The following is a 72,089-nucleotide window of genomic DNA, read 5'->3' as shown; positions in this document are numbered from 1 at the left end:
GAGGTCTGGAAGCGGGATTGTGGCTTGGTAAGTATGTTGTGTTTTTTCTTCCTCAGTGCAGTGGGGGCATCTAATGGGGGCAAACTATGGGGGGGCATTACTACTGGGGGCATCAACAAGGGGCATTACTACTGGGGGGGGGCATTACTACTGGGGGTATTATTACTGGGGGAGCATCTACTGGGGGCATTACTACTGGGGGGCATCAACAAGGGACATTACTACTGGGTGGGGGGGCATTACTACTGGGGGAGCATCTACTGGGGGCATTACTACTGGGGGGCATCAACAAGGGGCATTACTACTGGGGGCATCAAAAAGTGACATTACTACTGGGTGGGGGGGCATTACTACTGGGGCATTATTACTGGGGGAGCATCTACTGGGGGAATTACTACTGGGGGGCATCAACAAGGGGCATTACTACTGGGGGGGCATTACTACTGGGGGCAAACTACTGGGGGCATTATTACTGGGGGGCATCTACTGGGGGCATTACTATTGGGGGGTCATCTATTGGGGGCATTACTACTGGGGGCAGCTACTGGGGGACATTTTTACTGGGGGCCATCTACTGGGGGCATTATTACTGGGGGGCATTACTACTGGGGGGTCATCTATTGGGGCAACCTCCTAGGGGGCATTACTACTGGGGGAAAACTACTGGAGGACATTATTACTGGGGGGCATCTACTGGGGGCAAACTACTGGGGGACATTATTACTGGGGGGCATCTACTGGGGGCAAACTACTGCGGGACATTATTACTGGGGGCCAACTACAAAGGGGCTAACTACTGGGGGCATACTACAGGAGGGCATTACTACTGGCGGCGTAACTACAGGGGCATTACTACTGGCGGCTTAACTACAGGGGCATTACTACTTGGGGGCTAAACTACAGGGGGGCATAACTACAGGGGCCAAACTACTGGGGGATAACTACAGGGGCCAAACTACTGGGGGCATTACTACTGGGGGCTAAACTACAAGGGGGACATAACTACAGGGGCTAAACTACAATGGGGCAAACTACAGGGGGGCATTACTACTGGTGGCTAAACTACAAGCAGGCAAACTACCGGGGGCATTTCCACTGGGAGGCTAAACTAAAGGGGGGGGGGGGGGGTATACTACTGGGGTCATAACTGCAGGGGCATTACCACTGGGTGCATAGCTACTAGGGCGCCAAATGACTGGGGGCATTACTACAGGCAACATTACTACTGGGGGCAATACGGGCATTGCATAAGGGGCACCACTACTATGGGGTCTATATAAGGGGCACTACCAGTACAGTGGACATTGCATAATGAGCACTACAACTGTGGGCATTGTATAAGAAGCGCCACCTCACATGCACCGAAGCCGCACGCAAATGTACTTGCCCCATCCATGGTGCCTCCCCTATCATTTTCTTCTGGATCCTCCCCTGACTGAATCTGTATCAGTGGTCCCCAAACTTTTTTGAATCACGGCGCCCTGGAGTATCAGTATTTATTTCACGGCATCCCTAGGCTAAAAGTTTCTTATTGAGAAATTTAGACAAAAATTATTACATTAATTAAATTGTGTAGCTCTAACATCCTAGTGGATACTGGGGATCTGTACTTTAGTACCATGGGGTATAGATTGGGTCCACTGGAGCCTGGCACTTTAAAACCTTTAGTGTGTGTAGGTGTGTGCTGGCTCCTCCCCTCTATGCCCCTCCTACCAGACTCAGTTTAGAAAAATGTGCCCAAGGAGCCGGGTGCATTTCTCTGGAGCTCCAGAGAGTTTCCTTTAATTTTTGTTTTAGTTTATTGTTTTCAGGTAGTCCTGGTTGGCAACCAGTCTACCCGCTTCGTGGGACTTAGAGGGGGGACCGAACCAACCTCCTGAGGGTTAATGGTTTGTAATCCCAGCTGACAGGACACTGAGCTCCTGAGGTGCTGATCACACATCGTTAGTATGTGTGCCCAAGCCAGCAGCTAACCGCCACCCTCTAACAGATGTCGAAGATCATCAGGTGCGGGGAGTGTTACACTGGGGTCCCGGTTAGCGGGTCCCCGGTGCAGTTTGGCGCCAGGTGGCGCATCGGTCACGGGCCACGCGCTGCGGTGCCTGCCGCGGACAAAACTGAGCTCATGCCCAGCAGTGCTCACTGCCCCTGAGGGCTTGTCTGTGCTGATATATGTGTGTATTTTACTCATGGCCAGTATAATATTGTGAGGGGCCGTGCACCGTTGCAAGGGGCGGGGCTTCCCGGAGCAGGATCAGAGGCAGGAAGGCGCCATTTCCTGCTGGTGCGGATCATCAAGGCTGCATGCACGTGGCTCCTCCACGGACCCACGCTGTTACAGACTGTGTACTGGTACCAGGGGGTCACAGCAGGGGCAGGGGAGCACTATAGCGGTAGCGCCGCTGCACGTGTATCAGGCTATACACATTATTTCACACACTGTGTGTCAGGGGCGGCAGCACATTGCTAGGCAGCGGGCCGGCGCGTCACTTCTGCTCCTGGCTCTCCGTCCCCCGGTTGGTTGCTTGGCAACCGGGGACGCCAGGCGGCCGCCCTGCACTGCGATCCCGGCTGTTGCTAAGCAGCCAGGACGCTGCGCACCCAGAGACAGGTGCAATACAATAATCAGGGTTCGGGGGGCAGGTTCTCCTCTCATTGGTCTGCAAGGCCTTTTTATTGAAGCCAGGACAGTGCATCCCTGCCGGTGATAGCTTGCCGTGTGAAGCCTGTTTTCCTGCCTCTGGTGTGTTCCTGCATCCAGCTTGTGTACTCTAGTGTCCTGTGTCCAGTTTCCTGAATCCTGTCTGAGGGATCGTTTCCTGCTCTCCTCCGTGTTGCCATCCAGTAGAGTGGTCTGGTATCCAAAGCCTCTGGGTTCCGGTTGTTTCCTGCGCACACCTTTCGTGTTGTCGTGAGTAGCGGCTCTGCCGCACTTTATGGCTGAAGCCGTATTTTCTTTATCTATTTTTGGTTGTCATTTTGCGGAGGTTTCCGCATTGCCGTCCTGAACTTATTACGACAGGTTCGTATTTGGCAGTTAGGCTGCATTAATTGATTTGCTGTTGTTCCAGGCAGCCGCACCGCACATAAACTACTTTGTTATTTTTTGTATCCTTCTCTGTTTTAGTTGTGTCAGTCTTAGTTAGTTTTCCCCTTGTTCTCCTTGGTCTCGGTTAATGCCTTGTCTCCTATTAAGACCGGGGGGACATCTGAGTCTGGGCGGACCTAATTCGCCCATTCAAACGCGGCTGCCGTGGGCACAATAAACCATAGTCTTGCAGGCGTTAATCGACAACTGGGAAGGACAACGGAGTCAGGGATTTTTGTTAGGGGAAGCTGCATATCTCAGTTCTATCACAGCTTCACGTATCTGTACTCGGAACCCTTCTATTGCCACCCAATCTCTTGGGTTCCAAGTACGTTGAACATAACACTGTGCTGCTGTGTTCTGTGTGCTGGTCTCCGCTCCTCAGTGTCACTCCAGGGGCTCTCTAGGGTCTGTGTGGAGGTGTTTTACAGTGAGCTGCGCTATTTTACAGTGTTTAAAGATGTATGTGGACATGGTTATGTGTACTGCTTGTAACTCTACCCCTTCATCAGCAGAGTCTCTCATGTGTGAACAGTGCTCCATGTCTCCTCAGGGACACAGTTCACAGGCACCTGACTGGCTGGATAATGTTAAAAGTATGATTCAGAATGTTAATTCAGAATTAGCTGCAGCAAAAAAGGAGAGACAGGTGTTAAAACAGTCTATTGATTGTATGGCAAAAGCCGCAGATACCAGAAAGGCTTCTCAGCCCCTCTGTTGGTTTCACATAAACGCTCACTGCCACAGGTGCTCCAGTCTGATTCTGATCAGCCTGATGTGGATGATGATATGGATGAGGACAGCTCTCTGTCCACTGGGGTGGAGGCCCTCATTTTTGTGGTAAGAGAGGTTCTTCACATACCGGATCAGGAGTCAGAATCAGATGAGGAGTTGTACTTTAATGTTAGACCAAAGACCTCATCAACTTTTCCTGTCAAGGAAGCTTGGTTAAACCCTGATAAGAAATTTAAAATTCCTCAGAGGTTTTTAGCTACCTTTCCCCTCCCAGCTGACGACAGGAAGGTATGGGAAACCCCCCCGTCAGTAGATATGCCTGTGTCCAGACTGTCTAAGAAGTTGGTACTGCTGATGCCATGGGCTATATCCCTAAAAGAGCCTGCTGACCATAAAATTGATACCACTCTCAAGGCAATTTATATGGCAGCAGGCGTAGCACAGCGCCCCACAATAGTTTGTGGGTGGATTTCCAGGGCAATGGCCAAGTGGTCCAATAATACTCTGTGGTCTTCACCCTCTCACACACAATAAGACTCACCTCTAGTCTCCAAACCTTTAAACGTTCCCTGAAAACTCACCTCTTCAGACAAGCCTATCAAATTTCAGACCCACCCACATAAACTTCAATGCTTCTCTTTCTAATCACATCCTCTCTGTACAGTACACATAACCTCACATTGTCTTCCAACATTGCTGGGTGATCATATCATACAACCCATTAAGAACCTAGCAATCTGGTGGATCATTATGCAATAGGTAGCATCTATCCTTGTATATCAATGCCTATTTCCATATAAATTGTAAGCTTGCGAGCAGGGTCTTCCTATCACTATGTCTGTCTGTCTGTTTTTGCCCAGTTTTGTTCTATTACTGTTGTTCTAATTGTAAAGCGCAACAGAATATGGGGGGTCATTCCGAGTTGTTCGCTCGCAAGCTGCTTTTAGCAGCTTTGCACACGCTAAGCCGCCGCCTACTGGGAGTGAATCTTAGCTTATCAAAATTGCGAACGAAAGATTAGCAAAATTGCGAATAGACACTTCTTAGCAGTTTCTGAGTAGCTCCACACTTACTCGGCATCTGCGATCAGTTCAGTCAGTTTCGTTCCTGGTTTGACGTCACAAACACACCCAGCGTTCGCCCAGACACTCCTCCGTTTCTCCAGCCACTCCCGCGTTTTTCCCAGAAACGGTAGCGTTTTTACGCACACACCCATAAAACAGCCAGTTTCCGCCCAGAAACACCCACTTCCTGTCAATCACATTACGATCACCAGAACGAAGAAAAAACCTCGTAATGCCGTGAGTAAAATACCTAACTGCATAGCAAATTTACTTGGCGCAGTCGCACTGCGGACATTGCGCATGCGCATTAGCGACTAATCGCTCCGATACGACAAAAAAATAACGAACGAACAACTCGGAATGACCCCCATGGGGCCTAATTCTGAGTTGATCGCAGCAGCAAATTTGTTAGCAGTTGGGCAAAACCATGTGCACTGCAGGAGGGCAGATATAACATGTGCAGAGAGAGGGTTAGATTTGGGTGGGGTGTGTTCAAACTGAAATCTAAATTGCAGTGTAAAAATAAAGCAGCCAGTATTTACCCTGCACAGAAACTAAATAACCCACCCAAATCTAGCTCTCTCTGCAAATGTTATATCTGCCTCCCCTGCAGTGCACATGGTTTTGCCCAATTGCTAACAAACTTGCTGCTGCGATCAACTCAGAATTACCCCACTGCTGCGCTATATAAGAAACTGTTAATAAAATAATAAATAAATTAATATTATTAATGGATTAGACAATTTGCCCCAGGATGAGGTCATTACTCTGCTGCAACACATACAGGATGCTGCAAATTTTATGAGCGAGGCTATAAAGGAATTGTGTAAGATAAATGGCCGCACTACTGCTATGGCAGTTTCGACACGCAGAGCTCTGTGGTTGCGTCAATGGTCAGCAGATGCTGATTCCAAAAAGGGTGTAGAAAATCTTCCCTTTACAGGTGATGCCTTGTTTGGGGCCGAACTGAATAAATGGATTTCCCAGGCAACGGCGGGTAAGTATACCTATCTGCCGTTGGCTGCACCACCTGCTAGACATTCTTACACAGGACCCTCCTTGCAGTCCTTTCGTGTGGCAAGGTTCAGAGGCAGGGGCTGGGGAGTCTCCACCACCCCGAGAGGATCGCGTGGTAAGTCCCGTAAACCTGCAACTGCTGCATCCCTGGACCAGACCACTGGATCCCCTGCCGCTAAGCCTTCCACCTGACGGTTGGCCCCAGCAGCAAGGCGACTTTCAGATGGGTGCTCGCCTTCAACACTTCGCCCATGTGTGGGCGGAGTCCTGCCGGGATCCTTGGGTGAGGGATCTCATTTCCCAGCAGGGACGTGCAGTCAGGGGAGGCATTAATTATTAAAATAATACAAAGTAGATACTTATGACACATATTATGTGTCATAAGTATATGCTTTAGCTTTATTTTATTTTAATAATTGTTATGCATAAAAAAAAGTTTACATTTGTGTTTCGGAGGCACCGCTCCAGGTGCCTCCCGATATCAATGAGACCGGGCCGGAAGCGGGGGGCGGGGTCGACCATCGGGCAGTAAAAGCCCATTAAATATAGTAACGCAAGCGGCACTTAAACAAGTGCCTCTGTGACAGGGGCGTTGCTTTCAGCCATGTGAAAGCACGCCCACTGTCACTGAAACAGCTCTTATTGGGCAGTTCTCATCTAGCCGAGCACTGGCTGCGCTCGGCAGTTGCAGGCAGGGGGCGTATCGGCTTGTGACAAAACGCCAGCCTGACAGAAAACGACCCCGCTACCCGGGCCGGCTGCCGCAAGCGTAAGTCACCCACCGCCGCTCAAACTATACAGCAGCGCCAGGGAGAGTACTGATTAAGGCTGCAACGGAGACAGCGGTCAGCACTGGTATAGGGGGTACTATGACCTCCGTTGCAGCCCTACTCTCCCTGAATGGCGGCATTACCCCTTCTATAGGTGCATCATATGCAGGGAGAACTGGGCTGCAACGGAGGTCATGCCCCCATCCCAGTGCCGATCATCTACAGCTGGAGCACAGGTTCGGCGCCACTCCCCCCCAACCCGATTGCAGGCCGCGTCCACCCCCTGGATCACACAGGAAAGAGTCAGGTGTGAGCTACCGGAGAAGAGGGACCCATCACTTCCACTCCGGATGTCCGAGTGTCCGCCGGTCCTGTGTGAGCCTGCTGTCAGTATGGAGGGAGCACCGGTGGCTGGGACCCAGGAGCTAAAGAGGAGGTAAGATCCTTGCTCAGCTTATTCTAAGTTATGCTCGCCGAGTCCCTTCCACTCTCATCCCGCCCACATCTTCCCACCATTACTCCCATCCTGCCCCCTTCTATTACTCCCTGCCTGCCCTCCTACTCTGCACTACTCTTACTCCCATCCTGTCTCCCACTTTCCACTACTACTTCCATCCTGCCCCCTGCTCCCCACCACTGCTCCTCACTACTACTACTACTCTCAGCCTACTCCCTGCTCTTCACCATTACTACTTTCATCCCACCCCCTGCTCTGTACTTCTACTGCTCCCATCCTGCTTCCTACTATTCCTCCCACCCTGCCCCCCAGCAGTGGCGGAGTGTATGGAGCTTGTGCTCCATGTCTCACAGTACAGTACCCACCCAAACTAACACTCCTGCCTCTGGAACATACCCGTAATCCGCCCTCCCCCCCCCCCCATCCTCCCCCCCCCCCAGCCTCTTGAACATACAGTACACCCCCAGGCCAGCGGGTACATACAGTACACTACCCACCCTACCACCTCCTCACCCTGACCCCAGGGACACACATTCCCTACCCTGTCCACTGGTCCCCTAGACACAGTACCCTCCCAAAATGGGGCAGCAGCAGTAGTGGGCATTGGCTCGGCGGCGGTAGGAGTCATCGGCGGGACTCAACATACATTATGGCTGCAGTGCCTCACCAGCCACTAACCTCACCGCACGCCACTGTTTCCCAGGGATACCGGCTGGAATTTTAAACACTTCCTACTCTCAGATTTTTCAAATCGGACTTACCAATTTTGCCCGCTGCAAAAACTACCTTGCAAGAGGCAATTCAAAAACTTTTGTGGACAGGGGTGGTGGTTCCAGTACCTCCTCCTTTACACAAAAGGGGGTTTTACTCTAGTCTTGTCATTCCAAAACCGAACGGTTCGGTGCGACCCATCTTAAACCTGAAGTCTCTAAACCCGTATCTGCGGGTGGTCAAATTCAAGATGGAATCCCTGCGGGCAGTGGTGTCCGGTCTGGAGGAGGGGTAATTCTTGGTATCCCTGGATGTCAAGGATGCTTACCTACACATTCCCATGTGGCCCGATCATCAGGCTTACCTCAGGCTCGCCATCTTGGACGACCACTTCCAGTTTCAGGCCTTGCCCTTTGGCCTGTCCACAGCTCCGAGGGTCTTCACCAAAGTCATGGCGGAGATGATACTGCAACTGCACAGGATGGGAGTCAACATAGTCCCCTACTTGGACAATCTCCTGATAAAGGCTATGTCCAGGGAGCGTCTATTGCACAGCATCAATCTGACGCCTCGCCTGCTTATGGATCAAGGGTGGATTCTAAACTTCCAGAAATCTCACCTGGAACCGACCCAATGTCTCCAATGTCTGGGAATGATACTGGTACAGTGTCTCAAAAGGTATATCTCCCGATGGACAAGGCCTTGGCCATCCAGGCTTTGGTCCACTCTGTCCTCCGTCCTCGCAAGGTGTACATACATCTTTGCATACGTTTTCTGGGCAAGATGGTTGCTGCTTACGCGGCAATCTAAAATGGCAGATTTCATGCTTGGCCTTTTCAGCTGGATCGGCTGGACAAATGATCGGGGTCTCACCTTCACATGCATCAGGAAGTGACCTTATCTCGAAAGCCCGGATTTCTCTATTATGGTGGCTACAAGTTCCTCACCTGGTAGAAGGCAGGAATTTCAATATCCACTCATGGATTCTACTGACAATGGATGCCAGTATCTGGGGTTGGGGGGCTGTGACCCAAGGGGCCCAGTACCAGGGGATATGGTCAATTCAGGATTTTACTCTGCCGATAAACGTCCTGGAACTCAGGGCAATTTACAATGCCCTTCTGCAAGCTTCCCATCTCCTGAGGGATTGGGCGATCCAGGTTCAATTGGACAATGCCACGGTGGTGGCGTACATAAACCAACAAGGGGGAACAAGAAGCAGAGCAGCGATGAGAGAAGTGTCAACAATCCTCCTCTGGGCGGAGGCCAATGCAAGGGCCATCTCAGCCATATTCATTCCAGGAGTGGACAACTGGGAAGCGGACTTCCTCGGCAGACACGACCTCCATCCACGGGAATGGGGCCTACATCACCAGGTGTATCAACAGTTACTTCACCGGTGGGGCTGTCCGCAGAAAGACCTGATGGCTTCTTGTCTCAACAAGAAGCTATGCTGTTAATGTTCCAGAACTGACAATGCCTTGGCCGTACCAGTTTGTGTACCTGTTCCCTCCTCTACTGCTAATCCCAAGGGTTCTAAAAAGACTAAGAAGGGAAAGCGTTCTAGCAATTCTAATTGCCCCGGATTGCCCTCGATGGGCGTGGTACATGGACCTCCTAACCATGGCTCTGAAGGATCCCTGGCCTCTACCACTCCTAAAGGATCTTCTTCAACAAGGTCCATTCATCTATCCAGACTTACAGCGGCTACGTTTGATGGCTTGGAAGTTGAGAGGGAGATTCTAGTAAGGAAAGGTCTTCCCTCCCGGGTTATTTCCACCATGGTTCAAGCCAGGAAGATGGTGATGTCAAAACATTATCATCGTATCTGAAAAAAGCAGGTTTCCTGGTGTGAAAGTAGAAAGGTGTCTCCCGTGGAATTTACAATCGGTCGTTTTCTACTTTTCCTACAAGCGGGAGTGGATATGGACCTACGTTTAGGCTCCATCAAAGTCCAGATTTCGGCGCTCCCTATTTTCTTTCAGAAACAACGTGCCATGGGGGTCATTCCGAGTTGTTCGCTCGCAAGCTGCTTTTAGCAGCTTTGCACACGCTAAGCCGCCGCCTACTGGGAGTGAATCTTAGCTTATCAAAATTGCGAACGAAAGATTAGCAGAATTGCGAATAGACACTTCTTAGCAGTTTCTGAGTAGCTCCAGACTTACTCGGCATCTGCGATCAGTTCAGTCAGTTTCGTTCCTGGTTTGACGTCACAAACACACCCAGCGTTCGCCCAGACACTCCTCCGTTTCTCCAGCCACTCCCGCGTTTTTCCCAGAAACGGTAGCGTTTTTTCGCACACACCCATAAAACGGCCTGTTTCCGCCCAGAAACACCCACTTCCTGTCAATCACATTACGATCACCAGAACGAAGAAAAAACCTCGTAATGCCGTGAGTAAAATACCTAACTGCATAGCAAATTTACTTGGCGCAGTCGCACTGCGGACATTGCGCATGCGCATTAGCGACTAATCGCTCCGTTGCGACAAAAAAATAACGAGCGAACAACTCGGAATGACCCCCCATGTTGCCAAAAGTACAAACTTTCCTAAAAGGAGTGCTTCATATGCAACCGCCCTTCGTGCCTCACACGGCTCCGTGGGATCTCAATGTGGTTCTCTCCTTTCTTCAATCGGACTGGTTTGAACCCTTACATACGGTGGAGTTGAAATTTCTCACCTGGAAAATGGTGATGCTTTCAGCATTGGCGTTTGCAAGACGTGTCTCTGAATTGGGGGCCTTATCCTGTAAGAGCCCTTATTTGATTTTTTATGAAGACAGGGCGGAACTCAGGACCTGTCCTCAGTTTTTGCCAAAAGTGGTTTCAGCTTTTCATGTCAATCAACCCATTGTGGTTTTGGTACTGTCTGATGCTTCCATTGGGCCAGAATCCTTGGATGTAGTTAGGACTGTGACTTGCTGTTTGTCCTTTATGATGCCACCAAGATTGGTCGTCCAGCTTCCAAGCAATCCATTGCTCATTGGCTCAGGTTGACCATTCAACAGGCCTATTCTTCGGTGGCTCTGCCTTTGCTGACGTCTATTCAGGCCCACTTGACAAAGTCTGTGGGCTCTTCCTGGGTGGCTGCCTGGGGTGTCTTGGCCTTACAGTTGTGCCGAGCGGCTACTTGGTCTGGTTCGAACACTTTTGTGAAATTAGGTTGTGAATATAGGTTCAACACCTTGGCCAAGGATGACCTTCAGTTTGGTCAGGTGGTTTTACAGGGGTCTCAGCACTCTCCCACCCGTTTAGTACCATGGGGAAGTCCCAAAGCTCCCAAAGTACAGATCCCCAGTATCCAATAGGACGTTAAAGAAAATAGGAATTTAATACCTACCGGTAATTCCTTTTCTCGTAGTCCGTAGTGGATACTGAGCACCCGCCTCAGTGCTTCGATTACTGCTTACCTGAGTACGTTTTTGGTTGGCCACCGTTGCGGTCCCGTTATGTTGTTGGGATAGCTGTGCTATCCTGGTTGGGTTGGTGTTCTGGTTAGCACCCTCCTTTTGCTTATGGTTGTGTGTTGGCTTGTTGGCTCACTGCTGTTGTATTATTCCTTCTCTCGTGGTATGTTTGTCTCCTCAGGCACAGTTTTCCTAGACTGAGTCTGGTAGGAGGGGCATAGAGGGGAGGAGCCAGCACACACATACACACACTAAAGGTTTTAAAGTGCCAGGCTCCAGTGGACCCGATCTATACCCCATGGTACTAAAGTACAGAACCCCAGTATCCACTACGTACTACGACAAAAGGGAATTACTGGTAGGTTTTATATTCCTATTTTATATGTCATCCTAAGGTTAACTGTGTGGTGAGGGACAGGATTTGCTTCTGTTTGTCCACAAATATTATGATTGGCAGCCACCAGCACTGGTTTTGCCTATTATATTGACCATGAATAATTTGAATTGGTCCTAGACCAGCACCCAAGGCACCCCAGGGTTCCACGGCACACAGTTTGAGAACCACTGATCAGATGGGGACCTAAGCAAGATACCGATTTAGGGACCCCCTCCTTACAACAATCCAAAGCACTATGTTTTAATTCTTGATTATGCCTCTTACAGTATTTGTTGTTTTTCCTCCTTATATTCTATTACATTATATTACTTTCCCCTTTCACTGATTGCACCATGTCCATTCACTGACTGCATTTTATTCAGCCAGCCCAGCGCTCTGACATTTTCGGCGAAGGTTGCGGTCCACCAGAAATGCCCTCCATACAGCCTTATCCATGGGATCCCCTGGGACCCACTGGGCCCTAAGCAGCTGCCTTGGTTGCCTTGTGGTAAATCTTCCTCTGCCACTGATCTATATTGATAAAACAAACAAACAAACAAACACTGATATAAATATAAAGCATTGCAAAGGTTATAAAAGATTGTTGATGTAAATGTAATAAAATTGCCCTGATTATGTAGAGAAACTGTCCGTCTTCCTAAAGAGCTTCCAGTTTAATGGCCTGATTCTGAGTTGCATGCAGCAGCAATGTTGGATGCAGCGGAGAGTTATGTTTTAGGAGCACGGGACTCAGAATGTTTTTAAAATGTATCGGGTGGTGACAGAGTGTTGGCTAAGTGGATGCATGGAGATGGTCAATGGCCCTCATTCCGAGTTGATCGCTTGCTGCCGTTTTTCGCAGCGCAGCGATCAGGTTACTACTGCGCATGCGTATGCACCGCAATGCACACGCGCGTCGTACGGGTACAAACAGCATCGTTACTGTGCAATACTTCTAGCGACTAATCCATTCGCACAATCTATCGCAAGGAGATTGACAGGAAGAGGGCGTTTATGGGTGTCAACTGACCGCTTTCTGGGAGTGGTAGGGAAAATGCAGGCGTGTCCAGGCGTTTGCAGGGCGGGTGTCTGACGTCAATTCCGGGACCGGACAGGCTGAAGTGATCGCAAGGGCTGAGTAAGTTCAGACCTACTCAGAAACTGCAAAAAACGTTTACGTCCCGCTCGGCTGCACAAGCGTTCGCACACTTGCAAAGCGAAAATACACTCCCCTAGAGGCGGCGAATATCTGATCGCTGCACTGCAAAAAATAGCTAGCGAGCGATCAACTCGGAATAAGGGGCAATATTACAGGCGTGTTATAGGAGTGTCACGGGCAGGTCGCCGATAGGAGGCCATATTCATGTGATTAATCTGCACTTGCCATAGGGTTGGCATAAGCTTTGATGGTGCATCTATAGTGGGCGTCTCAGTCCTTGCACATGCAAACGCATGGCTGAATACCAGGGAAGGACTTGTAGCACTATCTGCATAAAGTTGCAGAGGCTATACCGTCGAAAGACGCGCAGACGGACGCTGCAGTATGCATATGTGTGCGTATGTTTATAGTAAGACATACGGAGGAATATAACAGAGTCCAGGAGGCGGAGAAACGCATTTGTATAGGACAGGACGTTATTTCCTATCTGCAGCATTCACCTGCTCGTTTTTTAACGTTGTGGAGCGGCCGGTCCATTGGTTGATGCAGCTACCCCAGTGCTCAGGGGCAAGGAATTGGAAATTTTCCACCAGCGTGATCCCGGAGACAGCTTTAATTTATCTCAGCAACGGGGAGAGGTACTGCTATATGGGTGCAGTGCTGATTGTACCCTAAGTGCTTGCTGGAGTTCGAATTGTGCTGCATTGCATATGTGCATACGAGTGAATGTTTATTGCTTACAAGGCTAACATTTCTTTGGAATGAACTGCATATTAAAGCTAAACACGCTGATTTAATCCATACTAACCCATATTAATGATCCAAGCTTGTGCTGGACTTTTATGCTAATTTGCTTGGCTTGTGCGCTTTTAAACTTATACTTATTGATTATTAAAAGAAAGTGCTTCTAACCAGGAAGGATTTGCATGCTGAACTAACCTGCTTATAGCAAAACAGCATTTGAGGTTATTTCAAGGGACACATCCCACAAGGGATTATGATCGCATATAATCCTCCGATTCTGGAAAGAGATGAGCCCATGTGTGTAGTTTGAGGTGTTAATAGAACATCATAAACACTATAAATATTGTGATTGTAATGTTTTGTTAATGTTGATACTGGCCGGTATCTATTTTATTATTGTATATGTGTATATATTTTTATTTATAAAGATATCAAAGTAAGAAGCGCTGTCTCATTCTTTGTTTAGTTTTGTATTTTGGAGGTATTTGGGATCAAGTCCTCGAGATTGGCTGCTCTTACGTTGATTGGTTACGGCGCCAGGTGTATAATTTAGTAGAGCAGCAGAAATTGGTTATATGCCCAGGAGAGCAGTTACCTGGAAAACGGGAGAAGGTCACATTGTCTTTCCTGCCAGGTGCCCTGGTACAGTATGTGCAGTGGGTCTGGTGAACTCTCTGTAGCCCAGTAATACTTAGGCGGCCGTCGGGGAATAGATAGGCTGAGCTGAGGAAGGAGGAATGGATATGCTGAGCCGTGAGAGGACGAGGGAATAACACTGAGACGGGAGGCTGGAGGAGGGGATAGGCTGAGCTGAGGGAGGACAATCAGGCAACGCTGACATGGGTGGTGGGAGAAGGAGGGGATAGGCCGAGGTACGGCTGATGCAGGAAGTGAGGGAGGAGAGGAGCCGGCGATACAGCTCTGCCGTGCTACAAATGCAAAGCTCCCCTGCGTGGCGCGCCGGCTCATTTACAGGACCTGTACCGCTCCCTCTCCATTGCAGGGGCGCATAGGCGGAATTAGCAGAGGCGGGGGCTCACATCCGGAATATGGCGCCAGCAGTAGTGCTCACACTCCCTCACCATTATGGCGGTGGCTCTCACAGGCAGAATTACACCAAATGCCGCTCCAGCGGAACTGTCACTACAACCTCACACAATATGACTGCCAGACATACACACCTAGTTACGGCCCTGTAAAGGAATCCAATAACTCACTGGTACTGTAGCTGAATCTAAAGGCCACTTGCATTCCACTGGACCTATCCATTGCCATTCTATTTAAAATTAATTCTGTTGGTTTAGACAAGATACAAGGGTTTCCTTTCTGGTAACCGCATGCTAGCCAACCTTTGGGCTACCCCTTCTGGCAGGGGACAACGTGGTCTGCACTACAGGGGGCGTATTGCAGACAAGAGGGTGGCGCAGGGGATCACAAGGTCGCAATCACATCATCGTGGCCCCACCTCCTGCTACACCATGCTGTGATTACCGGCACTATGAAGCAGGGGACCGGGCCACATGCCCATCAGACATCTCACATGCCATCAATCCTCCACACATGTACATCAGACCAACCATATGCCTTCTTACCCAGCCCCCAATAAACTTTACAAATGGGGCTAGTAAGCTTAGCCATTACCTGCATACTGTGATATCTTCCATCATTGGACTGGGTCTTTGGTTATTTCCAATCAGGCTCTAACTCTTTTAGCACTTGCTAAAGCGGTTATGCAGTTATGCCCTCTGTTCTGTATTTAGCAGACAGTGGTAAGCTTAGCTTGCTGCTGTTTGTCACTGTACCACTCATGCTATCTATAGATGGCGTTAGCTGTACCGTGCCCATTGCCAGCAATAGGGGACCCAGCAACAGCCTTTCCCCACAGTTTCCTGTGGGGAAAGGTGCAACTCACATGCGCAAATGGTCGTCGTATATGCACATTAGTTAACAACCTAGCGCTGGGCAGATGACACTGCTGAGGAGGATGCTGCTGGACCTCTCTGCACAGGTAAGTCATGTAAAATACCAGCAGCATGGTCATAAGTATCAATTTAATATGCCGCATGTATTTAGTATCGATGTTAAATGAAGCCCTAACAGAATGAATACCTTATGTTAGGGGGTTGATGGTTAACCACCATTGGCTGTTTTTTTTTTTGCCATTGGTGGCAGAAATCCAATGGTTCTCCGACATCGATGGCAGAGAGCCCTGCAATGTTTTTTTTATCATTCTCCCTGGCGCCAGGACATAAAGTCTAGCTCTGCCCCAAGCATGACACTCAAAGCCCCACCCCCATCTCTGATTGGCCTGTAGAGTAATAGAGCAGGACCAACCGTCACTTGCTGAAACCATCGATGGTTCCCCTACGTTGTGTTTCATACCACAGATGTTTACGACCGATGGTGACCGTCGATGATTATCCCACCGATGGCCATTCCTACCTTATGTCTTAGGAAAGCTCTTTTATAATATTTTAGAATACAGGGTGCTGAATAGCTAATTTTAAACCAAAGCACTAAAACCTTATGACTTTGCTGGTTTAAAGATTGCATTGAAAATTTCACATCTGTTGATGCAAGTATTTAGAAAATCATCAACACCCCTGTATCCTCCCACTGCAAAGGTAGTGGAGAAAAAGAAATAGAAACACCTGGTAAATACAGGAAGCTAAATGTGCTGTGACACATGTCATGGCCTACTCCAGCTCCAAATCAGAACCCAACTGAGCATTTATGGAATATTCTGGAATGAACCTAGAGACAGTATTTGTTTTACAGACATAGGGGGAGATGTACTAAGCCATGGAGAGAGATAAAATGGAGAGAGATAAAGTGCCAGCCAATCAGCTCCTAACTGCCATGTTACAAGCTGTGTTTGAAAAATGACAGGAGCTGATTAGCTGGTAATTTATCTCTCTCCAGGGCTTAGTATATCTGCCCCATAAGAAGAGCTTTAATGAACAAAGGGCCTGATTCAGAGTTGTACGCAAACGCAACGTTTTCACAGTTGAGTGATCACCGTGGTCTGCACACGCGTCTAATTCGCACTGCACATGTGCCATGATGGACTTGCAAGGGTGATTGGCGGTTGCAGAGAGGATTTATTTGCAAATGATTGACAGTCAGGGACCATTTGGGGAAGAGAACGGGGAGTGTCATCAAGAATGCAGTCATGCCACAACCATTTTCAGGGTGTACCTCAGTTTGTGTCTGTGATCCCGTACACCATAACAGTGGCTCTGGCATCTCACTTTCTGTGGCCATGCTGCGTGACCATATGGCTACTCAGAAGCCCAATAATTGACTGATCTGTGAGTCATATTACAAATCAAGGCTGCTGTGGCATTTACATAATGTCGCACAGTCGTTGCGTATACATTGCCAGCTGCAATGGTACATCTCTGAATTCTAGCCCTTAATCCTTCCAGATTTACAGCAACTTGACCAGGGCAGGGACCTGTCCACGCCACTGCAGCCTTGCCTGCTGGTTTTGAATTGCCCTAACATCCTTCCCCGCTTAGCATCCATTAATTGCTGCACCCCCATATCAGGCGTGTGCAGCTCCCATTCACAGCTGTTGGTAACTATCTGGGCCATGAGACAGGGAGACAGAAGCCTGTAAACGCTGGTTTACTTACAGGACTAAAAGCAACACTTTAAAAAGACATTTCATACACTTTAAATGGAGCCGCTGCGGCCGCTATACTTAATCCTCAACCTACGTACTTATTACACCATTAGCGTACAGAGCCCCGTACCGTGTACGCACTTTGCGTACAAATGCTGCGCTGGCTGTACAAAGTACACTCAGTGCGTACACACCCAAAGATACTCCGTGAGCCCTTAGCAGCTACACATGTGATCGTAATACACTTATAACCTTAGAAGGGAAAGGAAAACACGACACCAGTTTGTAGTTAAAATGCCAGGTTCCGACACAACATATTATTACTGAAAGGGGGTTACAATAACAAAGCAATGCAATACAAAAGAATAATGGCTACAGTCAATGGTACATACGTGTTTGGTTTTGTCGCCTGCGCTTCCCAGTCTGGTCCTCAGTCATCTGGGTAGATAACCTTTAGAGTCTGTGTGTGACCAGGCATGCAGCTGGCTCTTTTATACAATCTTCCAAAACTTAACAAAATGGATACTGAAATCTCTTTGTCCATTGGACACAGGGATGGTCATTTACAGTACAGGAGAGGTCATAGGTTGGTTTGAATAGGTGGGCGATGTCTGTTCCAGATGCACTTGTGGGTGGTCTCCTCTGGGATCCCGCCGCATACCAAATGTACAGTAAATACAGTTTATATTTATATTCTGCTCCTGTGCATAACTATTCGCAGGAACGTGCGATCTTCTGCAAACCAACGCCGGAATATTGCCCTTAAAATACCCTACAGCTGGATACCAAACACCACCTTATAACCTTGTTCTGTCTCCTCCTATGCTGTAAAGGTGAATCCATTTGTTCTGATACCATTTAAACTGTTGTAACTTGCTGGTGTGGTGCAGGGAGACTATGTGTACAATGTGCACTATTTGGATTAAATATGTAATGTGTTTTGATGGCTTTTCCATGCGTTCAAAAACTCTACCTTAAATACTCATACCACGCGCTAATGCGCAGGATCACGGGAGCGACCATACACAAATTTCCGAATATGCGCACGCCCGGCAGAACAAGTAAACGCACGGGGGCCATCTGTGTGTAGTTTGTACGTGATGTGTGTACTGCAATATTTTTCGACTTCGACAGTCCACCCTTTGGCAGTCGCCAATAACTGCCACTACCTAATCAATAAACAGGAAAAATATCTATACAGTATCTACAGAAGCTTGGATGGCCGGGGGAGAGTTGTAGGTGGGAAATGTATGACCTAGTGGGATAGTAAAAGCATGTATGTATGAATCCATGTCTGAGGGGCATATATCATCGTGCTGTAGATGTTCTAATTAAGCTTCGAGGTATTGCGAAGTATACATTAAATCCTTCTCATCCCGTATTAAGGGTCTGTAAATGAGCCAACAAACACTACCGAGCTCTTTTCGGCTTCTTGTTCCAACAAATGGGGTGCACATTTAGTCGATGATACATGGAGGGGGAACACATGTGAGTGCTAGTATATGTGGATATCACCTGTCGACTATGTGTGCCATTAACTGGAGGTTGAAGAGATGAAGATAAGACACATATATAAAAATACATTCACATAAACATTTTTTTTTTTTTTTTGGGTAGGGCTGACGTCTTTTCCGGTTGGATGTATCTGGGCAGAGGGGTAGACAAAAGAAAAACGGGTGAAAGAAACAGGCCATGAAATTCATTTGCAATCCTTATTATAACACTGTCTCTGTGGATTGGTCGTAAATTAAATGTGCTGCTATAACAGCACCCTCACTCCTTAGACTCATCAAATTTGTGCCGTGCTTGCGCCGCGTTAGAATTTGAACACACCTAAATATCGAACCAATAATTATGACAACTCCCAGGATACAAAGGAGAAACTTCCCCACACTCATAATGACATTTTGAGCCCACTCTCCTAAACCTGAGAACCATTTGCGTGGGTTCAACCATGAGACCCAGCCTGTCAGTTCATTACTCACAGTCGCTAAGGTAAGGTTGTGCTTCCTCCTGAACTCCCACTTCAACTGCAAGATCTCGTCCATCTTCTGATCGATGATCTCTGTTGGGTCGTCAGTGCTGTTCATAATATATGTACAGCACTTCACACCATATTGAGTTGCCAGAGTAACACAGTACCCACCTGTCACGGCTGTGACATAATTAAGGACCATCCTGTGCTGAATCAGTTCCTTCTTGTAGGCTTGTAACTCCCTTCCTGTGTACCTGAAGGTGTCATCATACATCTCAGTGATATTATCTAACAAGTTCACTAGCGCATGGATATACCTATAATTTATAGTTCCTCTGGCAGTACGGGTAATGTCTAATGCGAGAAGGAACTGAATCCCGGTGGATTCGTGGATCAAATCAGAGGCTGCGTGCTCTGCCCTATCTATGAGGTGTCGCTTGATGATGTGTTCGTAGTGAGTATGAGTATAAGGAGCCTGAGCACTGCGGCGAATGTCTTTCATTTTATCATGGGTTATAGTCATGACCTCCGGTAGTACTCTCCCAATATAACACAATCCCTCTAAGCCACTTGTATGCCTTCCTCCCACATATGAAATAGGCATCATCTGGGAGAACATAGGGGACAAAATATAACATCACCATATTACAAATTTTCCAGTAAAGAATCCAATCCCATCTGCTCAGTACAAGTATCGGGCTGGATGATATGAGCACAATACCCTGACGATACTTTTCCAACCCACATGGTCTTGCTTCCGCGAGTATACTTATACCGAAAATACCTCCCACTGTTGGCTATTTGGCGTACAAGTTCAGAGTCTATGGGTATCCTATCAGCTCTGTGTGAAAAGGTCATTGTCTGGTTATTCCACGTCACTTCCCAATTTCCCGGTTTTCGGTAATTGGAAATATTAAAACACAATAAGGACCTGTTTACGTGATACTGCTGGAGCTTCAAACTAGGGGGCCTAGAGATATTGAATTTCTTGTCCACCGGTCTCCCACCCCACAATTCGAGTACCTCATCTATTGCTAAAAGGTATGGTACTAATCCTGACTTACTCTGACCTTGAGGTACTTTTGAGCACACCCAGCATTCTGTCTGGTTTAAGACCTTACCCACTAGTGAGTGGTAATCACTCAATGGATGGCGGTCCATGTTGATATTAAGGTTGGACTGACATCTCTGGATGCACCCATCCTCGACTATATTCTCACAATTCCTACAAATACAATATTCATCAGACAATAACCCTTCACAGTGCCTCCGAGCTCCCTGACTACCAGAGCGCTTACTGATACCAGCCTTTACTCAAGTGATGTGCTGCTCCTGAGATCCTACAAATTCATACTCGCCATCAAAACCCATTCCAGATCCCTGCTCGACCTCTCTCGGACCCTCACCAAAACAAACTGTCCTGATCAAAAACAGAATTACTAACAGAACCCGAAACGCAGTCTCTTGTGATCGATCCATTTCGTTAGGGGAAAGAAGGAAAATAAGAAGGAGAAAAGAAAGGAAAAATGCAGGGGGAGGTGAAAAAAGAAAATGGTGCGACAACCGTTCTAGATCTTGTTGATCTCTGTGCTCAGATGCCCTTCAACAGTCCTGCCTCTCAACTTTCCCGGAACAAACACTCCAGTGATACGAGATTCACTACACTCTGCTCTTTGTCACGAGTTCTCTCCGGGTCAGCGACCTTCTTGCAGTGGGACGAGTGGACCCAAGTCTCTCTTTCGGCGACCTTCAATGCTGTCGTGCTGGTTAACAAGACTTGATATGGTCCTTCCCACCTGTCTATGAGGCAACCTGAGCGTAAGAAATTTCAATTCATCACATAATCCCCAGGCTCAATGTCATGACAATTACTGTTCGGTAGGTCAGGAATCACCAGCTTTAAATTTCTTTGTTGATTTCTCAGCTGCTGGCTCATCCCAACCAAATATTTCAGTCACTTCATTATTACATTTCAAATCATCCTGGGGGTCTATCATTACAGGAGGTTGTCGACCAAAAAGAATTTCAAAGGGTGATAAGTTAAGTGGAGACCTGGGAGTGGTTCTGATGCTGTACAACACTAGTGGCAAAGCTTCTGGCCACAACAATCCAGTTTCAGCCATTACTCTGCTCAGCTTGTTCCCATCAGTTTGCACATGACCTGAAAGACTTCACCTGTAAAATGGGTACCCCTGTCACTTTCAATCATTCTAGGGATACCATATCTACACACAAATTCCTGCACAATTTTCTTTGCAGTGAACGTAGCAGTATTTGTGGCAGCAGGGAACGCTTCTACCCAGTTGGAAAATACATCAATACAAACTAACACATATTTCAAATTCCAACTGGGTGGTAACTGTATGACATCGATTTGTATTACCTGAAAAGGTCCGTCTGTAGGAGGGATATGGGATGGCTCTGTTGGTATTGTCTTTCCAATATTCTTCCTCAAGCAAGTAAAACATGTCATTGCTCTCTTACCTGCATGAGAAGAGAATCCTGGTGCACACCAGTAGGCTCTCATCAGCCTGCACATACCCTCTTTGCCTAGATGAGTCAGACCATGTGCCACCTCAGCTAGACTTGGAATATATGCTCTGGGGGCTACTGGCTTACCGTGTCCACCTGTCCACAGTCCCGAGGACTCCTGGCCATACCCCTTTGTCCTCCAGACTGCCTCTTCCTTTAGGGAACACAAATTTTGCATTTTAATTTACTATCGTGTGTTATCCGTTGTGTGCAGTAAACCGTCTCTGGATGAGAGGAGAGAGGGGAAAAAAATAGTAAATAAAAAAGAAAATGTCAGGTTTAGCATTCACCAACAGGCTGTCACACCATCATGCATATCGGTGTCTGTGCACAGTCTCCATTCACCAGTATTCTCATTCTCCACCCTTTGTGCATGACCAGGCACACTGCATTAATACTGGTGTCCTTATGTCCTTATGCTGGTGAGATATACTGGATTTGGGCAGAGCTCTGAAGGACCGAGTAGGCATGTGGCGTTTGAACTGTAATCGGGTCCATGTATTGTACCCTCCTGTCGGTGAACGTAAGAGATGAGGAGGAAACTTTGAAGAAAAATCACATAGAGGTTAGTAACAGGTAAGTTTATAGAGGCAAAGAGGATTTTATAAAATTTGACAACTGGATTGGGCACTATGGGGAAGTGATTCTCTACTGTCTATACCCCTAAAAAAAATTCTATGTGTCATATATCTACTGGGACTATCCCAGCCATCAATCCAGTGTCCTGTCCATCCTAAATTCATAGGGAACCCGGTATCTGTGAGATAATGTCCTCTACCTGTGATGGACATGCATCTAGAACAGTGAAATGCAACATTAGTCTACGTGGGTATCCAACATACTTTGTGCTTCCTGGGCGGGAGCACTATATATGTATACCATCTCTAACAAAACTTCTGTTAAGTTAATCAGGGGCCATTTCTGCTAGAGAAAGAAGCAAAAGTTTAGAGGCCTCATCTTAACCCCAGCAAGTTTTGTCAAAAGGGTAAAATTGCATTTATTCCGTTCTTCCCGTTAACCGAATCTGTGTTTTCTATGTGGCTTGTGATTCCTTATTATATGTCCCTTGATCCCGTCTATGTGTTTAATAATGTGGCTTGTTTTCTCTGTCTAGGGGTCTATATTGACTATGTGTTCTACTACTCCTACAGTCTCTGGCAAAATGGCCTTTCTTTTTACCAATGTAACATATTCTCGGTCTTTTCTTACTACCAGGATTTTGGGGTTTAGGCTGATGAGGCTTTGCTGCAAGAGCCTGTGGACTTATTGTCATCAGCTTCTCCTCCTGTTGTTTTCTGCGCCTAGCAATATTCTTATGATGTTCAATTACGCACTCTCTAAGACAAGCTACTGTGGCCCCTCTCCAATTAGGCAAAAATGTTTGTACCCTGTCCCTTACTGCCTTATTGAGTCCGTCCATTAGCATGGAGACAGCCGTCTCCCTGTAATTTGCATCGTTCCCTGTATCTGATATCCCAATGTATCTATCCATTGTTTGCAGGGCCCGATGGAAATATTCAGATGCCATTTCATTTTCTCTCTGTTTTATGGAGAAAATTCTTCTCCACTTAACAGTAATGGGGAAACACAACTCTAGTTGCCTATTAATTTGTTCTATATTCTCCTGATTGTTTCCGTCAGTCATAGGACTATCCGACTCTAATCTACAATCAGTGATACATTTTTGGGTGTCAATATTAGGGGGTAGGCATGCTTTTAAAAGTATCCGCCAATCTTTCTAAGCTGGTTCAAGAGCATTACCCAGATCTCTGATAAACTTTTGACATCTGGCTAAATACTTCCGGGGATCGGGGAATTCTGAAATGATTGACCGCAGCTCAGCTCTGGACCACGGGCAATACATTGCATTATTCCTGGTGAGGATTACTCCCTGACTATCGGTTCCCCCATTAGGAGTTACTATTTCCAAGACAGGATGTAATCCTACCATTCCGTACCTAATCTGTTTGCTGTAAGGTGTTGTTGTCTCTGTGCAATGACCCGTCTCACACTTACCGGTAGCTGTGACCTCGCCAGTTCTTTCAGTGGGGAATACTGTGACTGCTCTAACTGGATGGGCAGACCCCACCTGAGTTTCCTGCAAGGCGACTGCCTGAATAAGAGCTGCGATTTGGCTGGGTTCTTCATCTTCCTGTGACCTATAACCTTGAAAAGACTTCAAAACAGAATACATCTTGCAAAAATGAGGGTTAATACATTTCTCTTGCATTATACTATCATTCATAGATATACCAATGACTGTAGCCATCTTTTCCCTCTCGACCTGTGTCGATAATGGTGTGTTTGTGTCCTTATTCCTGCTAGGTTTGGAACCTGCTTTGCGAGTTTGTTCCCTTTGCATTTCCCCCTCTTGTTGCCATACATTGAAACAATCGTTATGTCTAATCCTTTGTTTTCTGGATTTAAGAAGACATATTTTACTGCTTACATTCTGCAGTACCTCTGGTTCAAAGCTGCCCACCTTAGGGAATGGTACCCTATCTTTGTCAGTCATACGTAACCATTCATTGCAAAAAGCCTCCGTGTGTGAACCATATTTTTCACACATAATAAACCTTGCTGACCCTCTCGGCCGCAATTTTGACCTTCTCGGTCCCACTTCTTCAGCCTGAACCCTAGCTACCAAACGCACACTGCTTGTGCAGGATCCCATCACGGACTTTTTGCCAATAAATGCAATCCCCAATGCACACCGCAATTAGACGGTGAAAGACACCTAGCGCTTTCACTCGCTCCTTCTCCGCTGAGTACCACGACTCACTCCAATAGTGAACACCGCGTACCCAGTGAGGCCCTATTGGTTTCTATTTACTGGAAGTGTTAGGAGTGACTTACCTTTTCCAGCAAATATCCACCACTGGAGATTTTCCTGAGAGAGACCAGCGAAAATAAGATTTTACTTACCGATAAATCTATTTCTCGTAGTCCGTAGTGGATGCTGGGGACTCCGTCAGGACCATGGGGATTAGCGGCTCCGCAGGAGACAGGGCACAAAAATAAAGCTTTAGGATCAGGTGGTGTGCACTGGCTCCTCCCCCTATGACCCTCCTCCAAGCCTCAGTTAGGATACTGTGCCCGGACGAGCGTACACAATAAGGAAGGATATTGAATCCCGGGTAAGACTCATACCAGCCACACCAATCACACCGTACAACTTGTGATCTGAACCCAGTTAACAGTATGACAAACGTAGGAGCCTCTGAACAGACGGCTCACAACAAATAACAACCCGATTTTTTTGTAACAATAACTATGTACAAGTATTGCAGACAATCCGCACTTGGGATGGGCGCCCAGCATCCACTACGGACTACGAGAAATAGATTTATCGGTAAGTAAAATCTTATTTTCTCTGACGTCCTAAGTGGATGCTGGGGACTCCGTCAGGACCATGGGGATTATACCAAAGCTCCCAAACGGGCGGGAGAGTGCGGATGACTCTGCAGCACCGAATGAGAGAACTCCAGGTCCTCTTTAGCCAGGGTATCAAATTTGTAGAATTTTACAAACGTGTTCTCCCCCGACCACGTAGCTGCTCGGCAGAGTTGTAATGCCGAGACCCCCCGGGCAGCCGCCCAGGATGAGCCCACTTTCCTTGTGGAATGGGCCTTGACAGATTTTGGTTGTGGCAAGCCTGCCACAGAATGTGCAAGTTGAATTGTGCTACAAATCCAACGAGCAATCGTCTGCTTAGAAGCAGGAGCACCCAGCTTGTTGGGTGCATACAATATAAACAGCGAGTCAGACTTTCTGACTCCAGCCGTTCTTGAAATATATATTTTCAATGCCCGGACCACGTCCAACAACTTGGAATCCTCCAAATCGTTAGTAGCCGCAGGCACCACAATAGGCTGGTTCAGGTGAAACGCTGACACCACCTTAGGCAGAAAATGAGGACGCGTCCGCAGTTCTGCCCTGTCCGAATGGAAAATCAGATATGGGCTCTTATATGATAAAGCCGCTAATTCTGATACTCTCCTGGCTGAAGCCAGGGCCAGTAGCATGGTTACTTTCCATGTAAGATATTTCAACTCCACCGATTTGAGTGGTTCAAACCAATGGGATTTGAGAAAATCCAAAACTACATTAAGATCCCACGGTGCCACTGGGGGCACAACCGGGGGCTGTATATGTAGTACTCCTTTTACAAAAGTCTGGACTTCAGGAACTGAAGCCAATTCTTTCTGGAAGAAAATCGACAGGGCCGAAATTTGAACCTTAATGGACCCCAATTTGAGGCCCATAGACAATCCTGTTTGCAGGAAATGTAGGAATCGACCCAGTTGAAATTCCTCCGTGGGGGCCTTCCTGGCCTCACACCACGCAACATATTTTCTCCAAATGCGGTGATAATGTTGTGCAGTCACCTCCTTCCTGGCTTTTACCAGTGTAGGAATGACCTCTTCCGGAATGCCTTTTTCCCTTAGAATTCGGCGTTCAACCGCCATGCCGTCAAACGCAGCCGCGGTAAGTCTTGGAATAGACACGGTCCCTGCTGAAGCAGGTCCCGTCTTAGAGGTAGAGGCCACGGATCCTCCGTGAGCATCTCTTGAAGTTCCGGGTACCAAGTTCTTCTTGGCCAATCCGGAGCCACGAGTATCGTTCTTACTCCCCTTTGCCGTATAATTCTCAGTACTTTTGGTATGAGAGGCAGAGGAGGGAACACATACACTGACTGGAACACCCACGGTGTTACCAGAGCGTCCACAGCTATTGCCTGAGGGTCTCTTGACCTGGCGCAATACCTGTCCAGTTTTTTGTTGAGGCGGGACGCCATCATATCCACCTTTGGTTTTTCCCAACGGTTCACAATCATGTGGAAGACTTCTGGATGAAGTCCCCACTCTCCCGGGTGTAGATCGTGTCTGCTGAGGAAGTCTGCTTCCCAGTTGTCCACTCCCGGAATGAACACTGCTGACAGTGCTATCACATGATCTTCCGCCCAGCGAAGAATCCTTGCAGCTTCTGCCATTGCTGTCCTGCTTCTTGTGCCGCCCTGTCTGTTTACGTGGGCGACTGCCGTGATGTTGTCCGACTGGATCAACACCGGCTGACCCTGAAGCAGGGGTTTTGCCAGACTTAGAGCATTGTAAATCGCTCTTAGCTCCAGTATATTTATGTGAAAAGACATCTCCAGGCTTGACCATACTCCCTGGAAGTTTCTTCCCTGTGTGACCGCTCCCCAGCCTCTCAGACTGGCATCCGTGGTCACCAGGACCCAGTCCTGTATGCCGAATCTGCGGCCCTCTAACAGATGAGCACTCTGCAACCACCACAGAAGAGACACCCTTGTCCGTGGTGATAAGGTTATCCGCTGGTGCATCTGCAGATGCGATCCGGACCATTTGTCCAACAGATCCCACTGAAAAGTTCGTGCGTGGAATCTGCCGAATGGAATCGCTTCGTAAGAAGCCACCATCTTTCCAGGACTCTTGTGCATTGATGCACAGACACTTTTCCTGGTTTTAGGAGGTTCCTGACAAGTTTGGATAACTCCTTGGCTTTCTCCTCCGGAAGAAACACCTTTTTCTGAACCGTGTCCAGAATCATTCCCAGGAACAGCAGACGTGTTGTCGGTGTCAACTGAGATTTTGGAAAATTCAGAATCCACCCGTGTTGTTGCAGCACTAATTGGGTTAGTGCTACTCCGTCCTCCAGCTGTTCTCTGGACCTTGCCCTTATCAGGAGATCGTCCAAGTAAGGGATAATTAATACGCCTCTTCTTCGAAGAAGAATCATCATTTCGGCCATTACCTTGGTAAAGACCCGAGGTGCCGTGGACAATCCAAACGGCAGCGTCTGAAACTGATAATGACAGTTTTGCACCACGAACCTGAGGTACCCTTGATGTGAAGGGCAAATTGGGACATGCAGGTAAGCATCCTTTATGTCCAGGGACACCATAAAGTCCCCTTCTTCCAGATTCGCTATCACTGCTCTGAGTGACTCCATCTTGAATTTGAATTTCTGTATGTACAGGTTCAAAGATTTCAGATTTAGAATAGGTCTTACCGAGCCGTCCGGCTTCGGTACCACAAATAGCGTGGAGTAATACCCTTTTCCTTGTTGTAGGAGGGGTACCTTGACTATCACCTGCTGAGAAAACAGCTTGTGAATGGCTTCCAATACCGTCGCCCTGTCTGAGGGAGACGTTGGCAAAGCAGACTTTAGGAACCGGCGAGGGGGAGACTTCTCGAATTCCAACCTGTAACCCTGAGATACTACCTGCAGGATCCAGGGGTCCACCTGTGAGCAAGCCCACTGTGCGCTGAAATTCTTGAGTCGACCCCCCACCGCTCCTGAGTCCGCTTGTAAAGCCCCAGCGTCATGCTGAGGGCTTTGCAGAACCCTGGGAGGGCTTCTGTTCCTGGGCAGGGGCTGCTTGCTGTCCTCTCTTACCCCTTCCTCTGCCCCGGGGCAGATATGACTGTCCTTTTGCCCGCTTGTTCTTATAGGACCGAAAGGACTGCGGCTGAAAAGACGGTGTCTTTTTCTGTTGGGAGGGGGTCTGAGGTAAAAAGGTGGATTTTCCGGCAGTTGCCGTGGCCACCAGATCCGATAGACCGACGCCAAATAATTCCTCCCCTTTATACGGCAATACTTCCATATGTCGTTTAGAATCCGCATCACCTGACCACTGTCGCGTCCATAAACTTCTTCTGGCAGATATGGACATCGCATTTACTCTCGATGCCAGAGTGCAAATATCCCTCTGAGCATCTCGCATATAAAGAAAAGCATCCTTTAATTGCTCTATAGTCAATAAAATACTGTCCCTATCCAGGGTATCAATATTTTCAGTCAGGGAATCCGACCAGACCACCCCAGCACTGCACATCCAGGCTGAGGCGATGGCTGGTCGCAGTATAACACCAGTATGTGTGTATATACTTTTTAGGGTAGTTTCCAGCCTCCTATCAGCTGGATCCTTGAGGGCGGCCGTATCAGGAGACGGTAACGCCACTTGTTTTGATAAGCGTGTGAGCGCCTTATCCACCCTAGGGGGTGTTTCCCAGCGCGCCCTAACCTCTGGCGGGAAAGGGTATAATGCCAATAACTTTTTTGAAATTAGCACTTTTCTATCTGGGTTAACCCACGCTTCATCACATACATCATTCAATTCCTCTGATTCAGGAAAAACTACAGGTAGTTTTTTCACCCCCCACATAATACCCCTTTTTGTGGTACTTGCAGTATCAGAGATATGCAAAGCCTCCTTCATTGCCGTGATCATATAACGTGTGGCCCTACTTGAAAATACGTTTGTTTCTTCACCGTCGACACTAGATTCAGTGTCCGTGTCTGGGTCTGTGTCGACCGACTGAGGTAAAGGGCATTTTACAGCCCCTGACGGTGTCTGAGACGTCTGGGCAGGTACCAACTGGTTTTCCGGCCGTCTCATGTCGTCAACTGATTTTTGTAATGTGCTGACATTATCACGTAATTCCATAAACAAAGCCATCCATTCCGGTGTCGACTCCCTGGGGGGTGACATCACCATTATCGGCAATTGCTCTGCCTCCACACCAACATCGTCCTCATACATGTCGACACACACGTACCGACACACAGCAGACACACAGGGAATGCTCTTATCGAAGACAGGACCCCACTAGCCCTTTGGGGAGACAGAGGGAGAGTTTGCCAGCACACACCCAAGCGCTATAATATATATGGGAACAACCTTATATAAGTGTTGTATCCTTATAGCAGATTAAATATATAAAATATCGCCAAAAAAAGTGCCCCCCCTCTCTGTTTTACCCTGTTTCTGTAGTGCAGTGCAGGGGAGAGTCCTGGGAGCCTTCCTCACAGCGGAGCTGAGCAGGAAAATGGCGCTGTGTGCTGAGGAGAATAAGCCCCGCCCCCTATTCCGGCGGGCTTTTCTCCCGGAGTTTGAGATATCTGGCAGGGGTTAAATACATCCATATAGCCTCAAGGGCTATATGTGATGTATTTTTTAGCCATAAAAGGTATTATACATTGCTGCCCAGGGCGCCCCCAGCAGCGCCCTGCACCCTCCGTGACCTATGGTGTGAAGTGTGTGACAACAATGGCGCACAGCTGCAGTGCTGTGCGCTACCTTCATGAAGACTGAAAAGCCTTCTGCCGCCGATTTCTGGACCTTCAATCTTCAGCATCTGCAAGGGGGGTCGGCGGCGCGGCTCCGGGACGAACCCCAGGGTGAGACCTGTGTTCCGACTCCCTCTGGAGCTAATGGTGTCCAGTAGCCTAAGAAGCCAATCCATCCTGCACGCAGGTGAGTTGAACTTCTCTCCCCTAAGTCCCTCGATGCAGTGAGCCTGTTGCCAGCAGGACTCACTGAAAATAAAAAACCTAAAAACTTTTTCTAAGCAGCTCCTTAAGAGAGCCACCTAGATTGCACCCTGCTCGGACGGGCACAAAAACCTAACTGAGGCTTGGAGGAGGGTCATAGGGGGAGGAGCCAGTGCACACCACCTGATCCTAAAGCTTTATTTTTGTGCCCTGTCTCCTGCGGAGCCGCTAATCCCCATGGTCCTGACGGAGTCCCCAGCATCCACTTAGGACGTCAGAGAAAACTCCCTATACACTTTTTATACACAAACCACGCTTGCGTATGCTCTACACAGCGCTAATGATACCGTGATTTTACGCAAAAGCTCGTAAAGGGGTATCAAGTTGCGCTATATATTGCACCCACAAACACGCGGTCCAATCGCACAGCGTATAGGTACTTGTTACCTATCTGCCGTACAACCACGGGTCGATGTACAAGCTGCGACCCTCAGCCAGGGCGTAACAAAAAACCTTTTTACTTCAATACTACACAATGCACAATTCCCTATTACGCTCCTCTGCAAATGTCACGATTTGCGTATTTCAATCTATATTAACGTGAGTCAGCCGCCTCACGCCACCAAGCCTCCACTTACTTAGTGTACCACAGGACCCGATTTCCGGGGTTCAAATCCACTCACTCCTACGTTCGCTCACTCAAATACACTTTGTTTTTCTGTACAGAAAATTTTAACTCGTTCTGATTGGCGGCTTTACCCCCAGAGGCAATACAGTTTAAACAAAAGTTTTATACTAATCTGCTTTAGAAACTGGGTAGTTTTGTGCTATTGTAGCATGGCTACTGTCCCACCTTTTAACTAAACGACACTATTGTGTAATTTGTACTTAGCGCCTGCACTCCTACGCACTTTGCGTAAACACGCGACCGTGCGTGTCTTTTACACTGCGTGCGCAGTCCTGTACTTTGTCCGAGACACGTGTACAAAACCGTGCGTCCGCAATAAAACAAATCCCACAACCTCTATAAATGTGAACAATGCTAACTATAATCGCTCACAAGCACAACCCACGCTTGTTCTGTGTAACCTTTAACGACTGGGCCAGACTTGCGTGTTATGCTTTATATTTACTTCCTTAAACACTGTTATTTCAGTTTTAACTATATAGCAACAAATGTATCCGATTTCACACAGATCTAAATGAATCTAGCAATCTGAGTCTTGTGGCAACAATGTGAGAGGGTATGCAAAGTATCGGTGCCCTTTGTGTACGCTTTTTGGCGCCCAAAAAATTCACAGATTTTTAAATAGCTTTTTTCCTGTGTTTTACGGGTTCTACCAGCACCTCTGCAGACCAGACAGAGCAGACGCCATCTAATCAGCACACAAGTAGGGTTTTCAGCGTATCCATTGACCAAGAAAAGGTTACGTAGGATAACTTTCCGCCCTTTGCTGATAGATTAAGTCTGCTATGACCTGTTAGGCTGTGAGCATGTGGAAACCGGACGATGCCCCCAATTGTAAACGCTGGTTTACTTACAGGACTAAAAGCAACACTTTAAAAAGACATTTCATACACTTTAAATGGAGCCGCTGCGGCCGCTATACTTAATCCTCAACCTACGTACTTATTACACCATTAGCGTACAGAGCCCCGTACCGTGTACGTACTTTGCGTACAAACGCAGCACTGGCTGTACAAAGTACACTCAGTGCGTACACACCCAAAGATACTCCGTGAACCCTTAGCAGCTACACATGTGATCGTAATACACTTATAACCTTAGCAGGGAAAGGAAAACACGACACCAGTTTGTAGTTAAAATGCCGGGTTCCGACACCACAACATATTATTACTGAAAGGGGGTTACAATAACAAAGCAATACAAAAGAATAATGGCTACAGTCAATGGTACATACGTGTTTGGTTTTGTTGCCTGCGCTTCCCAGTCTGGTCCTCAGTCACCTGGGTAGATAACCTTTAGAGTCTGTGTGTGACCAGGCATGCAGCTGGCTCTTTTATACAATCTTCCAAAACTTAACACAATGGATACTGAAATCTCTTTGTCCATTGGACACAGGGATGGTCATTTACAGTACAGGAGAGGTCATAGGTTGGTTTGAATAGGTGGGCGATGTCTGTTCCAGATGCACTTGTGAGTGGTCTCTGCTGGGTTCCCGCCGCATACCAAATGTACAGTAAATACAGTTTAGATTTATATTCTACTCCTGTGCATAACTATTCGCAGGAACGTGCGATCTTCTGCAAACCAACACCGGAATATTGCCCTTAAAATACCCTACAGCTGGATACCAAACACTACCTTATAACCTTGTTCTGTCCCCTCCTATCCTGTAAAGGTGAATCCCTTTGTTCTGATACCATTTAAACTGTTGTAACTTACTGGTGTGGTGCAGGGAGACTATGTGTACAATGTGCACTATTTGGATTAAATATGTAATGTGTTTTGATGGCTTTTCCATGCGTTCACAAACTCTACCGTAAATACTCATACCACGCGCTAATGCGCAGGACCACGGGAGTGACCATACGCAAATTACGAATATGCGCACGCACGGCAGAACAAGTACACGCACGGAGGCCATCTGTGTGTAGTTTGTACGTGATGTGTGTACTGCAATATTTTTCGACTTCGACAAGCCTCATACTGTATGCACTATACAGAGACGTTTCTAGAGAGGAGGGGACCCGTGTACAGTCTCTGTGTGTGGGCCCCCTCCTCTCCCATAGCCGGCACTGTCGCTGTTAGCGCTCTCAGCACTGAGACTCTGGCACAGTGCCAGAGTCTACAGCGCATGTGCAGGACTCCGAAAAAAAATGTCCGACGCGTCATTTTTTCGGAGTCCTGCGCATGCGCTGTAGACTCTGTGCCAGAGTCTCTAGCGCTCAGTGAGCTAGCAGCGGCTGTGACGGCTACGGGAGAGGAGGGGGCCCACACACAGTCACCGATGGATGCCGGAAAGGTAAGTATAGAAGAAATGGGTGCACTATGTGCGGTGTGGGCCCCCCCTGGACCCAGGGGCTCGTGTGCACCGCGCACACTGCACCCATTATAGATACGCCAGTGGCACTATACCTCAAAATACACACAAAAAAATGATGTATATTTCCTAGACCTCTTCCTAATGAATAAATGAATAAATCAAGAAAACTCACACGTAAAAAGAAAGTTTTGTACAAAAATGAAAACAAGGAATCTGACACTCTCTGTCGTGATTTTACCATCTTGGATGCTGTTTGCTTCAATACAGTAATTTACTAACAAAGGGTCTTATTCAGGTCCCGACGCTGTTGTGGCAAAAATCAAAGTACCGATGTTTTGTCGGACGTAAAATGGCTGCAGACATCAGTTGATTGATAATTAAGGACAAAAGGATCAGCTGCGCAATATATCAGGGAAAAGGACAATAAGAAATATGAGAGCCGATGTATGTACTAAAAATTTATTAACCATAAATATAGGGTAATTGATTAATAATCAAAATGCAACATTAAAATAATATAAAAAAGCACACCTCAAATAAAGGTATCCATTAAAAAGGAGTAGTAGTTATAATGGTTCTCTAAATAAAAGTCCACACATAGCATGAAATTCAGCTGATATTCAGAGTAATGAGTGACAAATATACTCAGGAAGATGACCGTAGGCAGAGTATTGGGGATGCAATGAATAGTCAGTTGGATGTATGTCCCATAGCATCAAGAGACGAATTAACCCAATATTCAATACAGCGTTGATACCTCTCCTTGTGTGGGCTGGTCCAGAGCCGAGCGTCCTCGGCGGTGTATCCTGCAGTGCCCACTGGTGCGAATGCCGCTGATGAGAGGGAGCCGCCAATTCACTGTGTGGAGCCGTTAATTGGTATAGACGGCTAGCGGGGAATACCCACCCGCGGCTGCTCTTACGGCCTCTATAGATGGTGTGGACGGCTTGCGGGGAGAACAAACCCGTGGTAGTTTGTAGAGCTGCTTGCAGAGCCGGATAACCTTAGCAAGGTGTGCTGAAGAAGGCGTGGCCTAACGCGTTTCGTCACGTGACCCGTGACTTTATCAAAGGAGTATACCAGCCTTAGTCCGGATCAGTATTTAAAGCAAAAATAATTAATTATACAAAGGTGTGAACACTGATTGAATCACTCTAATTAAGTACATCGGCTCTCATAAAATAACAACAGATACAAGTGTCCAGCAAGGACTAAAAGTATATTTGCAGTATATTTAGAATTACTAGCAAATAGCTACATTAGTATATTCAGTACAATAAAGCTGCTCATAAAATAATAATACTAATAATAATTAATAAAATAATGAAACAATAAAAGCATAAAAAAGGAATGTAACCAAAGATACTCCGAATAGACATAATATATGACCAAAACGTATATCAATATGGCTATCATATAATCATACAGATACAGAGTTACATAAACAAATATAATACTAAATAAATTAAATACATTAAAATGAAAGGAACACTACTGATCACCCAAAAATGCAAATTAAATACCAAGTAAAAAATATAATATTGGTATAATTTACAGTTTAGACCCAGGATCGAACTTGGGTCACCTAAGTTCTCAACGTCAGTGAGCTATCCCAATACACCACTGAGGCATAGGCAAAGAGCTATACCTAGTAAGAGAGTCATATGATGACATATTCATATTAAGAGGATATTAACCAAGGATTATGTATCAGGGAAAGCACAAATTGAATAGATTGAATATAGGTTGGTGTTGATATATGAGAAAATAATACAAAAAAGATAAACAAGGAATAAATAAAAAATAATTTATAATGATACTAAGAAGAGATTAATAAAAGATTAAAATTAAAAAATAAATGGGTAAATAAATTGACAGTTTGCAGTCATTTGGGTACAGGAAGGGGGCAGCGATGCCGTTTCCCGAAACGGAGGCATATCTCCCCCCGTTTTGTGGGATTGCCGAGGCCAGGGTCTCAGCCTTCTGACGGAGATTTCCTGGTCTCAGCGTCAGAGCTGCGGCAGGTGGTCTGCGTAACGGTGACACAAGTGATCCGATGCTGCACTGGATCACACATGCATGCAGGAGGCGGCTACGTATACCAGATGCCTCCCCGCTTCCAAGGACACAGCAGCCATGCTAAATCCAACTACACCTGAATCATTCTAAGATACCATGCAGTAATGCATCCAACCAATTTGACAATCTTATCTATTTTTAGTTAAGGTGGCGTCACAGGAACACTTTAGACAGCTGTGTGTGGCCAGCCAAACAGTATTCGGTCTTTAGGTCGACAACACTTAGGTCAACACTCATTAGGACAACCAATTGGTTGACATGTATTAGGTCAACATGGTCATTAGGTCGACACATAAAAAGATCAACATGAGGTTTGTTTTTTTAAAATGTTTCAACTTTTTCATACTTTATAATTCACGTGGACTACGATTGGGATTGTAATCTGTGCCGAGCGCAGTGGTAGCGGAGAAAGGCACCTTGCCCAAGCGAGCCATTCGAGGGGACACGGTGTACTAATTGGGGTTACCGGTCACTTTACGAAGAAAACGCCACCAAAACAAATAAGATTTTAAACCTACCAGTAAATCTTTTTCTCGTAGTCCGTAGAGGATGCTGGGGACTCCGTAAGGACCATGGGGAATAGACGGGCTCCACAGGAGACATGGGCACTAAAAAGAACTTTAGGTATGGGTGTGCACTGGCTCCTCCCTCTATGCCCCTCCTCCAGACCTCAATTAGAGAAACTGTGCCCAGAGGAGACGGACAGTACGAGGAAAGGATTTTGTAAATCCAAGGGCAAGATTCATACCAGCCACACCAATCACACCGTATAACATGGGATATACGAACCAGTCAACAGTATGAAACAAACCCAGTATCAGTCCAAAACTGATCCAACTGAAACATAACCCTTATGTAAGCAACAACCATATACAAGTCCTGCAGGATGCTGTCCGCACAGTATCCGGACTCCAGGTCGACAACAAAAAGGTCGACACACCTTAGGTCGACACCAGATGGTCGACACACCTTAGGTCGACATGGACAAAAGGTCGACAGGAACAAGGTCGACATTGAAAAAGGTCGACATGAGTTTTTCACAATTTTTTTCTTTTTTGGAACTTTTTCATACTTAACGATCCATGCGGACTACGATTGGAACGGTAATCTGTGCCGAGCGAAGCGGAGCGAAAGCACCATGCGTGGGGACGCGGTGCACTAATTGGGGTTCCCGGTCACTCTACAAAGAAAAAGACACAAAAAAACCCATAAAAAACTCACGTCGACCTTGTTCCTGTCGACCCTTTGTCCATGTCGACCTTTTGTCCATGTCGACATAAGGTGTGTCGACCAATTGGCGTCGACCTTTTTGTTGTCGACCTGGAGTCCCAGACCCGTCCGCACAGGGACGGGCGACCAGCATCCTCTACGGCAGGCATTCCCAACCACGGTCCTCAAGGCACACCAACAGTGCAGGTTTTAGTGATATCCAGGCTTCAGCACAAGTGACTTAATTAGTAGCTCAGTTATTTTGATTTAACCATCTGTTCTGCAGCCTGGATATCACTAAAACCTGCACTGTTGGTGTGCCTTGGGGACCGTGGTTGGGAATGCCTGCTCTACGGACTACGAGAAAAAGATTTACCGGTAGGCTTAAAATCTTATTTTCTCTTACGTCCTAGAGCACAGGTTCTCAAACACGGTCCTCAGGACCCCACACAGTGCATGTTTTGCAGGTCACCTCGCAGAATCACAAGTTAAATAATTAGCTCCACATGTGGACCTTTTAAAATGTGTCAGTGAGTAATTAATACACCTGTGCACCTGCTGGGTTACCTGCAAAACATGCACCGTGTGGGGTCCTGAGGACCGAGTTTGAGAACCTATGTCCTAGAGGATGCTGGGGACTCCGTAAGGACCATGGGGATTATACCAAAGCTCCAAAACGGGCGGGAGAGTGCGGACGACTCTGCAGCACCGAATGAGCAAACATTAGGTCCCCATCGGCCAGGGTATCAAACTTGTAGAATTTTGCAAAAGTGTTTGAACCCGACCAAGTCGCGGCTCGGCAAAGTTGTAATGCCGAGACACCCCGGGCAGCCGCCCAAGAATAGCCCACCTTCCTAGTGGAATGGGCCTTAACCGAATTCGGTAATGGCAATCCAGCCGCAGAATGAGCCTGCTGAATCGTGTTACAGATCCAGCGAGCAATAGTCTGTTTAGACGCAGGAGCACCAACCTTGTTGGCTGCATATAGGATAAACAGAGCCTCTGTTTTCCTAACCCGAGCCGTTCTGGCCACATAAATTTTCAATGCCCTGACCACATCTAGGGACTCGGAATCCTCCACGTCCCTTGTAGCCACGGGCACAACAATAGGTTGGTTCATATGAAAAGAAGAAACCACCTTAGGCAAAAATTGGGGACGAGTCCGCAACTCAGCTCTATCCACATGGAAAATCAGATAATAAGATTTTACTTACCGATAAATCTATTTCTCGGAGTCCGTAGTGGATGCTGGGGTTCCTGAAAGGACCATGGGGAATAGCGGCTCCGCAGGAGACAGGGCACAAAAAGTAAAGCTTTTTCCGATCAGGTGGTGTGCACTGGCTCCTCCCCCTATGACCCTCCTCCAGACTCCAGTTAGGTACTGTGCCCGGACGAGCGTACACAATAAGGGAGGATTTTGAATCCCGGGTAAGACTCATACCAGCCACACCAATCACACCGTACAACTTGTGATCTAAACCCAGTTAACAGTATGATAACAGCGGAGCCTCTGAAAGATGGCTTCCTTCAACAATAACCCGAATTAGTTAACAATAACTATGTACAATTTATGCAGATAATCCGCACTTGGGATGGGCGCCCAGCATCCACTACGGACTCCGAGAAATAGATTTATCGGTAAGTAAAATCTTATTTTCTCTATCGTCCTAGTGGATGCTGGGGTTCCTGAAAGGACCATGGGGATTATACCAAAGCTCCCAAACGGGCGGGAGAGTGCGGATGACTCTGCAGCACCGAATGAGAGAACTCCAGGTCCTCCTTAGCCAGAGTATCAAATTTGTAAAATTTTACAAACGCGTTCTCCCCTGACCACGTAGCTGCTCGGCAAAGTTGTAATGCCGAGACCCCTCGGGCAGCCGCCCAAGATGAGCCCACCTTCCTTGTGGAGTGGGCCTTTACAGATTTAGGCTGTGGCAGGCCTGCCACAGAATGTGCAAGTTGGATTGTGCTACAGATCCAACGAGCAATCGTCTGCTTAGACGCAGGAGCACCCATCTTGTTGGGTGCATACAATATAAACAACGAGTCAGATTTTCTGACTCCAGCTGTCCTTGCAATATATATTTTTAATGCTCTGACAACGTCCAGTAACTTGGAGTCCTCCAAGTCACTTGTAGCCGCAGGCACTACAATAGGCTGGTTCAGATGAAATGCTGACACCACCTTAGGGAGAAAATGCGGACGAGTCCGCAGTTCTGCCCTGTCCGAATGGAAAATCAGATATGGGCTTTTGTAAGATAAAGCTGCCAATTCTGACACTCTCCTGGCAGAAGCCAGGGCTAGAAGCATGGTCACTTTCCATGTGAGATATTTCAAATCCACCTTTTTTAGTGGTTCAAACCAATGAGATTTTAGGAAGTCCAAAACCACATTGAGATCCCACGGTGCCACTGGAGGCACCACAGGAGGCTGTATATGCAGCACTCCCTTAACAAAAGTCTGGACTTCAGGGACTGAAGCCAATTCTTTTTGAAAGAAAATCGACAGGGCCGAAATTTGAACCTTAATAGATCCCAATTTGAGACCCATAGACAATCCTGATTGCAGGAAATGTAGGAATCGACCCAGTTGAAATTCCTCCGTCGGAGCACTCCGATCTTCGCACCACGCAACATATTTTCGCCAAATTCGGTGATAATGTTGCACGGTTACTTCCTTCCTTGCTTTAATCAAAGTAGGAATGACTTCTTCCGGCATGCCTTTTTCCTTTAGGATCCGGCGTTCAACCGCCATGCCGTCAAACGCAGCCGCGGTAAGTCTTGAAACAGACAGGGACCCTGCTGAAGCAAGTCCCTCCTTAGAGGTAGAGGCCACGGATCTTCCGTGATCATCTCTTGAAGTTCCGGGTACCAAGTCCTTCTTGGCCAATCCGGAACCACTAGTATCGTTCTTACGCCTCTTTGCCGTATAATTCTCAATACTTTTGGTATGAGAGGCAGAGGAGGAAACACATACACCGACTGGTACACCCAAGGCGTTACCAGCGCGTCCACAGCTATTGCCTGCGGATCTCTTGACCTGGCGCAATACCTGTCCAGTTTTTTGTTGAGGCGAGACGCCATCATGTCCACCATTGGTCTTTCCCAACGGGTTACCAGCATGTGGAAGACTTCTGGATGAAGTCCCCACTCTCCCGGGTGAAGATCGTGTCTGCTGAGGAAGTCTGCTTCCCAGTTGTCCACTCCCGGGATGAACACTGCTGACAGTGCTATCACATGATTCTCTGCCCAGCGAAGAATCCTTGCAGCTTCTGCCATTGCACTCCTGCTTCTTGTGCCGCCCTGTCTGTTCACATGGGCGACTGCCGTGATGTTGTCCGACTGGATCAACACCGGTTTTCCCTGAAGCAGAGGTTCTGCCTGGCTTAGAGCATTGTATATTGCTCTTAGTTCCAGAATGTTTATGTGAAGAGACGTTTCCAGGCTCGTCCATACTCCCTGGAAGTTTCTTCCTTGTGTGACTGCTCCCCAGCCTCTCAGGCTGGCGTCCGTGGTCACCAGGATCCAATCCTGTATGCCGAATCTGCGGCCCTCCAATAGATGAGCACTCTGCAACCACCACAGAAGAGACACCCTTGTCCTTGGAGACAGGGTTATCCGCAGGTGCATCTGAAGATGCGACCCTGACCATTTGTCCAACAGATCCCTTTGGAAAATTCTTGCGTGGAATCTGCCGAATGGAATTGCTTCGTAAGAAGCCACCATTTTTCCCAGGACTCTTGTGCATTGATGTACAGACACCTTTCCTGGTTTTAGGAGGTTCCTGACAAGCTCGGATAACTCCTTGGCTTTTTCCTCCGGGAGAAAAACCTTTTTCTGAACCGTGTCCAGAATCATCCCTAAGAACAGCAGACGAGTTGTCGGCATTAACTGGGATTTTGGAATATTCAGAATCCACCCGTGCTGTTTTAGCACTTCTTGAGACAGTGCTAATCCCATCTCTAGCTGTTCTCTGGACCTCGCCTTTATTAGGAGATCGTCCAAGTATGGGATAATTAATACGCCTTTTCTTCGAAGAAGAATCATCATCTCGGCCATTACCTTTGTAAAGATCCGAGGTGCCGTGGACAATCCGAACGGCAGCGTCTGAAACTGATAGTGACAGTTTTGTACAACGAACCTGAGGTACCCCTGGTGTGAGGGGTAAATTGGAACGTGGAGATACGCATCCTTGATGTCCAAGGATACCATAAAGTCCCCCTCTTCCAGGTTCGCTATCACTGCTCTGAGTGACTCCATTTTGAACTTGAACTTCTTTATGTACAGGTTCAAGGACTTCAGATTTAGAATAGGTCTTACCGAGCCATCCGGCTTCGGTACCACAAAAAGAGTGGAATAATACCCCTTCCCTTGTTGCAGAAGAGGGACCTTGACTATCACCTGCTGAGAGTACAGCTTGTGAATGGCTTCCAAAACCGTCTCCCTTTCGGAGGGGGACGTTGGTAAAGCAGACTTCAGGAAACGGCGAGGTGGATCTGTCTCTAATTCCAACCTGTATCCCTGAGATATTATCTGCAGGATCCAGGGATCTACTTGCGAGTGAGCCCACTGCGCGCTGTAATTTTTGAGACGACCCCCCACCGTCCCCGAGTCCGCTTGAGAAGCCCCAGCGTCATGCTGAGGCTTTTGTAGAAGCCGGGGAGGGCTTCTGATCCTGGGAAGGAGCTGCGTGTTGCTGTCTCTTCCCTCGACCTTTGCCTCGTGGCAGATATGAATAGCCCTTTGCTCTCTTATTTTTAAAGGAACGAAAGGGCTGCGGTTGAAAAGTCGGTGCCTTTTTCTGTTGGGGAGTGACTTGAGGTAGAAAGGTGGATTTCCCGGCTGTAGCCGTGGCCACCAAATCTGATAGACCGACTCCAAATAACTCCTCCCCTTTATACGGCAAAACTTCCATATGCCGTTTTGAATCCGCATCGCCTGTCCACTGTCGCGTCCATAAAGCTCTTCTGGCCGAAATGGACATAGCACTTACCCGTGATGCCAGTGTGCATATATCCCTCTGTGCATCACGCATATAAAGAAATGCATCCTTTATTTGTTCTAACGACAGTAAAATATTGTCCCTGTCCAGGGTATCAATATTTTCAATCAGGGACTCTGACCAAACTACCCCCGCACTGCCCATCCAGGCAGTCGCTACAGCTGGTCGTAGTATAACACCTGCATGTGTGTATATACTTTTTTGGATATTTTCCATCCTCCTATCTGATGGATCTTTAAGTGCGGCCGTCTCAGGAGAGGGTAACGCCACTTGTTTAGATAAGCGTGTTAGCGCCTTGTCCACCCTAGGAGGTGTTTCCCAGCGCTCCCTAACCTCTGGCGGGAAAGGGTATAATGCCAATAATTTCTTTGAAATTATCAGCTTTTTATCAGGGGCAACCCACGCTTCATTACACACGTCATTTAGTTCTTCTGATTCAGGAAAAACTATAGGTAGTTTTTTCATACCCCACATAATACCCTGTTTAGTGGTACCTGTAGTATCAGCTAAATGTAACGCCTCCTTCATTGCCAAAATCATATAACGTGTGGCCCTACTGGAAAATACGGTTGCTTCGTCACCGTCACCACTGGAGTCATCGCCTGTGTCTGGGTCTGTGTCGACCGACTGAGGCAAAGGGCGTTTCACAGCCCCTGACGGTGTTTGAGTCGCCTGGACAGGCACTAATTGATTGTCCGGCCGTCTCATGTCGTCAAACGACTGCTTTAGCGTGTTGACACTATCCCGTAGTTCCATAAATAAAGGCATCCATTCTGGTGTCGACTCCCTAGGGGGTGACATCCTCATATTTGGCAATTGCTCCGCCTCCACACCAATATCGTCCTCATACATGTCGACACACACGTACCGACACACAGCAGACACACCGGGAATGCTCCTAACGAAGACAGGACCCACTAGCCCTTTGGGGAGACAGAGGGAGAGTTTGCCAGCACACACCAAAAGCGCTATATATATATCAGGGATAGCCTTATAATAAGTGCTCCCTTATAGCTGCTTTGTTATATCAAAATATCGCCATAAATGTGCCCCCCCCTCTCTGTTTTACCCTGTTTCTGTAGTGCAGTGCAGGGGAGAGACTTGGGAGCCGTCCTGACCAGCGGAGCTGTGAGAGGAAATGGCGCCGTGTGCTGAGGAGATAGGCCCCGCCCCTTTTCCGGCGGGCTCGTCTCCCGCTATTTAGAAAAATTAGGCAGGGGTTAAATATCTCCATATAGCCTCTAGGGCTATATGTGAGGTATTTTTAGCCTTTATAGGTACTCATTTTGCCTCCCAGGGCGCCCCCCTCCCAGCGCCCTGCACCCTCAGTGACTGCCGTGTGAAGTGTGCTGAGAGGAAAATGGCGCACAGCTGCAGTGCTGTGCGCTACCTTTAGAAGACTGCAGGAGTCTTCAGCCGCCGATTCTGGACCTCTTCTGATTTCAGCATCTGCAAGGGGGCCGGCGGCGTGGCTCCGGTGACCATCCAGGCTGTACCTGTGATCGTCCCTCTGGAGCTTGATGTCCAGTAGCCAAGAAACCAATCCATCCTGCACGCAGGTGAGTTGATTCCTTCTCCCCTCAGTCCCTCGCTGCAGTGATCCTGTTGCCAGCAGGAATCACTGTAAAATAAAAAACCTAGCTAAACTTTTTCTAAGCAGCTCTTTAGGAGAGCCACCTAGATTGCACCCTTCTCGGCCGGGCACAAAAATCTAACTGGAGTCTGGAGGAGGGTCATAGGGGGAGGAGCCAGTGCACACCACCTGATCGGAAAAAGCTTTACTTTTTGTGCCCTGTCTCCTGCGGAGCCGCTATTCCCCATGGTCCTTTCAGGAACCCCAGCATCCACTAGGACGATAGAGAAAAGGGCTTTTGTGAGACAAAGCCGCCAACTCCAACACTCGCCGTGCTGAAGCCAAGGCCAATAACATGACCACCTTCCAAGTAAGATACTTCAATTCAACTGTTTGAAGCAGTTCAAACCAGTGAGACTTAAGGAACCGTAACACCACGTTAAGGTCCCATGGTGCCACTGGAGGCACAAAAGGAGGCTGGATATGCAGCACCCCTTTCACGAACGTCTGGACTTCTGGAAGAGAAGCCAATTCCTTTTGAAAGAAAATGGATAAGGCCGAAATCTGAACCGTAATGGAGCCTAACTTTAGGCCCAAATTCACTCCTGTTTGCAGGAAGTGGAGAAAACGGCCCAGATGGAACTCTTCCGGAGGAGCAGTCTTGGCTTCGCACCAAGACACATACTTCCTCCAGATAAGGTGATAATGTTTCGATGTCACCTCCTTCCTAGCCTTTATCAGGGTAGGAATGACCTCCTCCGGAATGCCCTTCTCCGCTAGGATCCTGCGTTCAACCGCCATGCCGTCAAACGCAGTCGCGGTAAGTCCTGGAACAGACAGGGCCCTTGTTGTAACAGGTCTTCCCTGAGAGGAAGAGGCCACGGATCTTCTGAGAGCATTTCCTGTAGATCCGGATACCAGGCCCTTCGAGGCCAATCTGGAACGATGAGAATCGCCTGAACCCCTCTTCGTCTTATGATTCTCAGTATCTTTGAGATGAGAGGAAGAGGAGGGAACACATAGACCGACTGAAACACCCACGGTGTCACCAGCGCGTCCACTGCAATCGCCTGAGGGTCCCTTGACCTGGCGCAATATCTCGGAAGTTTCTTGTTAAGGCGTGAAGCCATCATGTCTATTTGAGGCAGACCCCACTGACTTGCAATCTCTGCAAAGACTTCCTGATGAAGTTCCCACTCTCCTGGATGCAGATCGTGTCTGCTGAGGAAGTCTGCTTCCCAGTTGTCTACCCCCGGAATGAAGACTGCTGTCAGAGCGCTTACATGACTCTCCGCCCATCGAAGAATCTTTGAGGCTTCTGCCATTGCCACTCTGCTCCTTGTGCCACCTTGGCGGTTTACATGAGCCACTGCGGTGATGTTGTCTGACTGAATTAGAACCGGTAGACCTCGAAGTAAGGTCTGCGCCTGACGAAGGCCATTCTATATGGCCCTTAATTCCAGAATGTTGATGTGTAGACAAGCCTCCTGGCTTGACCACAGACCCTGGAAGTTTCTTCCCTGTGTGACTGCTCCCCATCCTCGGAGACTCGCGTCTGTGGTCACCAGAACCCAGTCCTGGATTCCAAACCTGCGACCCTCTAGAAGGTGAGCACTCTGCAGCCACCACAAGAGAGACACCCTGGCCCTGGGGGACAGGCGGATCATCTGCTGAATCTGTAGATGAGACCCGGACCACTTGTCCAGAAGGTCCCACTGAAAGGTTCTGGCATGGAACCTGCCGAATGGAATGGCCTCGTAAGACGCCACCATTTTCCCCAGCACTCGCGTGCAGTGATGTACCGACACCCTGTCTGGCTTCAACAGGTCCCTGACCAAGTCCCGCAGTTCCTGGGCCTTTTCCGTCGGGAGAAAGACCCTCTTTTGTTCCGTGTCCAGAATCATGCCTAAGAAAGGCAATCTGGTTGTTGGAACCAACTGTGACTTTGGAAGGTTTAGAATCCAACCGTGTTGTTGTAACACCCTCAGGGAGAGTGATACTTTGACCAGCAATTGTTCTCTTGATCTCGCTTTTATCAGGAGATCGTCCAAGTATGGGATAATTGTGACCCCCTGCTTGCGCAGGAGCACCATCATCTCCGCCATCAATTTGGTAAAAATTCTCGGGGCCGTGGACAGCCCAAATGGCAACGTCTGAAATTGGTAGTGACAATCCTCCACCACAAATCTCAGGAACGCTTGATGAGGTTGATAAATGGGGACATGAAGGTATGCATCCTTTATGTCTAGAGACACCATATAATCTCCCTCTTCCAGACTTGCAATGACCGCCCTGAGCGACTCCATCTTGAACTTGAACCTCTTTAAGTATAGGTTTAAGGATTTTAAATTTAGAATGGGTCTGACCGAACCGTCCGGTTTCGGGACCACAAACAGGGTTGAGTAATAGCCCATCCCCTGCTGCAGCAGGGGAACCTTGACCACCACTTGTTGGAGACACAATTTTTGAATAGCTGCCAAAACTACCTCCCTCTCTGGGGAAGAAGTCGGCAGTGCTGATTTGAAAAACCGGCGAGGAGGCACCTCTTCGAATTCCAGCTTGTACCCCTGGGAAACAATGTTTATTGCCCAGGGATCTACCTGAGAGTGAACCCAGACTTGGCTGAAAAGACGAAGACATGCCCTCACTGGAGCGGACTCCCCCAGCGGAGCCCCAGCGTCATGCGGTGGATTTAGTAGAAGCCGGGGAGGACTTCTGTTCCTGGGAACTGGCTGTAGCTGGCAGCTTTTTCCCCTTGCCCTTACCTCTGGCAAGAAAGGAAGATCCCCGAGCCCTCTTGGATTTATGCGGTCGAAAGGACAGCATCTGATAATGTGGCGTTTTCTTAGGCTGTGAGGAAACATAAGGTAAAAAAGTTGATTTACCAGCAGTAGCTGTGGAAACTAGGTCCGCGAGACCTTCCCCAAACAACTACTCACCCTTGTACGGCAAAACCTCCATATGCCGCTTTGAGTCGGCATCACCCGTCCACTGTCGGGTCCACAGTGCTCGCCTGGCTGAAATCGCCATAGCGTTTGCTCTGGACCCCAGTACGCCTATATCCCTCTGAGCCTCTCTCATATAAAGGACTGCATCCTTAATGTGGCCCAGGGTCAATAAAATAGACTCCTTATCCATTGTATCAATATCAGCAGATAAAGTATCTGTCCACGCCAGTACCGCGCTACAAACCCAGTCCGACGCTATTGCCGGTCTGAGTAATGTACCTGTATGTGTGTAAATTGGCTTCAAGGTAGTTTCCTGCTTGCGGTCAGCAGGATCCCTGAGGGTAGCGGTATCTTGAGACGGTAGCGCCACCTTCTTGGAAAGGCGCGTCAACGCTTTATCCACCCTTGGGGAGGATTCCCACCGTATTCTGTCCTTGATTGGGAAAGGATGCGCCATAAGAATCCTCTTGGGAATCTGCAGTTTCTTATCTGGAGTTTCCCAAGCACTTTCAAATAATTCATTTAATTCAAAGGAGGGTGGAAAAGTAACCTCAGGCTTCTTTTCTTTAAACATGTGGATCTTAGGATTAGGCACCGCGGGGTCATCTATAATATGCAGTACATCCTTTATAGCAATAATCATATAATGGATACTTTTTGCCAATTTTGCTGTAACCTCGCATCATCATAATCGACACTAGTCAGAATCTGTGTCGGTATCTGTGTCAACCACCTGAGACAGCGGGCGCTTTTGAGACCCAGAAGGCCCCTGTGCCACGGGGAAAGGCAGGGACTGACTCCCTGAACTGTCCCTGGACTCTGCCTTGTCCAAACGTTTGTGTAATAAATTCACATTTGCATTTAGAATATTCCACATATCCATCCAATCATGTGTCGGCGTTGCCGACGGCGACACCACACTCATGCGCTCCACCTCATCCCTAGGAGAGCCTTCCGCTTCAGACATGCCGACACGCACGTACTGACACACCACACACTCAGGGAAAGCTTTATCTGGAGACAGTTTCCCCACAAGGCCCTTTGGAGAGAAAGAGAGAGTATGCCAGCACACACCCAGCGCCAATAATCCTGGAGAAAAAATTTACCCAGATATAGCGCTTGTAATATGTATTCACTGCGCCAAATTATGTGCCCCCCCCCCTTCTTTAAAACCCTCTGTCACCGGTGATCAGCAGGGGAGAGTCCGGGGAGCCAGCTTCTCAGCGTGTGCTGTGGAGAAAATGGCGCTGGTGAGTGCTGAGGAAGAAGCTCTTCTTCGGTCCCGCTCTTTTTTAAAACCCGGCGGGGGAAACTCATAAGTAAATACAACACAGTGTAAATACCCATATAGCCAGTCCAAGAGGTATAACATTGCTGCCCAGGGCGCCCCCCCGCGCCCTGCACCCAACAGTGTGCGCTGTGTGTGTCTCTGTGTGGGAGCAATGGCGCGCAGCGTTACCGCTGCGCGTTACCTCACTGAAGATCTGAAATCTTCTGCCGCCTCTGAAGTCTTCTGCCTTCCTATACTCACCCGGCTTCTATCTTCCGGCTCTGCGAGGAGGATGGCGGCGCGGCTCCAGGACGAACCGCTAGGGGAGACCTGCGTTCTGACTCCCTCTGGAGCTAATGGTGTCCAGTAGCCTAAGAAGCAGAGCCTTGAAACTCACAGAAGTAGGTCTACTTCTCTCCCCTCAGTCCCTCGATGCAGGGAGTCTGTTGCCAGCAGGTCTCCCTGAAAATAAAAAAACCTAACAAAATACTTTATTTCAGGAAGCTCAGGAGAGCTCCCTGTAGTGCACCCAGTCTCCTCTGGGCACAGTATTAAACTGAGGTCTGGAGGAGGGGCATAGAGGGAGGAGCCAGTGCACACCCATACCTAAAGTTCTTTTTAGTGCCCATGTCTCCTGTGGAGCCCGTCTATTCCCCATGGTCCTTACGGAGTCCCCAGCATCCTCTAGGACGTAAGAGAAATTATTAATAAAACTCATGTCATCTTTTTTCCATGTCGACCATATCCATATTTCACGTGTCAACCTAGTCACTGACGACCATTAGTCGTCGACCTAATAACTGTCGACCCAACGATCCACACCCCAGCCAACAAGCATTCAAGCATTGTATTCTGACGCTCTAGTGGTGACACTTCTAACTGGCTAAAATGGGTGCAGTAATATAGCAGCATGAACCCCTGTGTAACCCTTGTCCTTCACTTCACACATTTCATTTATAACACAAAAAAAATCAAATTAAGAGAGTTAGGGCATAAGCAAGGGGGCGGGGCCGACAGTGCCGCTGAGCGACCGACTTCGTGACGTCACCAGCAGGCCCCACGTGACCAGAGCGCCGCCGCGTTTTCCAGGAGGATAGGAAACGCGCGTGCGTTGCGTAATAGAGCTGCGACAAAATCATCGCTCTCCGGGCGCCGGAAGTAGTTCCGTCCGTGCGGTTTCTTTTTTTTTCCTCTTTGGGTTCGCTGGACGCGAGGGTTTTATTTACGGCTTCAAAGCTGGAGAAGATGGCTGTGGAATCACGGGTGACGCAGGAGGAGATCAAGAAAGAACCGGAGATACCGATAGATCGGGAAAAGGTAAAGAATGGGGGCGGGGGAGACCGGGAGTATCCGGCCACTGCAACGCTGCCTGCTCCAGGCGGCCAGTATGCGCCAGGGGGTCCCTCCAGCTCTGGGGGGGGACTACAAATCCCAGCCAGAGTCTCTCCAGCTCTGGCCCCTACTGGCAGCGATTCTTTAGCCCACTTGGTTCTAGCATCTACCCTTGGGGAAGAGGAGAGAGACAAATCCCAGCATGCATGGTCAGCCAGGGTCTCTCCAGCTCTGGACTCTGACGTCGGAGTTCCTTTATCCCACTTGGTTTTAGCATCTACCCTTGGGGAAGAGGGAGACTACAAATCCCAGCATGCCTGGTCAGCCAGGTTCTCCAGCTCTGGGGGCAATTACAAATCCAAGCCTGCCTGGTCAGCCAGGGTCTCTCTAGCTCTGGGGGGAACTACAGATACCAACATGCCTGGTCAGCCAGGGTCTTTCTAGCTCTGGGGGCAATTACAAATCCCAGCATGCCTGGTCAGCCAGGGTCTTTCTAGCTCTGGGGGGAACTACAAATACCAACATGCCTGGTTAACCAGGGTCTCTCCAGCGGGAATGACAAAACCCAGCATGCCTGGTCAGCCAGTCCTGTTTCACCAGTGTGTCTGTTTTCTCCTTCTACAGACCTGTCCTCTCCTGCTACGAGTGTTCACTACGAACAATGGGCGACACCACCGCATGGATGAGTTTTCCCGAGGGAACGTCCCGTCCAGCGAGCTGCAGATCTATACCTGGTGCGGTGCTGAGTTACATATCCATTTAGTTTAATCACTGTATAGTAACGCAGTATAAGGCTTATTTATAAAACGCTGCAGCTCCTGCGTCTAGTCTGAATACACGCTTATGGCCCCCATCTTAAGCAGTCACCACCCTCTAAAGTAGTGTTAATGCGGTATATAGGTCTGACTCATTGTCGTACGTCATCTGGCTGGATCGCTTGCTTTAAAATGGGTGCAGAACGCCACCTGTATCTAGAGTTGGCCGCAGTGCCCGCTTGTGAATGTAGTAGTCACTTTCTGCACAAATTGGAACCAGTTCTCTCCTTAGTACAAAAGGATGGTCTAAAATCGGCCAGATCTCTTGTGTATAGCCCCCATTTATAAATACATTCTATAGCGCCAGCATATTCCATAGCACTTTACAGTTGGGAACATAACAGCAATAAGATGAGACTGGCTAGTAACAGAGAGAGATGTAAGAGGGTCCTGGTCACAAGCAATTCAGTCTCCTTGCCCATGGCACACTAAGTGCGATCGCCCATTTAGCTGTAGTGTAAATGTGGCTCAGTTACATGTGATTAATGGACTGTAGATGCGCAGAGATGCATATCGTCACCTCGGATGTGCAGTGCAAAAAATTGCTGATCAGCCAGTTTGCGTGCGACTTGGAACCAGGCCTGTTGCGGCCAGTTGTTATAGAGGAAGGGATGTGGATTGCAGCGCAATATTTTTTTATTCCACTTTGCATTTCTTAACTGCACCTGTCGAACGGTTATTTTTTTTCTGGGCTCACAATAGAGGAAGCTGTATTTGCTATCAGTTAACAGATTTAATGAGTAATGTTTAAAACGGCTTGTAGAAACTTAATTTCTCTAACGTCCTAGTGGATGCTGGGGACTCCGTAAGGACCATGGGGAATAGACAGGCTCCGCAGGAGACTGGGCACTCTAAAGAAAGATTTAGTACTACTGGTGTGCATTGGCTCCTCCCTCTATGCCCCTCCTCCAGACCTCGGTTAGAATCTGTGCCGGGCCAGAGCTGGGTGCTTTTAGTGGGCTCTCCTGAGCTTGCTAAGAAGAAAGTATTTTAGTTAGGTTTTTTTATTTTCAGAGAGCTTCTGGCAACAGACTCTCTGCTACGTGGGACTGAGGGGAGAGAAGCAAACCTACTAACTGCGGCTAGGTTGTGCTTCTTAGGCTACTGGACACCATTAGCTCCAGAGGGATCGAACACGGGTACCTAACCTTGATCGTCCGTTCCTGGAGCCGCGCCGCCGTCCCCCTCGCAGAGCCAGAAGTACAGAAGCCGGCAGAAGCAAAGAAGACATCGAAAGCGGCGGCAGAAGACTCCTGTCTTCACTTAAGGTAGCGCACAGCACTGCAGCTGTGCGCCATTGCTCCCACAGCACACCCGCACACTCCGGTCACTGTAGGGTGCAGGGCGCAGGGGGGGGCGCCCTGGGCAGCAATTAGGATACCTTTGGCAAAATAATACATATATACAGCCAGACACTGTATATATGTACGAGCCCCCGCCATTTTTTACACACAGAAGCGGGACAGAAGCCCGCCGCTGAGGGGGCGGGGCCTTCTTCCTCAGCACACCAGCGCCATTTTCTCTCCACAGCTCCTCTGGAAAGAAGCTCCCCAGGCTCTCCCCTGCAGTATCAAGGTAGAAAAAGGGTGAAAAAGAGAGGGGGGGGGGGGGGGGGGCACATAAATTTAGGCGCATTTTATATTAAACAGCAGCTCCTGGGTAAACACTAACTTACTGTGTAATCCCTGGGTTATATAGCGCTGCGGTGTGTGCTGGCAGGCATACTCTCTCTCTGTCTCCCCAAAAGGCCTTTGTGGGGGTCCTGTCCTGTCAAAGAGCATTCCCTGTGTGTGTGCGGTGTGTCGGTACGTTGTGTCGACATGTTTGACGAGGAAGGATACGTGTAGGCAGAACAAGTGCAGATGAATGTGGTGTCGCCGCCGACGGTGCCGACACCTGATTGAATGAATATGTGGAAGGTGTTAAATGATAACGTAAGCTCCTTGCATAAAAGGTTGGATAAAGCTGAAGCCTTGGGACAGTCAGGGTCTCAACCCATGTCTGATCCTACAGTTCAGAGGCCGTCAGGGTCTCAAAAGCGCCCACTATCCCAGATGGTTGACACAGATGTCGACATGGATTCTGACTCCAGTGTCGATGGCGATGAGGCTAAATTGCAGCCTAAAATGACTAAAGCTATACGCTACATGATTATAGCAATGAAGGATGTATTGCACATATCGGAGGAAAACCCTGTCCCTGACAAGAGGGTTTATATGTTTGGGGAGAAAAAGCAAGAAGTGACTTTTCCCCCTTCACATGAATTAAATGAATTATGTGAAAAAGCGTGGGATTCCCCTGATAGGAAAGTACCGATTTCCAAAAGATTACTTATGGCGTATCCTTTCCCGCCAACGGACAGGTTACGCTGGGAATCCTCCCCTAGGGTAGACAAAGCGTTGACACGCTTATCTAAGAAGGTGGCTGTGTAGTGCTGTAGCAGCATGGACAGATACTCTGTCTGAGGAGATAGATACCCTGGACAGGGAGACTATTTTACTGACCCTGGGACATATCAAAGACGCTGTCCTATATATGCGGGATGCCCAGAGGGACATTTGTCTGCTGGGCTCTAGAGTAAACGCAATGTCTATTTCTGCCAGAAGGGTCCTATGGACTCGGCAATGGACAGGTGATGCCGACTCTAAAAAACACATGGAGGTTTTGCCTTATAAGGGTGAGGAATTGTTTGGGGACGGTCTCTCGGACCTAGTTTCCACAGCTACGGATGGGAAGTCAAATTTCTTGCCATATATTCCCTCACAGCCAAAGAAAGCACCGTATTACCAAATGCAGTCCTTTCGTTCACAAAAAAGCAAGAAAGTCAGAGGTGCATCCTTTCTTGCCAGAGGCAGGGGTAGAGGAAAAAAGCTGCACCATGCAGCTAGTTCCCAGGAACAAAAGTCCTCCCCGGCTTCCACTAAATCCACCGCATGACGCTGGGGCTCCACAGGCGGAGCCAGGAGCGGTGGGGGCGCGTCTCCGAAATTTCAGCCACCAGTGGGTTCGCTCACAGGTGGATCCTTGGGCTATACAAATTGTGTCTCAGGGATACAAGCTGGAATTCGAAGTGACGCCCCCCTCAACGTTACCTAAAATCGGCCTTGCCAGCTTCCCCCATGGAAAGGGAGGTAGTGCTGGCGGCAATTCACAAGCTATACCTCCAGCAGGTGGTAGTAAAGGTTCCCCTCCTTCAACAGGGAAGGGGTTACTATTCCACTATGTTTGTGGTACCGAAACCGGACGGTTCGGTAAGACCCATTTTGAATTTAAAATCCCTGAACATTTATCTGAAAAAATTCAAGTTCAAAATGGAATCGCTCAGAGCGGTCATTGCAAGCCTGGAAGAGGGGGATTTTATGGTGTCTCTGGACATCAAGGATGCTTACTTGCATGTCCCCATTTATCCACCTCATCAGAAGTACCTCAGATTTGTGGTACAGGACTGTCATTACCAATTCCAGACGTTGCCGTTTGGCCTGTCCACGGCACCGAGAATATTTACCACGGTGATGGCGGAAATGATGGTGCTCCTTCGGAAGCAAGGAGTTACAATTATCCCATACTTGGACGATCTCCTCATAAAGGCGAGGTCCAGGGAGCAGTTGCTGATCAGCGTAGCACACTCTCAGGAAGTGTTGCGACAGCACGGCTGGATTCTGAATATTCCAAAGTCGCAGTTGATTCCTACGACACGTCTGCCCTTCCTGGGCATGATTCTAGACACAAACCAGAAGAAGGTGTTTCTCCCGGAGGAGAAGGCTCAGGAGCTCGTGACTCTGGTCAGAGACCTCCTAAAACCGAAACAGGTATCGGTGCATCACTGCACGCGAGTCCTGGGAAAGATGGTGGCGTCATACGAAGCCATTCCCTTCGGCAGGTTCCATGCGAGGATCTTTCAGTGGGATCTGTTGGACAAGTGGTCCGGATCGCATCTTCAGATGCATCGGCTGATCACCCTGTCCTCCAGGACCAGGGTGTCTCTTCTGTGGTGGCTGCAAAGTGCTCACCTCCTCGAGGGCCGCAGGTTCTGCATACAGGACTGGGTCCTGGTGACCACGGATGCAAGCCTCCGAGGATGGGGGGCAGTCACTCAAGGAAGAACCTTCCAAGGGCTGTGGTCAAGTCAGGAGACTTGTCTGCACATAAATGTCCTGGAACTAAGGGCCATATACAATGCCCTGAGTCAAGCGGAGCCTCTGCTTCGAAACCAACCTGTGCTGATTCAGTCTGACAACATCACTGCAGTGGCCCATGTAAACCGCCAGGGCGGCACAAGAAGCAGGGTGGCAATGGCAGAAGCCACCAGGATTCTTCGTTGGGCGGAGAATCACGTACAAGCACTGTCAGCAGTGTTCATTCCGGGAGTGGACAACTGGGAAGCAGACTTCCTCAGCAGACACGACCTACACCCGGGAGAGTGGGGACTTCATCAAGAAGTCTTCACGCAGATTGCAAATCGATGGGAACTACCACAGGTGGAGATGATGGCGTCCCGCCTCAACAAAAAGTTAAAAAGGTATTGCGCCAGGTCACGGGACCCTCAGGCGATAGCTGTGGACGCACTAGTAACACCGTGGGTGTTCCAGTCGGTCTGTGTTTCCTCCTCTACCTCTCATACCCAAGGTGCTGAGAATTGTAAGAAAAAGAGGAGTGAGAACAATACTCATTGTTCCGGATTGGCCAAGAAGGACTTGGTACCCGGAACTGCAAGAAATGCTCACAGAGGACACATGGCCTCTACCTCTCAGACAGGACCTGTTGCAACAGGCCTGTCTGTTCCAAGACTTACCGCGGCTGCGTTTGACGGCATGGCGGTTGAACGCCGGATCCTAGCAGAAAAGGGCATTCCGGATGAAGTTATTCCTACGCTGATAAAGGCTAGGAAGGACGTGACAGCAAAGCATTATCACCGTATATGGCGAAAATATGTTGCTTGGTATGAAGCCAGGAAGGCCCCTACAGAGGAATTCCAGCTGGGTCGATCCCTGCACTTCCTACAGTCAGGAGTGACTATGGGCCTAAAATTAGGGTCCATAAAGGTCCAGATTTCGGCCCTATCCATTTTCTTTCAAAAGGAACTGGCTTCCTTGCCTGAGGTTCAGATGTTTGTTAAGGGAGTGCTGCATATTCAGCCCCCTTTTGTGCCACCTTGGGATCTTAACGTGGTGTTGGATTTCCTGAAATCCCACTGGTTTGAGCCACTTAATACCGTGGAGCTAAAGTATCTCACGTGGAAAGTGGTCATGCTGTTGGCCTTAGCTTCGGATAGGCGTGTGTCAGAATTGGCGGCTTTGTCATGTAAAAGCCCCTATCTGGTTTTCCATATGGACAGGGCAGAATTGCGGACTCGTCCGCAATTTCTGCCAAAGGTGGTGTCATCTTTTCATTTGAACCAACCTATTGTGGTGCCTGCGGCTACTCGTGACTTGGAGGATTCCAAGTTGCTGGACGTAGTCCGGGCTTTGAAGATTTATGTAACCAGAACGGCTGGAGTCAGGAAGACTGACTCGCTGTTTATCCTACATGCATCCAACAAGCTGGGTGCTCCTGCTTCAAAGCAAACTATTGCTCGCTGGATCTGTAACACGATTCAGCAGGCTCATTCTGCGGCTGGATTGCCGCATCCAAAATCAGTGAAAGCCCATTCCACAAGGAAGGTGGGCTCTTCTTGGGCGACTGCCCGAGGGGTCTCGGCATTACAGCTTTGCCGAGCAGCTACTTGGTCGGGTTCAAACACCTTTGCAAAGTTCTACAAGTTTGATACCCTGGCTGAGGAGGACCTTGAGTTTGCCCATTCAGTGCTGCAGAGTCATCCGCACTCTCCCGCCCGTTTGGGAGCTTTGGTATAATCCCCATGGTCCTTACGGAGTCCCCAGCATCCACTAGGACGTTAGAGAAAATAAGATTTTACTCACCGGTAAATCTATTTCTCGTAGTCCGTAGTGGATGCTGGGCGCCCGTCCCAAGTGCGGACTTTCTGCAATACGTATATAGAGTTATTGCTTAATAAAGGGTTGTGTTATGTGGCATCCGTTGAGTGATGCTCGGTGGTTGTTCATACTGTTAACTGGGTATGTTATCACAAGTTATACGGTGTGGCTGGTATGAGTCTTGACCCTGGATTCCAAAATCCTTTCCTTGTAATGTCAGCTCTTCCGGGCACAGTTTCCTTAACTGAGGTCTGGAGGAGGGGCATAGAGGGAGGAGCCATTGCACACCAGTAGTACTAAATCTTTCTTTAGAGTGCCCAGTCTCCTGCGGAGCCCGTCTATTCCCCATGGTCCTTACGGAGTCCCCAGCATCCACTACGGACTACGAGAAATAGATTTACCGGTGAGTAAAATCTTATTACTTTTACAGTTAAAATGTCATTGTTTTTGTTTAGAGATGCTGTTTAGATTTTTACAGTTGGCACTTTAGTAGATAGTCCCTTTTAAATGAAATAACATTTGTGTCGCCTTTTAACATACCTATGTTTTTAATAGGATGGATGCTACTTTGAAAGAGTTAACCAGCTTAGTGAAGGAAGTATACCCAGAAGCCCGTAAAAAGGGAACTCATTTCAACTTTGCTATTGTTTATCCTGATGCGAAGCGGCCAAGCTATAGGTATAGTAACCTTTTGAAATATTAGTTGATTGTTTTGTTGCATTTTAAAATATGCACCTGCGTCACCTGTAAGTTGTATTACCAATCATGGTGACCATAGATTGGACTACTGACTTTCAAAGCCCTAACTTACCAGTGCCCAAGGTACCAGAAACAGCTTCTGACCCCATACTGTCCCACTAGATTACTGCGATCTGTAGATGAAGGACTTTTAGCAGTACCTAGAATCTCCCATAATTCATCTGGGTGTTGAGCTTTTAGTCATGCGGTTCCGACTCTATGGAACTCGCTTCCCCGCACCGTGCAAGAGGCCCCAACTATAGAATCCTTCAAAAGTAGACTCAAGACTTTCCTGTTTACTCAAGCATTCCCATAATTGTCCCTTTAGTATCTCCATGCTTCTGTATTTTATAAAAATCTGTTCTGTACTTTATTATTTTCTTTATCATCCACTAGGGGTCACTGGAGTACTCTTGGGATATGGACGGCTTCCACCGGAAGAAGGCACTGAATAAATTAATTTTTGAGACTACTCCTCCCCTCCATATCCTCGAGCACTTCAGTGTTTTTTCTGTGCTCGACACAGTTAGAAGGCATAGTGGAGCTCGTCCACGAAGTATTGGAATTTTTTTTTTAGTTCCTAAGTTTTTCTTCTTTTCAAGGATTTCCACGTCCTTTCCCCCCTTCTAACAGGCGTGGGTCAGGGACAGTGGAAGCGGCTGAGAACAGCCGTGAGTGTCGGACCTCTCTGTAAAGAGCTCCCTCACTCCACCTGCAGGCTGCCTGCAAAAAGCTGGACGGAGCTTGGATGAGAAGCCCCGTCATAGACTTTGGTCACGGTCCAGGTATGTTAGGGGCGGTCAGCTCTTGCTGCCGCTCCACTGTTGGGGATTGTATTGGGTACTCACCGCTGCCCGGAGCGCGTGTGCATGGGCCGCGTCACGGCTCCATGCGGCGCGCTCTCACTCTCCGCTCCCAGCATCTTAAATACCAGACCGCTGCTCCCCGGCGCCGCAGCAGCGCTGCCTGGCTACACAGACACTCCGCAAAATGTGTGTGGCGGGCGGGAGCGCGTGTGCATAGGCCGCTCCAGGGCTCTATGCAGCACGCTCGCTGCTTCCGCTATCCGCCCGCAGCAGCCGAGGAGTTCCCGCTGCCTGGGCCTACAGGTACAGGCCGCTCACACGGCCCTATGCAGACTTCCACAGGCCCCGACCCGGTGCTGTACACGGAGGTCGTGGGAGTGGGGGGGGGGGGAGACATTGGCAGTATTTGGCATGCTTAATATGTTAATGTTCTCCTGTCTGTTCCAGGTTTCCTTTATTACATCTCGGCTAAGAGTGGTACTAGGGGAATTTTGGGGTCAGTTTTCTTATTGCTGGCAGGCACTGCACTTGCCTGATATATACCAGGAACTTTGGTGTTATTACTGAGTCGTGCAGTCTGTCTGTGTGTAGTTTGTATTGTCTGTCTTTTATAATGAGTAAGACACCAGCAAAATCTAAGAAACATTTTTCATGTCATGTCTGTAAGAGTGTGTTGCCTGATGGATCCACCACATGTACAGCATGTGTTGTTAATACAGCCATAAATACGATTTCAGAAGTAAAACCACCATCTCTGGACCCTCCATGGGCTTTACTTGCAGATGTATTAGTTGGTTTACAATCAGAGCTGGCCGCCTCTCGTGAAGAAAGAGAGGCGGCAAGATCTGAGTTTAAAATGAGACCATTTGAGTTACCAGAGTCTCAATCTGGTCAGAGGCCCACCTTGAGTGGGAAAGATAAATTTCCTTTTCCTAATAATTCTCCAGTCTCTGGGATACTAGACCTCACTGAACAGGAGTATGAGGAGGGCGAAATAGGGCAACAGTCAGATAGTGACGATTTTGACAGCCCAGGTATTGACAATCTCATCAGAGCAGTACGTCAGTCGCTGGAGTTTACGGAAACTGAGGAGCCCCTGACGAATGATGAGGTAGTTTTTACTAAACGACAGAGATCTCCGATGTGTTTCCCTATTTCGGAATCTCTTAATAAAATGTTACTGGAATCACGGAAAAATCCGGATAAACGGTTTTCTATTCCTCGTAGATTTAAATCGAGTTACCCGTTTCCAGAGTCCATGACAGCTACTTGGGAGAACCCACCATTGGTGGATTCATCCGTATCCAAACTTACAAGGAAGTTAACCATACCAGTACCAACTGCTACTACGCTTAAAGACCCTGCAGATCGTAAAATAGAGGCTATGCTAAGGTCCATGTATACAGCAGCTGGAGTGCTGCTGAGACCTGGGTTGGTTGGCATTTGGGTTACTAAAGCTTTAATGGTATGGATAAAGGAGCTCAAGTCGGCTCTGCAAGATGACCATCTTATACTTCTCGCGGATCAAATCTGGGAAGCTGCTGAATATCTATGTACAGCTTCTACTGACGTCTGTCAGCTTACTTCTCGCCTGTCCTCATCGCTAGTCATAGTACGACGAGCACTTTGGCTGCGTTCTTGGCAGGCGGAGACGGAGGTTAAAAAAGGTATAGAGGCATTGCCTTATGATGGCGAGAAGCTTTTCGGTCCTGAATTGGACAAATGGATTTCTGAGGCTACTGGAGGAAAGTCTGTGTTTCTTCCATCGCCTACAACTATACCTAAACGGAAATATTCTGGTCCGGCGTTCAAATCCTTTAGAACTCAGCCCTTTCGTGGGCAGGGCACAGGAGCAGTCACGCCTGGTAGAAGAGGTCGGGGACGTAGTGCTCGACAATCCAATGCACGTCGTCAAGACACTAAGACCACTAACAAACCAGTGGCATGACGGGCTCCCAGCCCATCTCGGATCTCCAATTGTGGGAGCACGCCTGCAGAGCTTTCAGGGGGCGTGGCTGCAGACGTCCACAGATGGGTGGATCCGCAAGTTAGTATTAGAGGGTTACAAAATAGAGTTCGATTATCTTCCGACAGGAAGATTTTTCACGACAGGACTGCCTGTGTCGGACGACAAGAAAGCAGTTCTGCAGGTTGCCATTCAGTCTCTGCTGAATGCTGCAGTTGTAATTCCGGTCCCCGTGCAGGAACAGGGGCAGGGTTATTATTCCAGTCTGTTTCTGGTACCAAAACCAGATGGCTCAGTCAGGCCAATATTGAACCTAAAAGGTCTCAATCATTACGTCACTTACCACAGATTCAAGATGGAATCTCTCAGGTCAGTAATTGCAGGGTTAGAGCCGCAGGAATTCATGATTGCACTGGATCTCAAGGATGCGTACTTACACATTCCGATTTGGCCACCTCACCAGAGTTTCTTAAGGTTTGCGATAAGGCGAGACCATTACCAGTTTCAGGCTCTCCCGTTTGGCCTCTCATCAGCGCCTCGGGTATTCACCAAGGTAATGTCCGTGATGATAGCTCATCTCAGGTCCCTAGGGGTAATAATTGTTCCGTATTTGGACGATCTACTCATAAAGGCTCCGTCTCAACAATTGCTTCTCCAGCATGCTTTGCTAACGTACAATGTACTAGTTCAGCACGGTTGGATAGTCAGTTTAAAGAAATCACATCTAATTCCGTGTCAGCGACTTCAATTCCTAGGGATGATTCTCGATACAGTAAAACAAAAGGTTTACCTGCCACAACAGAAAGTACAGGTCATTCGTCATCTGGTGCAATTAGTGCTCAAGCCACGCACAGTCTCAGTACATTTGTGCATTCGCCTTTTAGGCACAATGGTGGCGGCTTTCGAAGCACTTCAGTTCGGAAGGTTTCACTCACGTCCGTTTCAACTGGAGGTGTTAGCGCAATGGTCGGGATCACATCTGCAGTTGCACCACAGGGTGAGATTGTCGCCACAAGTCAGGGTGTCTCTTCTCTGGTGGTTAAAAATACACAATCTATCTGCAGGGAGACGATTCGGCGTCGTGAATTGGATAATTCTGACAACAGACGCAAGTCTCAGAGGTTGGGGAGCTGTAGTTCAGAGTCATCGGCTCCAGGGCCTCTGGGCAAATCACGAAAGATCGCTATCCATAAATGTTCTGGAACTCAGGGCGATTTACAATGCTCTAAGACAAGCAGTGTACATGTTTCGTTTTCAGACTGTTCAGGTGCAGTCAGACAATGCGACGGCAGTCGCATACATAAACAAACAAGGAGGAACGAGAAGCCGCATGGCAATGCGGGAAGTAGCTCGGATCCTCAGATGGGCCGAATATCACCAGGTGATATTGTCGGCAGTGTTCATTCCGGGAGTGGACAACTGGGAGGCAGATTTTCTCAGTCGTCGGGATTTTCATCCAGGAGAGTGGGCATTAAATCCAGAAGTATTTCAGATGTTGATCCAGAAGTGGGGGTACCCTCAGGTGGATCTGATGGCATCCCGCCACAATCATCAGGTGTCACGATATATGTCCAGAACAAGAGATCCAGGGGCAGTGGCGGTGGATGCTCTCACAGCCACGTGGCCGTACAGCCTTGTGTATCTGTTTCCACCGTTTCCGCTGCTCCCGCTGTTGCTAAAACGGATCAAGAGAGGGTCCGTCACAGTCATACTAATAGCGCCTCATTGGCCTCGGAGGGCTTGGTTCTCGGATCTCCTCGGGTTACTCGCAGACGATCCGTGGCCACTCCCACTACGTCCGGACCTGTTACAACAGGGTCCGTTCCTTTACCCCGATTTAGCGCGGCTGCGTTTGACGGGGTGGCTGTTGAAAAGGCCATCTTAAGAAGAGAGGGCATTCCTGAGTCTGTTATACCAACCATGGTACGAGCTAGGAAGCCGGTTACGGCAGCTCATTATTACAGAATCTGGCGTACTTATATAAGTTGGTGTGAAGCTCGGAAATTTCCGACATCATCTTTTAATTTATCCCGTCTTTTGTTATTTTTACAGATGGGGTTAGATGGAGGACTACGTCTTTCCACACTAAAGGTGCAGGTATCTGCGTTGTCAATTTTCTTTCAAAGGAAATTGGCCTCGTTGCCGTCAATACATACGTTTTTACAGGGTGTAAAGAGGATACAGCCTCCTTTCATTCCACCTACAGCACCATGGGACTTGAATCTGGTTTTAGATTTCTTACAGTCCGATTACTTTGAACCTTTACGACAAGTGGATATTAAATTTCTCACTTGGAAAACGATTTTTCTTTTAGCCTTAGCTTCGGCTAGGCGTGTTTCAGATCTGGGTGCCTTGTCGTGCAAGTCACCGTATTTAGTTTTTCATGATGACAGAGCGGAACTTCGGACGAATCCCGCTTTTCTACCAAAGGTAGTGTCGTCTTTTCACATCAATCAACCAATAGTAGTTCCTGTGTTAACAGGAGATTCTGGAACGTTGGATGTGGTTCGCGCATTGCGCATCTATGTATCCCGAACGTCTACTGTGCGTAAAACGGATACGTTGTTTGTTCTCTATGATGCGGCTAAGAGGGGTTGGCCAGCCTCTAAGCAAACCTTATCCAGATGGATCAAACTGACCATACGTCAGGCTTACCTTTATGCTAGGTTACAGCCACCTACTTCAGTAACAGCTCATTCCACACGTTCTGTGGGAACGTCATGGGCAGCGAGTCGTGGGGCTTCTACGACACAGCTTTGCCGTGCGGCTACTTGGTCTTCAGTGCACACGTTTGTGCGCTTTTACAAGTTTGATACTTTCGCGGCATCAGCATCTAGCTTTGGCCGTTTAGTGTTACAAGTGCCAAACAGCTCTCCCACCACGGAGGAAACTTTGGTACATCCCAAGAGTACTCCAGTGACCCCTAGTGGATGATAAAGAAAATAGGATTTTGGTACTTACCAGGTAAATCCTTTTCTTTGAATCCATAGGGGGCACTGGACGCCCACCCAGAGCAGTTTACCTGTTTTAGGAAGTTCAGTGGTTCTTATGGTAACACACTTTCACGACTGGTTTAAATTTAACAAGGGTTAATCAGTTATGGTGTCAACTGTTTAGTTGTCTGTTACGTTTTGTGTCAACTTTATTGTTGTCCGTGAGATTATATGTAATTCTCCTTTGGTCAATCTCTCTATCGATCCTGTTCGGCTCAGTAAAAAACACTGAAGTGCTCGAGGATATGGAGGGGAGGAGTAGTCTCAAAAATTAATTTATTCAGTGCCTTCTTCCGGTGGAAGCCGTCCATATCCCAAGAGTACTCCAGTGCCCCCTATGGATTCAAAGAAAAGGATTTACCTGGTAAGTACCAAAATCCTATTTTCTGTACTATATTATGCTATGTATCTGAGCGCCTTGAGTCCTATTGAAGAAAGAGCGCTATATAAATAAAATTATTGTATACTGCTATTGCAGCTATCAAGCTCCAACATATGTCTTTTGTAGATGTTAGAATTATGCGGTTACATATCCATAAAGAGCACAGTCACGTTCTGGGTGGAGACATGCACAAGTGGATTATGCTAATGTGTTTCTTTGACTTTGCAGGGTAATGGAGATTGGCAGTACGGTTTCAGGACGGAAGGGACCAGATGATGCAATGACGTTACTGTCTCAGAGGTTTCAGATTGGAGATTACTTGGACATAGCAATAACACCTCCCAACAGAGCCCCACCTCCATCTGGGCGTATGAGACCATACTGATGAGGCATCTAGACAGAATCGCTTTTTTTTTTTTTTTTTTATGGACTTACATTATTACAGGCTACCATCACTTATTTTGTAGTTTTATTTACTGGTGCATACCAAGCTCTTTAATTCTCCAGTTGACTCGTCCTCATTTTATCCCCTATAAAGAACGTTTTGGTATTAATGATTGTGTGTTGTCGTGTTTCCTAACGATTGCTGATAGGGTAGAGCTCAGCAATGTGCGAATGATAAATATGCACATTTTCTTCTATATTGTCTTGATGTGCACCAATCCCTGGCATTGTCTGCTTTGATTTGTGTTGTTGTAGATCAGAATTCTTTTGTACCTTTTTAACCTTTTACATACAATAATTATTCAGCATCTATAACATGAATGCGAAACCAATATGGTCTAATATGCTTTATTGTGGGACGTATCTCAGTACGATTGTATATTTCACTTTAATGCTGATCAAGGCTACTGACCAGAGGTGATTTGGGAGTAGAATAAATGAATGCTTTCAGAACTTGGAAGGGAAGATTCCGATTTGGATGTGCGCTAAGATCCAATTAGTGGTTCTTGCAGTTAATGGTAAGACGATAGCCAAAGATTGGAAGCTCTGTAAAAGGACTTGGGACCAACATTTTTTTAAACTTCTATGGTAATGGTTCCCAAACTCATTCCTCAAGACACTCTTACAGTCCATGTTTTAAGGCAATCCATGATTGGGTAAGATATGGTTTATCAGTATAACAGTCATTTGGTCAAGTATAGATGGATTCTTCAAACATGGGGGTAGATTTATTAACCTGGAGAAGGCATAAGGAAGTGATAAACCGGTGATAAAGCAGTGTTAAGTGCAAGGTGATAATGCACCAGCCAATCAGATCCTAATTGTTAATTTACATATGAGAGCTGATTGGCTGGTGTATTTGTCACCTTGCATTTATCACTGTTTTATCACTTCCTTATGACTTCTCCAGGTTAATACATCTGCCCCATGGACTGTTAGGGTTTCTTGAGAACTCGGTTAGGGAACCACTGTTCTATGGTGAACCAACAGCTAACAATTGTTAGAGTAATGTTTCTCACTGTTCCAGAGTAATCATAAGTGTTACCCGCATCCAGAGGGTGCAAGTAACAATGAAGTATGGTAAGTCTTATTCTACGGGTGATGCTCATTGCAGGACTAATAATTGATTTGGTCTTGCCATTTCAATTGAAGTACAATGGTGTTACCAGTACCTAGGGATAGTTAATTTTGCAAATTGTCTGATGTTTATTTTTCTGACATTCATTTGAGTGACGCTGGAATATTTCTAGATATTTGTTGTACTTTACTTATGTGGCCTAACTTTTCCTATCCAGCAGCCCTCAGGCCTCCTGTCCCCTCTAGCCCGCCAGTTGTTTGATTGGTGCTGGCAGGAGCGGATACCATCCGAAGAGGGGCTTTGAAGAAACAGCCCCAGGGTTGACTAAATGGGCAGTGGTACAGGTGTTCAGTGGATGCCCAGACCGCGCTCAATCACCCGGCGCCGGCAGTACCAGAGAGTGGGCTGGTGACTTCTGCCGCGAGTCTCCTGACAGAGGCCACACAGCTCACGGAGCTCGCAGCTGCGACCGGAGGTGGGAGGTAAGCGAACGGCTCCTCCTGTTAGACAGGGAGAACCGCAACAGCGGCGATCCAACCCAGCGTTTGGAGGCTGCAGGGTGTGGAGCACAGGATTCCTGCGCTTTACACTAGACCACCAGGGCACACGCTGCAGACTTATAGGTGAAACTCAGAAAATTAGAATATTGTGCACAAGTTCATTTACTTCAGTAAATCAATTTAAAAGGTGAAACTAATATACACTGCTCAAAAAAATAAAGGGAACACTAAAACAACACATCCTAGATCTGAATGAATGAAATATTATTATTAAATACTTTGTTCTTTACATAGTTGAATGTGCCGACAACAAAATGACACAAAAATGATCAATGGAAATCAAATTTATTAACCCATGGAGGTCTGGATTTGGAGTCACCCTCAAACTTAAAGTGGAAAAAAACACTACAGGCTGATCCAACTTTGATGTAATGTCCTTTAAAACAAGTCAAAATGAGGCTCAGTAGTGTGTGTGGCCTCCACGTGCCTGTATGACCTTCCTACAACGCCTGGGCATGCTCCTGATGAGGTGGCGGAAGGTCTCCTGAGGGATCTCCTCCCAGACCTGGACCTGGCGTTGGTGGATGGAGTGAGACATGATGTCCCAGATGTGCTCAATTGGATTCAGGTCTGGGGAACGGGCGGGCCAGTCCACAGCATCAATGCCTTCGTCTTGCAGGAACTGCTGACACATTCCAGCCACATGAGATCTAACATTGTCTTGTATTAGGAGAAACCCAGGGCACCAGCATATGGTCTCACAAAGGGTCTGAGCATCTCATCTCGGTACCTAATGGCAGTCAGGCTACCTCTGGCGAGCACATGGAGGGCTGTGCGGCCCCCCAAAGAGATGCCACCCCACACCATTACTGACCCACTGCCAAACCGGTCATGCTGGAGGATGTTGCAGGCAGCAGAACATTCACCTTGGCGTCTCCAGACTCTGTCACGTCTGTCACATGTGCTCAGTGAGAACCTGCTTTCATCTGTGAAGAGCACAGGGCGCCAGTGGCGAATTTGCCAATCTTGGTGTTCTCTGGCAAATGCCAAACGTCCTGCACGGCGTTGGCCTGTAAGCACAACCCCCACCTGTGGACGTCGGGCCCTCATACCACCCTCATGGAGTCTGTTTCTGATCGTTTGAGTAGACACATGCACATTTGTGGCTTGCTGGAGGTCATTTTGCAGGGCTCTGGCAGTGCTCCTCCTGTTCCTCCTTGCACAAAGGCGGATGTAGCGGTCCTGCTGCTGGGTTGTTGCCCTCTTACGGCCTCCTCCACGTCTCCTGATGTACTGGCCTGTCTCCTGGTAGCGCCTCCATGCTCTTGACACTACGCTGACAGACACAGCAAACCTTCTTGCCACAGCTCGCATTGATGTGCCATCTTGGATGAGCTGCACTACCTGAGCCATTTGTGTGGGTTGTAGACTCCGTCTCATGCTACCACTAGAGTGAAAGCACCGCCAGCTTTCAAAAGTGACCAAAACATCAGCCAGAAAGCTCAGGAGCTGAGAAGTGGTCTGTGGTCACCACCTGCAGAACAACTCCTTTCTTGGGGGTGTCTTGCTAATTGCCTATAATTCCCACCTGTTGTCTATTCCATTCGCACAACAGCATGTGAAATTGATTGTCAGTGTTGCTTCCAAAGTGGACAGTTTGATTTCACAGAAGTGTCATTGACTTGGAGTTACATTGTGTTGTTTAAGTGTTCCCTTTATTCTTTTGAGCAGTGTATTATATAGACTCATTACATGCAAAGTGAAATATTTCAAGCCTTTATTTGTTGCAATTTTGATGATTGTGGCTTACAGTTTAAGAAAACCCCAAATCCAAAATCTCAAAATTAGAATATTACATAAAATAAATAAAAAGGATTTTAAATACAGAAATGTCAGCCCTCCGAAAATATACGTTATGGTAAGAACTTACAGTTGATAACGGTATTTCTCCTATGTCCACAGGTTTCCAAAGGATAACAATAGGATATGATGGATCGACAGCGGATTGCCACCAAACGATCACAAGCTTTCAGTCCTCCCAGGATGCAACGGGCTCGTTCATATATCCCCGTCCAGTGGCTCAGGCAAATCAGTTGTATTCCAAAGCATTTAGGCAGGAGCATTATGTAGAACCCTATTCAGGCGAGAAGAACACACATGCACACCCTTCCATGCAAGAGGGAAGAGTTTTTAGTGAGTATAAAGATTCTCAAATCAGGTGGGATCCCTGTGGACATAGGAGAAATACAGTTATCAACGGTAAGTTCTTACCATAACGTATATTTTTCCGGCAGGGTCCACAGGATAACAATGGGACTTCCCAAAGCAATATTTAGTGGTGGGGACGCTCCAGGAGAACCTTACGCCCAAATTCAGCGTCATGAGAGGCAAAAGTATCCAAGGCATAATGTCTAATGAATGTGTTAATGGAAGACCATGTGGCTGCCTTACATATCTGTTCTGCTGAAGCACCATGTTGTGCTGCCCATGAAGGACCTACCTTACGTGTAGAGTGAGCAGAGACATTAGCTGGAACAGGGAGATCAGCTTGAGAATATGCTTCTGAAATCGTCATTCGAAGCCATCTTGCCAGCGTCTGTTTAGTAGCAGGCCATCCCCTCTTATGAAATCCGTAGAGAATGAAGAGAGAATCTGTCTTTCTGATGGCACTGGTACGATCCATGTAGATTCTTAATGCATGGACTACGTCCAGTGACGCATCTCCCGCAGAAAGTCCCGATATCTGAAAAGCCGGGACTACAATTTTTTCGTTAAGGTGAAACTTAGATACCGCCTTAGGAAGATATCCAGACCTAGTTCTGAGAACTGCTTTATCTGGATAAAAAAAATCAGAAAAGGAGATTTACATGACAGTGCTCCTAAATCTGACACTCTTCTAGCTGATGTCATAGTCAGTAGAAAGAGAACTTTAGCGGTCAACCATTTAAGATCCACTTTATTAAGTGGTTCAAACGGAGTAACTTGAAGAGCTTTGAGAACCAGACTTAAATCCTAAGGTACTGCAGGAGGAACAAAAGGTGGTTGAATGCGCAGCATTCCCTGGAAAAAAGTACACACATCCTGTAAATTGGCAATTTTCTTTTGGAACCATACAGTCAATGCTGATACTTGAACTCTCAAGGAAGCCACCTTCAAACCCTTATCCATTCCTGCCTGAAGGAAATCGAAGACTCTGGATACTCTGAAAGATTTTGGGTCCATACTTCTTTCACTGCACCAATTAATATAGGTTTGCCATATTCGGTGATAAATGCGAGCTGAGGATGGTTTCCTTGCTCTGAGCATAGTTGGAATCACTTGTTGTGAGAAACCTCTTGACTTCAGGATAGAGGTTTCAATAGCCACGCCGTCAAAGACAGTTGCTCCAGATGCCTGTGATAACAGGGACCCTGCATCGGTAGATCTGGACGTTGAGGGAGCAGAATTGGAGCATCCATCGACATCCTTTGTAGTTCTATGTACCAATGCCTTCTGGGCCAAGCCGGGGCTATTAGAATCACGGCACCCCTTGCCTGTTTTATTTTCCTCACCACCCTGGGTAACAGAGAGATTGGTGGAAACAGATATGCCAGATGAAATTCCCATTTCACTGACAGTGCGTCCACAAGGATCTCTCCGGGATCCTTTGTTCTTAACCCGTATGCCGGTACTTTGTTGTTCAGACGGGATGCCATGAGATCTATCTCTGGCAACCCCCACTTGTTTACTAGAGTCTGAAAAACTTCCGGGTGTAAAGCCCATTCTCTTGCTCAAATGGTGTTGACTGAGAAAGTCCGCTTTCCAGTTTAGGACTCCTGTAACGAACACTGCGGACAATGCTGGAAGATGGAGTTCTGCCCACTTGGTATGACTTACCTCCTTCATTGCTTTTTGGCTGCGAGTTCCTCCCTGATGGTTGAGGTACGCTACTGCCGTTGCATTGTCCGAACGGATCTGGACTGGTTTTCCTTGCAGAATGCCCTTTGCCTGAATCGGTGCCATGTATATGGCCCGGAGTTCCAACAGGTTTATTAGCAGGCAACTTTCTTCTGTGGTCCATTGTCCCTGGAACCATCATTTTCCGGACACTGCTCCTCAGCCCTGAAGATTGGGAGATCTTGACGACGGGTGCCAATCTGATATCCAAAATGGTCTCCCCTTGTTTAGATGGGATGTCTGCAGCCACCAGGCTAATTACCTTTTTACCTTTACTGGAAGTACCATCGTCTGTTTCTTTATTGTCTGATGTACTCCATTCCATTTGGCCAGAATCAGATGCTGCAGAGGTCTTGAGTGGAATTGTGCATACTCCACCATGTCGAATGTTGACACCATCAAACCCATCACTCGCATTGCTGCGTGAATTGATATTGTTTGGCTGTGTAACAATTCCTGAGTCATTAACTGCACCTTGGATATCTTTTCCAGAGGTAAAAATATTTTCTGCAGACTTGAATCCAATACAGCCCCCAAGTGAATCATCCGTTGTGACGGAATCAGAGACGACTTTTCCCAATTTATGAGCCATCCGTGTTTCTGTAGACAAGTTATTGTCTGTTGGAGATGGCTCAAGCGCAATTCCTGGGATTTTGCCAGGATTAAAAGATCGTCGAGGTATGGAAAGATTCTTATCCCCTGCTTGCGGAGATAAGCTGCCATAACCACCATGATCTTGGTAAATACTCTGGGGGCTGTGGCTAACCCAAAGGGTAAGGCCTGGAACTGAAAATGTTGCTGGAGGATGGCGAACATGAGATGGGACAATGCGATAGGAACATGCAGGTAAGCATCCTGTATATCCAGAGATACCATGTAATCCCCTGGTTCCATGGCCAAAACTATGGAGCGTAACGTCTCCATATGGAACTGTGGTACCCAAATGTATTTGTTTAACATTTTGAGATTGAGAATTGGCCGGAATGACCCATTTGGCTTCTGAACCAAAAATAGGTTGGAGTAAAAACCCTGTCCCCGTTGTACAGGGGGTACTGGAATAATTACTCCTGACTGAAGCAATTTCTGAACTGCTTCTTGCAGTGCTCTGGCCTTCATCTCTATATGAGACGGACTGGTGCAGAAGAACCATCGAGGAGGATGCTTCTTGAAAGGGAAAACATAACCCAGAGATACCGCTACTTGCACCCAAGCATCTGTTGTCAACTGCTGCCATATGTGTGCAAACTGAAGAAGTCGGCCCCCTACCCGGGGTCCCCCAGGCGGAGGCCCGCACCATCAGGCTGATGGCTTAGGTTCTGGTTTGGAGGCTAGCCCTCTGGTGGCCCATTGCTTCTTTGCCTTACCAAACTTTTATTGTACTGGGGCTGTTTAGAATCATTTTTCCCTTTTGTTTTTCCTTGCCACCGAAATGACCGAAACCCCGAACCCCTAGGCCTAGGGTTATAATTGGCAGGAAACCTGACCTTGGATTCTGCTTCTGACTCCAGAATATCTGTCAATTCCTTACCAAAGAGAATATTCCCAACAAAAGGCAAAGATTCCAGAACCTATTTGGATTCTGAATCAGCTTTCCATGTACATAGCCAAATTGCTCTGCGAGCAGCTACCGTTAAGGCTGACGCTTTGGGGGCAATAGTACCCATATCCATTGCTGCTTCGTCTAAGAATACTGCAGCCTGCTTTATGTGAGCTATATGGGATTCCTGCTACCTAGTAGGTGCCGAAAGTCTGTTTTCCAGTTCGTCACCCCATTCAGCTACCGCCTTTGCCATCCAGGCTGAGGCCATAGCTGGCCTTATGACTGCCCCTGACAGAGAAAATATGTTTTTCAAAAACCCATCCACTCTTCTGTCTGTGACATCATTTAATGATGTTGACGGTAAAGGCAATATAGATTTTCACACTAAACGAATGATGTGCGTATCTACCTTAGGAGGCACTTCTCTTTTTAAACGGTCCCCAGTTGGAAAAGGGTAATAGGAATCCCATTTTTTTGGAATTTTATATTTCCTATTGGGTGTAGCACAAGCTTCCTCCATAATTTCCGTCAGCTCCTCTGACCCTGGAAATTCGACCCTAACTGTTTTGGGACGGTTAAATACAGGTGCCTTTAGTTTTTATTATCGCCTCTGCTGAATCCTCTAGAGACAGAATAGCCTTCATTGCTGCAATTAACTCAGCTATATCATCTGAGCTGATTACTTCACCATATGAAGAACAGGTAGAAGGTGAGTATATAGAGCTATCCTCATCTGATGTATCATCCTGTGTAGCCTGTGAATTTAATGATATATTTACCCTTGGTTTATCAGCTTGTAGAAGCTGTTGGGGCTTTACCATAAGAAGGTAGCTGAGTGTATGGGGTAATAGTGTACCCTACTGCTGAGGTTGAAGCTGTAAGAACTAACCTTTCAGATATACTGAACTGCCGTTGAACAGGAATCTGCTGAAAAGCAAAACAATTTGTACATAACCCATCATGTGCCAGATGCTGAGAGGATAATCCCACCTTGCAGGATAAAGATGTTATGAGTGTTGGTGTTACTGTTAATGTAACATTTGCCGCTCTTAGACATGATAAATCAGCTTTTCACAGTATACTACACAATCTGTGACTGTAATCACTTTACTATATTTAAAGTGATATCAATCTGACCCCAACCCAAGCACCAGCATTGAGGCTCAGAAGAAACCACTGACAAACATATATAAAGTCAGCAATCACACTAGCAGTCAGTCACATGTTATTTATTAGTCATAGGAGCATATTATCAACTACAAACACATTTCAAAGTATATGGAGTACATTTACTGAATTCTGTTCTATATAGTTATTTAACGTTTCAGACGCATTGCGAAGAAAACCACAGTATTGTACACTCATATGCAATAGGCACTAAAGTTAACTATTCATACTGACAAAAGTAGATAGAAATTTAGGGCTGTATAACTTGTACTTCGTAGAGTGGGATATAGGGAGACTCACCCCACTTCCAAGATTGATCAATACATTAGCGAACGCTGAATCGATCCAGACGCTACTAGTGTACACTGCCGCTCCTGGAACTTTTAGTGGACACAGACGCTCAGCGAACGCATGTGCATGCAGACGCACCGGTCTGCTACCCGGTCTCCTTGGAGTAACTTTTAGTGTACACAGACGTAACGGCCTATGCTGCAACCGAGACCCCTCGTGGTAGCGCCTGAGACGGAAGTGAGGCAACAGTTCATGGCGGGAGACTCGCGGAAACTGGTCATGAACTGTGAGGAGGGGTGACCAGGAGAGCTTCTGCCTCCCCACCGCTGACATCAACCCTAGGGATCGCAGCCTCATACTAATCCTGGTGCCTTACGATCCCTAAGGCCTAGCGCTGGCGCACCCGTGGTGGCGGTGCGCCAGCTACTGTTTGGTAGTCTCCCAATACAGTGCGGCTGTGTCCGTATTCCCCTTCTAAGTGGAACCAATGCCTTACCTTCTCCCCGTGCTCCGGTCACAGCCTGGTAACGTCCGCTGGACCTGCTAGTTATATCCGACACTGACGCCCGTCGAGACAGCACTTGTGCCGTGGGTAAGCGTTGTTGCGACCTGGTGGAGAGTTGTTGGAGCGACTCCAATACACGTGTAAGACGCTGTTAGGAAAGATCACTCAAAAAAAACTTAGTAAGACTATAAAAATAAAATAAGAAAGCTTAGGGCTGCCAAACACAGCAGCCTTGTGACCATGGTCCGGCTCCTGCCGCACCAAACAAAAAACTGATTTGCCTGAGCCAGTGGGCGGGGATATATGGATGAGCCCGTTGCATCCTGGGAGGATTGAAAGCTTGTGATCGTTTCCTGCCAATCCACTATCGCTCCATCATATCCCATTGTTATCCTGTGGATAACCTGTGGACCCTGCCGGAGAAAGTATAATCATGCACTCAGTACTTGGTTTGGGCCCCTTTTGCATGAGTTACTGCCTCAGTGCGGCATGACATGGATTCTATCAGCCTGTGGCACTGCTGAAGTGTTATGGAAGACCAGGATGCTTCAATAGCCGCCTTCAGCTCTTCTGCATTGTTCAGTCTCAGGTCCCACATCTTTCTCTTGGAAATG

At 47.7% G+C, this 72,089-nt stretch overlaps 1 protein-coding gene across 1 annotated transcript; it reads left to right on the top strand.

The window, feature by feature from the left end:
* The first annotated feature begins 48,140 nt into the window (after positions 1 to 48,140).
* SAP18 (Sin3A associated protein 18) lies at positions 48,141 to 62,568 on the top strand. The gene is made up of 4 exons (XM_063957020.1): positions 48,141 to 48,366; positions 49,006 to 49,115; positions 55,685 to 55,807; positions 62,243 to 62,568. Exons 1-4 carry the CDS (start codon positions 48,295 to 48,297, stop codon positions 62,397 to 62,399), a joined length of 462 nt encoding a protein of 153 aa, XP_063813090.1. The 5' UTR covers positions 48,141 to 48,294; the 3' UTR covers positions 62,400 to 62,568.
* Positions 62,569 to 72,089: the final 9,521 nt, after the last annotated feature.

Source organism: Pseudophryne corroboree, chromosome 2, assembly GCF_028390025.1.
Source record: "Pseudophryne corroboree isolate aPseCor3 chromosome 2, aPseCor3.hap2, whole genome shotgun sequence".
Taxonomy (NCBI): domain Eukaryota; kingdom Metazoa; phylum Chordata; class Amphibia; order Anura; family Myobatrachidae; genus Pseudophryne; species Pseudophryne corroboree.
This window is presented reverse-complemented; position numbering and strand designations above follow the sequence as displayed.

What these genes read in the sequence shown, in the direction of transcription:
- SAP18 (XM_063957020.1), top strand. Translation starts at nt 48,295, where the DNA reads ATGGCTGTGGAATCACGGGTGACGCAGGAGGAGATCAAGAAAGAACCG. An exon ending in TACCGATAGATCGGGAAAAG is followed by an intron (nt 48,367 to 49,005) that starts GTAAAGAATGGG and finishes CTCCTTCTACAG; the next exon opens with ACCTGTCCTCTCCTGCTACG. An exon ending in GCGAAGCGGCCAAGCTATAG is followed by an intron (nt 55,808 to 62,242) that starts GTATAGTAACCT and finishes TTGACTTTGCAG; the next exon opens with GGTAATGGAGATTGGCAGTA.